Source organism: Bactrocera oleae, chromosome 5, assembly GCF_042242935.1.
Source record: "Bactrocera oleae isolate idBacOlea1 chromosome 5, idBacOlea1, whole genome shotgun sequence".
In the NCBI taxonomy this organism is placed as follows: Eukaryota; Metazoa; Arthropoda; class Insecta; order Diptera; family Tephritidae; genus Bactrocera; species Bactrocera oleae.
Genome location: NC_091539.1, coordinates 25167552 through 25228499, shown reverse-complemented (window position 1 = coordinate 25228499; position 60948 = coordinate 25167552). Strand labels below are relative to the sequence as shown.

Below are 60948 nucleotides of genomic sequence, written 5' to 3'. Positions count from 1 at the left end.
TTATTCTAACAACATGTATATATAATTAATGATTGACATTTTTACTTGTTTCTGTTAAATAGTAGCGAATATGAAAGAATATGGTGAATTCTATTTTCGGTGCTTTCCAGCTCTGTTAGCCACCCACGTTCTCTGCGTAAAGCAGGGTGCAAAGCAAAAAAGAACCAAACACTATTCAGTGTCAGGTTATGAACTGAAAGTGATAGATTTATTAGATACTGCACACGATTATCGGCTTCTCCTATTAATGACAATACAGAATTGGTTTTAAATTTAATTATTCAAAGTATAGCTTCCTTCTGGCAGCGTACGATACAGTACTAGATACTCACGACGCTGAACCAACTGAAAACATGAAAGCTTTGTCGTCAGCTAAATATGAAAACTGCCTCGATCAGGACGAAACTACGAAGGCAATGATATTAGACCAAATAAACTTATTAAAACCATGTAGAGCCACTGCTCCTCCTCCAAGAGTAGTTACAACTCCAAAAGAAGACCTAGATACAGGTATATTTTTAAAAACACCAGCTTGTGATACTGAAGTTTTTCATGGTTATAATCAATGGCCGTCCTTCCGGGACATGTTCACTACCGTGTATATTAATCGTCGTAAACTTTCCCGAGCGCAAAAGTTGTACCATCTTAGGTGCAAAACAAAAGAGGAAGCAGGCAGAATCGTTAAGCGTTTAGTTTTGAATGAAAAAACTTTAATCTAGCTTGGGATGCATTGGTCGAAAGATACGAAAATGAAAGAGTATTGGTAGATAAACAAATAACCATTTTAATGAATTTACTAAAAATTTTACAAGAAACCAGCCAAGAATTTCAAAAATTTCACTCGACAGAGACTAATTATTTACCTGTATTTGTGCAGCGACATTACCTGCTGCCGCTTTGCGACGATGGGAGCAATGACTGGTGACAAGAAAGAAATCGCCAAAATGGCATCAAATGAGAGAATTTTTAACAACTCGGTACGAATTAGCTGAGGTAGTATACATCAAAACTGTTAAGCTAAATAACCAAACCCAAACCAGCAATAACACACCATATAATAGACATGTTAATAGAAGCCAAACATTGATGTAAAATCAAACAAATCAAGGGACAAAATTCATGGGGCTAGACGCAACAACCAAATTAGGTAATCCCGAAAAAAAATAGGAACAACCATGTTGCCCATAAGCAGTAAAAATTCAAGCTCTTCATTCAGAGAATGAAAGCAAAATTCTTTTACCCGGTTATCTCTATAGAGCATAAGGGAGACTTATTCAAATTAAGAGAGTTAATAGATCAAAGCTCTCAAAGATTCTTTATATCATCAAATGCTCAAAATTTTTATAACGAATATTTAAATAATCAACTCAAAAAGTCCTGGAAATTAGAAGAATTACCTCAGATCACACAACCTTCAGAGGAAGACCAAGCACGCGAAGCCTATTACAAGTCCTCAACAATAAGAAACGAACATGGTCGTTATTTTGAGCAAGTCCCATTCAAGCCCCCCACTATTGCTCTAGGGCACTCTCGAATATCAACAATTTCTAAGCTTGGAAAAAAGCCTGATAAAGAAAAGCGATCTTAAATCGCCATATGATAATGTGATGGATGAACATCTTGTCCTCAATAATATTGAAGAAGCTCAATATATTGAAAAAAATATTTAATGGCAGACATTTATTTTTGTATCTTAAATCTCTCAATGAGGGCTAACATTACAATCTCATCTCAAGCTGCTAATACTAACTTGGCGCATGTTTAAATATGGTTTTAATGGGAATGTAGAAATCATGAATAGCCAAATTTTAGTACAGAAAGTTCACCAAGATCTCCAAAGTATAGTCTTCGGTAAATCCATTAATAGTCTAATCAACGAATACAAACTTAAATCAGTTACATTTGGTACCACTGAAGCGGCAAAACCCTGTCAAACAAATTTGTCTTTAGCTAGCCTATGAGGTAACGACAGTCTCTCATTCGCATGTGAATCATTATCTGAAGTGATTAAAGCACTAAATTCAAAATATTAGACTTATTAGATACAAACTTTCTTAAATTTAAAAAGGCCAATACTAAAAAAGTCCTCGAGATTCACGTAAATGTGATAACAGATCAATTCCATATACTGTAGAGTCAATATCTGCATTGTCCGCCATAACCAAACGTCAAATATTTACTCTGGTGGCAAAACTTTTCGACCCGCCGCAGGATGGCTTTCGCCATATAAAACCTATGCGTTCAATAAAATAGGATCAATTTACATACGTAATTAGTACGATAATACAATATCATCACATCTTTTAGTAGCCAAAGCAAAAGTTGCACCCTTGAAGAGCCTACCAAGGCTCGAACTGAATGGAGCTCTTCTGTTAGCAAAACTACTCTCTCTCTACTTTCAATTGTCCAAACCCACCTCAAATTGACCAATCACAAAATATATCTTAAATCAGATTTGGAAATAGTTTAAGCAGAGTTAGAAAAACCACCATATACCTGGAAGACTTATGTATCTAAGCTCATCTTCTCAAATATTAAACTTAGTTGGCCCAGCGAAATGGCAACATGTTGCAAGTGCAGAAAATCCAGCGAATCTTGGGACAAGAGGTTGCAAACCACTTCACCTCACCAGCACTACACTCTGGTGTAATGAATATTACGTGGTTAACAGAAACGAATCTGGCCAAAGTCTCGTGCTTGCATTATAATAGATCCTGTAAGTCGGAGAATTAAAAATTTTCATCATCACTCCTGATGAAGATGATATAATATATTACATCGATTTTCATCATTTACTAAAGCACTCAGAGTAGTCGCTTACATGTTTAAATTTACCCAAAGCCTTAAAGAAAAATTAAAGGAATAACAAATGATATTTTCGCACAACTACCTGCTACATGCCAAGGTCAGGCATATCACATATACACAATATATCAGTTGAGAGAAATCAAAGTAACTCGAAAAACGACCCCTCGATAAGGGAAGCTCACTTCCTCTTTTAAATCTATTTTTGGCCCTAAGGGATTAGTCCGGGAAAATGGAAGACTATCGAACTGCAGCCTTAGTTATAACGAACTACATTCCATTATTATTCCTGAGAAATCCCGTTTTAATTATTTATTCCTAATATATCTCCACCAATTTACATAACATGGTGAGCATCGCTTGATGCAATAAATAGTCCGAAAACAATTTTATGTACCGTGACTAAAGCTACAAATCAAGACGATTTTTATGTGTACTATAATAAATACGCCTTGTACAAATACAAAATGCGTTCGCAGATCATGGCAGCACAGCCACATGAACGGTGAAATTTAACTCTTTCCTTTAAAATTGTGAGCGGAAATGGAAAAACCGTTGTCGGAGCTTAAAAATCCCCAGAGAAAGAGTTTGCAAAATTCACTAAAATAGTCTCCTTAGAAATTATAAAAAATATGCACCCCAAGGGATGGATTGGCAGTTTATATATCTATGTTCTTTCCACATGGGCAGACTCTGACAATCAGTAGTAAAAAGCTTCAAGTCCCATTTAAAAAAATCGACTGGTTCAAACTTACCATACTACAAGCTCTTATCAAAGCCGTACTAAATTCACTACCTATCTCCCCTTTCGGAAGATCACTCCTCCATCCTTCCTCAGAAGAGCTCCCCTTCTAGCCATATCTGAGGCATAAGGAGACTCACTCACTTTAACAAACGGATGGATAAACCAAAGAAATAAATCATGAACTCAGCCATAGATGAAAGAAGATTACCTCAAAGATCTCCATAAGATACATCGGTGAAAAACGATTTATGTGTAATCACACAGGGCGAATGCCTTTCTCCAACGAATGGCGACTAGGCCGCATTGAAAAGATCCATCGGGGACGAGATGGTCATATAAGAGTAGTAGATGTACGAACACAAACTGGCATACTTATGACCATTAATAAAATTATATTTCCTTCCGAACACTGAAGAACCCATTACACCAAAACCGCGAAATCAAACGCATAAATAAAGTCAAAACCGCCAATTAATTCGTTTCACTCGAAATACTATAGTTTTATAATCCATATCCAAACCCTGTTGTTAATATAATATATGGTATAGTCCAATAGAAATAAACGTAGGAGATATCCACAGTACTCTCAATCATACGTCCTGAAGATGTGCACCATCTTCAAAAGTATGAAGCCTGCTTAACGCCAACAGATCGCTAGAGTAAACGGCCACTGCAAGAATTGCTTGGCAGAAACGCACATCTCAATCCTTATAGGATGTGCTCCTTTTTCGACTATCCCCCGTGACAAGAAAGATTCGCCTTCCGATCGCGCAAATTTGTTTATCCACGTGTGTGTTTGTTAGTGAAAATAAAATAACCTAAGTGAATTCTGGCCTTTGAAATAAAGTGTAATATAGTTTGTTTAAATGTTTTACTAATTAAAGCTCTTTAATTCCTAAAGGAAAAGGGCACGTGAGTATAGCACCAAATGCAAAGTGAAAAGTAAGTGAAATCACCATTTTTATTTTTGTTAGTGTCCACTTCTGTGGAAGGTTTTGCACTACTTTCTTCTGTAAACGATTCCATCCCCTGTCTGCGACACTGTTAATTTTCCTTTTATGTCACTTTTGATTTTCCATACGAACCACTTTATGGAATTAAGTCCATATATAACAAATAAAAATACATAGTTTAGTCACATTTTAATACGCCTCTTTTACGTTTGTCAACCCAACTTCATTTCGGCTTAATTTTTGAAATTCGGTATTAGCGATATCAACCCAATCCGTCAAAAAAATGTCGGTTAAGGAGTTGTCAAACTTCAAGTTTCTTGTGGTTATATGAACAACCATAACAACCATAGATATGGTGCACTCCAGCCAAAAGTTAAAATCATTTAAAATGCATTCTTGATAACTACCAGCAACAAAGAAATGGAAAGTTTGTAGTTATATTCTTTCTTCTCATATAGTAAAAAAAATTTTCATTATTTAAACAAAAGTAACTTATGAATCTGCAACAAACAATATTCAAAAGTCAGAGTTCTAACGGGTTTGTGATTACGAAGGTTTTTCTTTTTTGCAGCATACTTTAGCCCCAACATTTTTGTCATCGTAAATAAATCATAACTGATGTCCATTTTAATAATTTTTCACCTTTTTACAAGCAATAATGAATTGATTTGTTTTGATTTTTGGTTTAAACATTTTCAACTGTTTAATTATCCGTCAAATCTTCATTTATTCGGTTGGCAACAGCAACGAAACTTTGACTAAAAATAGCTGAAGTTCGTAATACCAAAAAGAGTTGTTTATATCCGAAGTTGAATTGCTTCATAACATAAACACAATACGGGCGACGGCGAATATTCGTCGTACCCGGAGGTGCCGTCGGTGATTCGAACACACGATTGTATATGAAGATTAACACAATACGCGACGTCGGCGAATTTCGTCCACCATGACGATTTTTGAGATAGAGCTATTTCTAATTTTATCGCCAACCGCGGCGGCAAAAACGGCATCACCATATCAAAGAAAGATTATTTTCAGTAAAAATATGAAGGATTTAAAAAAAAATGTCTGCGTTGGCAATATTAAGATTGTTTATGTTTGATTTCGTCATTTATTGTGATATTTTTGAGCGCTGAATATACACTAGCTGCGACGAAAATCGTCCGTATTGTGTTTTACATGGTGGCAACACTCGGCGAAAATCCGTCTGACGGCGTCGCCGAGTACGACGAATATTCGTCGTCGCCCGTATTGTGTTTAAGCTATCAACATAAATTTACCTCAGTGGAGTTGGAAACCGTAATAACAGTATTACATTCTTTACATGGTTGCAATTGCGTTCACATTCAAATAAATAATAAGTCATTTGTTTGGAAATTATAATTCCATCATGCATTTTTTACGATATCTTATTATGTATACAAATGTATTTATTACATAACAGCAATATATTATCTTAGACATTGGGTTATAAGGGTAAAAATTAGATATTGAAAAATGGACTGGGACTTATATATAAGAATATATATAAATATATAGTAGTATGTCAAAAATTGACGTTTGCGGAAACCGTTTCGTATGCTCTGCCACAGGAAACTGCATCTCTGCTTAGCAATCAAACATTTAAAACTCATAAAGTAGAAATGGAAGAATACACGTGGTTGAACCAATTATTTGAAAAAATTTACAACATGCAGAAAGCACTGGGAAAATCTACGGAAGCGCGTAAGAAAAATTATGGTGTGGTTAAATGCTTCAACTGCGGAAAGAGTGGCCATAATGCATGCAACTGTAACCACTTCAATAATCCAGTTGGACGTAAACGCAAAGCTGAGGAAGATCAAGCAAATGTCAAATCCAACCAATCGTTAAACTAAAGCGAACCTGACGAAAAGAGCACAGACTGTAATCTCCGTTTCATAAATAAGTAGGAGTACGAGTAACGTTACCATTAGTGGATGTGTAGACGGCAAAAAGCGCATACAAACTGTGGATACGAGCGCATCACATTCCATAATTCGATCTGATCTGGTTGATAAAGATGTGAGACCATTAGCAGGGGCAAAATTGCGTACTGCAACTGGAGAAGATACCCAGGTAAAGTAACGTGCAAGATCGTAATTGGAAAGGCAGCCGTGTTACACAATTTTATAGTGGCAGATATCATCGAAGTCATAATTGGAGTAGACCTTCTAGCAAATCAAGGAATCAAAATTGATATGGAAAACAGGATTATGACCTATACAAATATGGAAGTGCCACTTATGTTCGGTTACGACAATAAGTACATCGATAGAGAAGTGATAACAGCAGAGGGCCAGTAAATTCCATCAAAATCAGAAGCAGTTATTTGGATAGAAATAGATGGAGACCATGGGCCAAACAAGTTGTAGATTGTTGAGGCCATTGAAGAATCTACACCAAAACCTGGCTATGACAAGACAAGATAAACGTGTTCCAGAAAGAGTACTTAACGATTGCAAGTCTCCAATCAAACTCTACAAAGAAGCTATATTAGTGCAAGAAATTGAAGCCGTGATAAATTGCGAAATAGGTCTTGAGGAAGATTATAATACAAAATAAGGCTAAACAACTTCTTCTCAGATACTAATCCATATTTGATAAAGACGATGCCAAGCAAGGCAGAACCAAATTGTGCAAGATTTTATAAACACAGGTAATACTACACCAATCCGACAGGCTCCTCGAAGCGATCCTTTAGCAAAATGTGAAGTTGTTAGAAAAAAAATACGTGAAATGAGCGAAAGTGGCGTAAGCGAGCCATCAGAGTCCGTGTAGGTCACCTGTAGTACTTGTGAAGAAGAAATATGGCAACTTAATATGCTGTGTGGACTATAGAAGGTTGACTGATATAATGAAGAAAGATCCACTACCTACAATCGATGATACGCTGAACTCGTTACCCGGCACATAATGGTTCTCAACACTTGATTTGAAAAGTGGTTAATGGCGAGTGGAGGTGAACGAAGAAGACAAAGAAAAGACGGCTTTTAGCGTTGGAGATGGCCTATGGCAATGTACCGTAAGGCCTTTTGAATTATGCGCTCCTGCTACCTTTGAGAGAATTATGGACCTGGTATTAAAAGGATTACACCGGAAAACCTGTTTGGTATATCTTGACGATATCATCGTGTTGGGTAAAAGTTTCGATGAACACCTTAAGAACTTGGAAAAGGTTTTCCAACGAATAGCCAGCGCTGGTCTACAGCTGAGTTCAAAGAAGTGTTCCCTTGTAAAAAAAGGAGTAAGCTACTTATGACATAAAGTGACAACGGATTGCAATTGCATAACTAAAGCTAGATAGAGGCAGTAAAAATTGGGCCACTCCTAAAAATTTGAATGAAGTACGAAGTTTTCTTGGACTGTGTACTTATTATCGACGATTCGTTCCAAATTTTGCCAACGCAGCTAGTAGCGTCCATGAACTTACGAAAAAACAGAGTTTTTAAATGGAATAAAGAACAGGAAGTGGTTTTCCAAACTCTGAAGAAACGGTTAAGTGCTGCGTTAGTGTTGGCATACCCGGTCCCAAGATCAGCGTTTATTTTGGATACGGCTGCTATTGGGTTTGCAGTAGGAGGCGTTATATCACAAGTCGTTGATGTGCATGAGAAAGTGGTTACATATAACAGCCAGACCATTGCATGCCAGATAGAAATTATTGTGTTACTCGGAGGGAATGACTAGCGTTTGGGAAGTACATCAAACATTTTCATAAGTACCTTTATGGCTAGCGAATTTCCATGGATGTAGCTGGTTCATTTGCTGCTAAAGGGCCGCGGTCCAGGAGTCATGGTCAGATGAAGCAGTACAATTCAGGTGCGCTGTTTGAGCGAGTAGCCATGGATGTAGCTAGTCCATTTCCTATCAGTTAATTAGGAAACAGACAGGAACAGAAGCGGATGTATTTATCAACAATTAAGTATCGATATATGGTGTTTCAATAGAATTACATTCTGACCAAGGGAGAAACTTTGAATCAGCTCTAATTCAGGAGATATGCCAGAAATTGGTATCCGGAAAACCCGTACAACTGCACTACATCCGCAGTCCGATGGCATGGCATTCGAACTTTGAACTTGTTGCTGACGGATTATCGGTCTGATGTACCTGAAGCTATAGGCCGACTCCAGCAAGGATAATTTTTAGTAATGATCTTCGACTACCGGTTGATTTGAAATTTGGAATTAACGCCAAGGGAGCAAGCAATGCTAAGGAATTCAACAGAATCCTAGAAGACGAGATTAGGGATATACATGCTATGGGAGATAGCGCACCAAAATTATGAGCGATAAAATGAAAGTAAAAATCGACAAGGCAATGAACCTTCTGCGTTTTATTGAAGGCGATTGAGTATTGTTATTGAATAAGATTCGAATAAAACAAAATCCGGTTTTAGGTTCGTCACTTGTCTTCATGGCTTTATTTTTAGCAGTGACACAAATTCGTAAAAACAGGTAATTATCTGACTGTTTTTCAAATAGGCACATGTGCCGAAAAGTAATAACAATTAGACGCGCTTATAATAAACATATGTACATTTTATATTTAAACTAATTATGTTCCAGGAATAGAGCATTAGCTAACGGAGTGCACGTGTGCAGTCGGCGTTGATATATGTACATATATATGTAAATTAATTATGTTCCAAGAATAGAGCATAAGCTAACGGAGTGCACGTGTGCAGTAGGTAATCGGCGTCGTTGATATATGAACATATGTACCTATATAATTACGAATACATGTAAATAGCTGAATGCGAGTAGCAAAAGACAGACTAAATAACCTTTCAATCATTTTATCTCATGGACGTAGCGTTTGTACACTTAGAGAGGGATTATACCCTAAAAAATATTCCAATCTCAAACAGTTATATAATCCACAACGAAAGAAAGAGTTGTCTCCCAAACTACAGTGTAATTGGGAAAGACCATACCTGGTTATTAAACGACTCATCGATGTAGTGTATCGCATACAGACCAAGGAATAAAATGAACGAATCGGGACTATTAGGCTTAGGTGGAGGGCACTGTGGCGAACACGAATGCCAGAACATATCAGAATCGACGATGACCTGCTGGAACCAAATAGATAGCGAAATTCGTAGTTGCCAGAATGTTCGAGTAGCGAAGTTTAGTTAGCAATCGACTATATAAGGGCTGCCGGATTGTGCAGCAAACACAGTTCTAGTTAGAGTGTTGCCGTTGTAAACTCGAATAACGAGTAATAAGTGCTAAGTTGTTGGAATTATAAATAAAGATAGGTGTATAGCCATTACATGGGGACTTTTATTTAACAATCCAGTGATTGAACTCAAGTGTGAGTTACAAAGTAAACGATTTATCGAGAAATTCGTTACATAATGAATTTTTTATTTAATCCCCGAAATAGTAAAAAAAAAACACTAAACGAAACAATTTCTGCATAACAAAGAGGTTTTTGCAAAATTAACAACTGAACTGTTTGAACCTACACGTAAGAGATTTTTTACGATAACGTTAGGTATGTAAGATATCGATAAATTAAAACGTTAATAGGAAATAATCGCATCACAAATGGCATAATTGGTTTTCACTCATTCAAAATTATTGTATTGTAGTTATTCTAAAGAGGGTTTAGACAACGTAAATCGATTATACTTTTAAAGATGGCTACGAAATTGGTATGTAAAAATAATTTATAATAAAAGTGTGCGTATACATATAGCTGTGCACGGAACAGCTTATATTATGTCATAAGTTTACATTAAACGGTAGGTCCTAATCCTACTATTTATACAGCAACACATTAAATGTTAACATTATCTATGAATATAATGAAGGGTAAATTTTAGAATAGCTATAAAGGAGGTTCTCCAGATTAAGAAAATATCTATATAAAGTTGCCGCTGAGATATTTGCATTTAGAGTTTAACAATTTATATATTTCAAGTGGTGGACTTTAGTTTAGGATCCCATGATTTCAGGGTTGGCAGGGGTATGGTTGGATAGAGGAGATTCTCCAAATTACGAATATATATAATTATTGCCGCCGGAAACTTGTGGCTTTCGAGATATTTGCATTTTAAGTTGAAAATTTCACAAATTTTATTTTACAATTTCTCGATTTATGCTTATCTTTTCTTTTAAATTATGCCCTTATTATACACTAACTTTTCACTTCAATGTTTCTAAATATTTATTTTATATTAAATATTTAAGTATTTGCTTTAAATAAGCATTTAATTTTTACACAATTTGCGTTATATGAACAATAACAAATGGGTTCCATGTTGACAGCTAACAAGTGTTGCCATATCTATTATAGATATATATATATAAATATATATTTATATTTTGAAAGCGAATTAAAATGAACAATAAAAGAGGATTATACCCCAAATACATGAACTATAATTTTGTTCATTCCCTTCTATTGATAAATTATGGTATTGGATTGGCCAGGGTTATTTATTTGAAGCGCGGACGAAGGCCGCTATTGCGAAAAGAAGCTTGATGCGATTGAATTTTGAACACCCAGGATTATTTATTTGAAACGCGACCGAAGGCCGCCAGTGCAAAAAGGAAAACGAACCAAAAAAAAGTAATGTTAAAGAGGGTTTATCACTCTCTTTAAACTTCAATTTCTATAACGGAATTTTCTACAACTAAACAATTTACCGTTTCTTATTCATGTCCGTTTTGTCTTTATTTTCATATTCAAATTGAATTGTTATTTTGTATAAGTTATTCCGCAAATTTTGAAAAAAATGAGTACATGTTCGTCAGGTATGTTATTAAAAATTTAAAATTGTTACAAATATTACTTTACGACTTTTAAATAGATTTTGACGAACCGTCAACCAGCAGTGGTGTGGTAAGAAAAACCAATGTTCTCACAGTGTCCGAAATCAAGGAAATGTGGAATTTCGCTAAAATAATCCAAAATTTTGACACTAGTGAGAAAATGTATATTGTTTGCAGACGAGAGGGGCTTAATTTTAAAAAGCACATTATGCCGAACGCATAGGACACCTATGTTGCTATCGATATCCGATAACATCACGGTTGGCGTATTTCGATGCCGGAAAAATGCCTGCCGTAAACAAACTGCGGTGTCCAGGTCGAATGGGACATAGTTCGAAAACGCTAAAATACTACTGCCTCAAATTTATTTGATGTATGCGTTTGCATCGCACTGGTAGCTTGTGGAGGTTCGAAAGAACAGTTTTATTAGGGAGGCAATTTATCCAGCGCTACCATATGTGAATGGTACAATTACTGCCGCGAAGCGGTAGTTTTATACCAGGTTGATCACAAAAGTTGTTCGAAGAGACGAGAGCAAATTCGGGAAACGAAAATAAAAATTTACGTTCCGCTCACGGATTTGCAATATTCGCGTCAAAATAAGACGATTAAAAAAAAAAACATTTTTGAGGCCTCCTTATTTGGGGGTTACCTAAGCATTTTATTTGTTACTCAATTTTCGTTATATGCACAATAACAAATGGGTTCCATGTTGACAAATAATAAGTGTACCATAACCAAACGAATGAAAGCAATCAAAATAGGTAAAAAATAATAAAGATATCCTTTACAAAATATTATAAACTAAATTTTCCATTTATTTGGTTGGATTTTCCTTCTGCATTTGCAGCCTTCGGCTGAGCATCAAAAAAATATCGTAGAGCTACTTTGTGCATTGGCCGCCTTCGGCCCCGCTTTTAAGAAAATATTCCTTGTCGGTCCAACACCGGGGTTTCCCAAGAAAAGGGGGAAATACTGAAAACTATTTTATTGTACATCACCGATAATGGTAATGGGGTATAATCTTTCTTTTTGTTGTTTTGCAAACCGATTTGTTATTGTGTAAATATATATAATTGAACAATAAGTAAAATATTGAATTAAAGCTGTTTTTGCAGTATATAATGTGAAATAAATGTGTACAAACGATTTAGTGAAGTGTTAATGGATAAAAAATTGGAAATTGTAAATGTAAATCTCATTTTAAATTGAAAAAATACATTAAATACTTGAAATTTTCAACTTTCAACGTAAATATCTCGAATACTATAAGTTTATATAAAAAATTATGATGATATATTTATTGGTAGATTTGAGACTGCGTGTTTGCAAAAAATACTATATAAAGACATATATTTTGCCAATGTATTTTTATTTTTGAATCATAAAATCAAAACAATGCAAAGCACATCGGCTGATTTTGACATTATGGTTCCAATTACTATCGGCAAAACCTTTTATAATTTAAACATGCTTCATATCAACACTGGAAAATTAATCAATATATTTTTTATTTTTACAATTCAAAACAATTAAAATAAACAAAATCAAAGCAAATGCGTCAAATATCGGTTGTATGCACATGTGCTTCTAGAGATGATATTTCTGCTAGTAGAAGTAGAAGTAGATATTTTCTGCTAATAGAAATTTCATTAGCAGAAACTAGCAGCTTTTACGCTCTCAACTTGTGCTCTCTTCTGCTAGTTTTTGGGTTAAGAAACGCTTTTCCAGCAGAAACTTTGCTATCTAGCGATATTGTGCAGTTAAGATACAAACCTGATAAGATGCAAATCAGCTGTTTTGCTGATAACCAGAGATGCATTATATAAGTTTAAAAATTGTTTACAACATTGTAACGGATTTTTCGATAAATCATCTACCTTGTACCTGATTGATTGATTAATTTTGAGGTATGCACCGCGACCTACGGTCTATTGTGCCCTCCCCTAAGTCATATCGTGTCATCTAGGCCCAGCATATTGATAAATTCCAAAATTCTGCTGGGTGCTAGTGAGGCGATACAATCCCTGTGTGGAAACATGGATCCCAGGGCCTTGATTCTGCGTCTGCAGACTGCTGTGCAGTTCATCAGCAGATGTTCGGGGGTTTCCGGCTCTATGTCGCAGAACCGGCAGTTTGCAGAAGAGGCTATGCCCATGTTAAAGAGATGCTTCTTGAGCCTGCAGTGGCCGGTGTAGAACGCTACCAGTAGCCGGAATTTGTTTCTTGGGAGATTAATTATGGCATTGAACCGCTTGAGGTCGTAACCCCCCATTAGCAGTCTGGCATGGTGCATGCCCTGGAGTTGTTGCCAGTGTATCTCCCTGTCTGATCTTTCCTCCCTGCGGAGGAACTCTTTGATGGTATGTGGACCAACCGCTAAGTATGGTTCCGGCCCTACCATTCTTGTAGAGGCTGCAGAGCGAGCTAACTCGTCGGCTAGTTCGTTCCCAGCTATACCCCTATGGCCGGGCACCCAAATAAGGTGCACTCGGTTGTGCTCAGATAGGCTGTTCAGCCGTTCTATGCACTCCATCACTAGGAGAGATCTGACCTCATAGGCATTGATCGCTCTTAGTGCCGACTGACTATCGCTGAGTATAGCGATACTTTTATTGCGATAGTTGCGCTGGAGATTTATTCCTACACACCGACTTATAGCATAGACCTCGGCTTGGAATATGCTAGGGAAACTTCCCATGGGAATGGAGAGTTTGGTGCTTGGCCCAGCGACCCCTGCACCAATCCCTTCCTCCGTTTTAGACCCGTCGGTGTACCACTTGATGGTGCAACCCTTTAGCAGCTGGTCTAGTGCAGAGTCCTTCCACTCAGATTTGCTGCCAAGGGTTACTTGGAACTTCCTGCTGAAGTTTACTACTTTGGTAATGCTATCCCTTGGTAGAAGGGCTAGTGGTATTTCCTCACTTAGCTCTTTCATCTGCTGGGATGAGATTACCTTCCCTTTGCCAGCTCCCTCTGCTGTCATTTGGAGCAGAGTTCGTTTGGCTGTCTGTTTGATTACCAGGTGTAGCGGTGAAAGTTCTAGCATGACCTCTAGTGCTGCGGTCGGACACGTTCGCATTGCTCCCGACGCGCAGATGCAGGCAAGTCTTTGCAGCTTCGACAGTTTAAGTCCTACCGAAGTCTGCGATGCTTTCGAACCCCACGATACCGCTCCATACGTGATAATCGGTCTCACAATCATGGTGTACATCCACCTGATAGTCCTTGGGGAGCACCCCCAGGATTTTCCAGCAAGTCGGTTGCACATCATGAGTGCTTTTGTAGCTTTGGTTAGGGTCTGGTCCACGTGCTGATTCCATCGCAGTGTGGAATCCAGCGTGAGTCCCAGATACTTGACCGTGCTGGACATCTCAACCACTCTGCCGTCCAGGGATATATTCCTGAGGCCCGGCAGTGACCTCCGTCTGGTGAAGGGAATGATTGTAGTTTTAGCGGGGTTGATATTTAAGCCAACCCCCCTACACCACCCCTTTGCCAGTCCCAATCCCCTCTGAACGATATCGCAGAGTGTGTCTTCAAATTTTCCCCTAGCTAAGATAACAATGTCATCCGCATATCCCTGACAGCGGATTCCATTGCTAGTCAGCCGCTCAAGGAGGTCGTCTACAACTAGGCTCCAAAGTAGGGGGGATAGCACTCCGCCCTGTGGGCAACCTCTTGTTGTACCCAGACGAATTTTAGTTTCGCCTACTGCGGCTTCCGCCACCCTAGTGCGCAGTACGGCTTCAATCCATCTGCGCACTGGTGCTGCCACACTCCTTTTTTCCAGTGCTCTTGACACGCTCTCGTGAGACGTGTTGTCGAAAGCACCTTCTATGTCGAGGAAGGCGCATAGCGTCACCTCGCCCCCATCTAACGAATTCTGGATCTCTGAGGTTAGCTGGTACAGAGCAGTGTTAGTTGATCTACCTGCTCTGTAAGCATGTTGATTCTCATGAAGCGGTGAAGCTTTCAGCACCTTCGATCGTAATTCGTGGTCTATGATCTTTTCCATACTTTTGAGTAGGAAGGAAGTAAGACTTATTGGCCTGAACGATTTCGCCAATGAGTAGTCTTTCCTCCCTACTTTGGGTATGAAGATCACCTTTGCGGTGCGCCATGGTTCTGGGATATATGCCAGCGCTAGGCTATCCCTCATCAGCCGAACAAGGTGGGGCAGTAGCACCTGCTCCCCCTGTTGCAGAAAAGCTGGAAGGATTCCATCCGCACCCGGTGACTTGTATTTTTCAAAAGAGGCCAGAGCCCACTTGATGGAGTCTGCAGTGAAGAGCTGTTTTGCGACTGTCCAGTCCAAGCGTGACGGCCTTCGTTCGACCATAGGTCGAATCTGGTCTTCATGAATCGTCTCCGGGAAATGCGCTAGTAGAAGGGCCGTGGCTCTTTCTTCTGCGCTGGACGTATAGGTCCCATCAGATCGTTTGATCGCTAGTACTGTGTCCGTCTTACCTCTAGCCAGAGCCTTATGCAGTCTAGCTGCCTCTGGGGTAGAGGAGACGCTCTCACAGAACTTCCTAAAGCTCTTCTGTTTCGCCGTCCTAATCTCCTTATTGTAGGTAGTAAGGCTGCATCTGTATTCCTCCCAGTTTCCGGTGCGCTTAGCCTTATTGAATAGCTTGCGCACCGTTTTTCTCAGTACTGAGAGTTTACTTGACCACCAGGAGCAGTTACTGCTCTTGGCGACTGTCTTTAGGGGGCAGCTGCTTTGATAGGCTTCTCTGATGGATTGGTTTAGGGCAGACAGTCTGCTCTCCAATCCAGAAGCCGTTGCGCTTATATCCAGCTGCTCCCTACTGCTAACATTTATTTTAAGCGAGTCCCTAAAAGCGGCCCAGTCCGTGTTCCTAGGGTTACGCTTGGGAGGGAGTTGCCCGACACCCATCCCCAGCACGAATCTTATGATACGGTGATCCGACATGGAGGGTTCCGATGATACCCTCCATTGTGAGATCAGCCCCATCTCAGGCTCGCTGCTGAGAGTGATGTCAAGCACCTCCCTTCTGGCACTAGTTACAAAGGTGGGTTCGCACCCCACGTTTGCTATACTTAAATTATTACTAACTATAAACTCGATAAGAGACTCACCCCGTGTGTTGCAGTCCGTGCTGCCCCATTCGATATGGTGGGCATTCGCATCGCAGCCCATGATGAGGGGCAGTTTATTCCGCCTGCAGTGCTCTACCAGGTTGCCGATTGCCTCTGGGGGTGCTATCGGAGTCTCCCCCGGAAAATAGGCCGCTGCCACGACGAAGTCCGCTCCTTCGTCGTTCGTGGCTTGTACAGCGACCAGGTCCTGTGTTAGGAACTCTGAAAGACAGAAATAATCAATATCGTTCCTAAGTACTACGCAGGTTCTGGGTCTCTCACTTGAGAGGTCCCAAATTACCTTGTTTGACTTCATTTTGAGGCCCCTGACCTCTCCTTTTCTGACCCATGGCTCCTGGATCAGTAGTATGCCCAGACCATCGATCGTAAACCTGCTCGCGATAACCGCCGAGGCTGACGCCGCGTGGTGCAGGTTTACCTGGGCAACTTCTATTCGCGGACCCACTACAGGATCGGCTCCATGAGGAACTGGTCCTCATTCTCACCGTCCTCCGCGATGTCTCCCGCCAGGTTCGTGAGCCCCTCCAGAAGCTCCTGAGTGGAGGGTAGCGCCCCCCCTTGCTCGCCCGTCTTCTCGGAGGGGACCTTCACCAATGTCTCGGCAGTTGCCGCCTGCTTTGACGTGCTTGCGCAGGGATGAGTCGCAACCTCATCCACCTGCATTTTTTCCCCTGCATCGCACATGGTGGTCGGCTTAGGCCTAAATGGCCTCAGGACCACCGAGCTGAACCTGTAGTTCAGACGGAAGCTCACCTTCCTGACGAATTTGTACGATTCGTCATCTATGGAGAGGTTGAGCCTCCACCCTGAATCCTCTTCAGTGCTGCTGGTCACCCGCCATGCCGATGTATTGAGGCCATCGTTCTGGTTGCGGATGAGCCCTAGAGCAAATTCGTAAGGCTTGCCTGCGCATCTGGGGAGGAATACCGTCATGCTATGCATGGGCGGAATTTCGTCCCCCTTTTTCGCGCAGAGGATGGGTCCATTCCAGCCTGCCAGCTTGGGAGCGATCTCCCGCAGCCAACAAGCCGACCTTTCATCCTTGCAGTCTACCTGCAATATGCCTCCCTTGAAGTAGACCCCATGGAAGGAGGCTTTGTATCCAGACCCCCTGAATACCTCCTCCATGAGCAAATCTTGGAGCACGGTGAGCTCCTCCGACCCCAGCGTCTCCGCCGGGTAGTTCAGCGGCAGCACCGCCATACGAATGCCTTTGAGGGCATCCGCATACCTGCGCTGTCCCTCCGCTACCCGGGGGGGATTAGGGGCGGAGCGGTTGCCACCAGTCGCATGAGCCACGTTGCCCCTCTGCCGCTTGGTGTTGGGCGGCTCCTGTGGCGTCAGCTGTCCACTTTTTCGCTTCGCCGCTTGGGTGGTCGAGGGAGCTGCCCTTTCGCAACCTCGGCCTGCGGGCTGAGTTGCGTTTACTGGGCAGTGGCCTCGATTGTTGCCATTGCGTTTCCTAGTGGCCGCAGTATTTCCACCCTTTTGTTTACCGGAAGCCGGGGAAGTGCTGTCACCTCTCACCCTGTTCCGCGCTAGGTCTTCTGCTACCTCCGGAGTTCTTCCCTCCTGGAGGTGCCTCAGGTACCACTTCAGGCTGGCACCGCTCATACCTTTTCTCCTGGGATCGTCCTGTCCTCCCGGACATCCCGTTGGTGGCAGGGGGGGTAGTCTGCCTCCCCTCTTCCTTTTCCGTTTAAGAGCCCCTCCGGAGGTCGCCCGTTGCGACTCCTCTACATCCGAGCAGTTGCTCCTGCTCGAGAGAGTCTCCGTGGGGTTCTCTCTTGTTTTTTCCGCAGCGGCCGCAGTCGAAATCGCCTGCTGAACGCCGCTGCACGAGGGCATGTCATCGTCGTCGTCCCTGGCATGCTCCTCGAACAGCGCTCGCTCCTCTGGCGAAAGGGCGTCCAGGAAGCTGAACTTTCGTTTAGCCCCTGATTCGCCCTTACCTGCACCGCTGCCCTTGTCGTTGCCGTTTTCCGTAGTCGTTAGCTGTTGTTGTTGCCGAGATCCGTTTGTTTTTGTTGTTGTTTCTTTTTTGTTTTTGTTGTTCATCTTGTTCGTACGACCCTTGGCTCGACGAGGCGAGCCGTCGGGTCAGCTTTTTGTATGGGGAACAAAGAGTCCGCCGCGCCAGAGCCCCTTGACGCGGTAAGGCCACCGTTACTTCCCAATGCGGCCCGGTGTTGGGAAGGCTCCGTTAGAATACAGCCGAATTTACCTCCTGGCTGCAAATCATCCAATGGGCACGGGAGTCGCATAACACCCTGGATTAGGAGGTGGCAGCTCTTGGTTGTCGCACGCATACGGCCTCTGACAACCAGTGTGAGGGTGCAAGCACCGCTCGCACCAGTTGGGAGATGCCGAGGATGCCTTGCGACTTAAGCCCCTGCACCACGGCAAGGTGCCTGCCATTCGCAGAGGCGAATTGTACCTAACTCTTAAGTTCGATCGCTGGATCTCAAGTCACAACTTAATGGTTATACACTTATCTTTTTTTCTAATTCCAACAACTTAACGCTTTATTACTCATTATACGAGCTTACAACTTCTTAGTTATATCTCACTTGCTCTTTACACGGTAACACTCTAACTATAACTGTGTCTGTTGCTCAATGCGGCAGCCCTTATATAGTAAATCATTAACAAAACTTCGCCATTCGAACATTTTGGCAACTACGAATTTCACTGCCTAGTTAATTCTTTCCATTAATCGTCGATCCTAATTTTTTCTAGCATCGTGTTCGTCACACAACTCTTCATCTACCTAAGTCTGATCGTCCCATATTTAGTATTATCTCATCTCGTTTTCGGAGATGCTCGTGACTTCCTCAGCCGTCATTCTCTTATTGGAGTTAATTTTTTTTCGTTTTCCAGATACCCAGTTTCTGGTGCGTCTCTTGAATTAAAGCTGACTCGAAACTCCTTTCTTGGCCAGAACGTAATTCCATTGAACACCGAATCTCGTTACAGTCTTGTTGATGAATCATCTGGTACTGGTTCAGGCTGTTGATTAAAACTTTTGTATACTTCTGGCCATTCGGTAAAATAGTCCTTGACCACCAACACATTTGTTTTCAAATTTATTTGTGGGAAATGGATCATCCACACTCATGGCATTTTACTCTAATGGTGCACCCGGATTGTACTGCTTCATCCATCCTTTGGTTGCAATTGGTCGTAAGTGGTTATCGACAACCAACACAAGAAAATCTTTGCTTCTTTAACTTCTCCAAGGTCGTCGTGATTATCAAGTGCCTTCCACTTGGATCGTTGTACAGCTCGTTGAGGACTTCAGAAATTCTAACCTTCAGAACAATCATAAGTACTCGGGAGATTTGCTCATCTTTGCTTTTTTAAACTGCTCCGCTCTGCCTTAATATGCGTACATATCCACTCCACTTACCCCATTACCCCTTGCAATTCTGGATCTTTTTGTAAAGAGTCATCGGTTTCAACTTTAATTTTATCCTGCTCTGCCACCTGAGATGATAAACACGCTTCCTGCTCTTCTAACTGTGACGACACCTGTGCTGATATACGTGCAGCTAGCCGTGCGAACTGCGTTGACAACCGCGTTTCTAACTGCGTCGTTTGTGGTGACACCTGTGCTATTTGTCATACGTGCATCCTGCTCCGGTGGGACATTTGTGGTAAAGTCTGCATTGGCACACATTGCAACCAAAATCATGGTTATGTCTATAGTTTTTGTGGAGCATTGAATATCTGCCTTTTCTTCTATCTACGTTGTAGTCTAATATCCTCTAATTCCAATTGATAGACATATTCCTCAACATTAATGTTTTCCACTTCAATGGCCTCTCGAAATCGTGATTGTAATTCAGTTTTTAATCCATTCTATTTTGCTATGTCATCGTGTTCGTCACAATATTTTATATTAAATGTAAAACACTGCTTATAGCTAAATAACTAACTAATATTTGGTATGACTACATTTTTGGTATTTTACTTAAGTATAGCATCCCCTGAATTCGGGGATAAACCCGGTATGGGCGAATAGAGAATGTTCTCCAGATTAGAAATATACAGTATGCAAAATCCATATTCGTACATCACTACTTTTACAGATTCTCCTTAAAAATGTGGCTATAAATTAAAGAATAGAAGCACTTTTCTAAATGCATAAAACTTTTTTTAATTTAAAACACAGCAGTTAATTTGTGGCAAACATGACCAAATTTATGAGCAAAATTCGTATTCGTACAGCGTGGAATTGTACTGTTACTTCGAAATTCGTCAATTTTCGATGAGAAGTGTCTTATGTTTTCTCTATTTCATCAAATTTGCTACTTTTCGCTACTGGGACGCAAATCAAGTGAGTTGACAAATGAAATGAGAAATTTAGTTGTAAATTTACATAAAGATGGAAAGTCTCTTCGATTAATCGGAAAAACTGTGAATCGGAGTTTCACTATTCAATCGATTATTAAGATATATAAAAATAACGGAAGAATCAATAAAAATATTAGAAATCAAGACAGATGTTTTTTAAATAGGGAAATAAAATAATTTCTACGAGAAATCAGAAAAGATGTGACCGTAAGTGCGGTTAAGCTTTCTGCTCTTTTGTATCAAACTTCGATATAAATGTACACACTGTACGAAATTACATTAAAAAAATCGGATTTCGGAGCAGAGAAGAAAACCATTTATCAATTTAATAAATCGAAGAAAACGTATACTTTTTGCAAAAACTTTTAAAAATAAGGAGTATCACTTTTAGAAAAGAGTAATAAGTCAAAAATCAACTTGAGATGTCAGATGGAAGAGTTAAAATATGGAGGGAGGCAAATACTAGCTTACATAAACAAATTCTTATGCCCACGTTTAAACACGGTGTTTCACCTGTGATGGTTTGGGGATGTTTCAGTGCTTCGGGAATAGGAAATTTGCACTTTACTTATGGAATCATGAATGCTAAGAAGTATATAGATATATTAAAAATAAATATACACCAAAGTGCTGAAAAATTGGGTTCAGGGGGTCGTTTCATCTTCAAGCAGGACAATGACCCAAACCATAATCCATTAGATACAAGACTTTGGATATTATAACTGACCAAAATACTTGAAAACGCCTCCTCAGAGCCCAGACCTAAACCCAATTGAGAACTTATGATCTGTTTTGAAAACTTCACTAAACAATTATACTATTGGAAATATTCCGGACCTAAAACGAGCTTTAAGAAAAGAATGTGAAAAGATAACATTAAAACTCACAAAAAAAATTTGTGAAATCGACGTTACGCCACTTATATGCTGTTCTAAAACAAAGGGGATATCCAACAAAATATAAATTTTATTATAATAGTTATTTTTTGTACTGTAAATAGTGTACGAATATGAATTTTGCTGTTTAGAAAATTTTAAATGCTTAAAAATACGATATATTTTTGGAAAAATAAGTTTCTTCAATAAGTTGGAAAATATATACATTTATACTTGAAATGGCATATAAGTTTTTAATTTATTTTGATTATAATTTTTTTATCTGCAAAATTGATATAAAATATGTGGTGTACGAATATGGAAAATTGGTAAAAAATATGTGGTGTACGAATATGGATTTTGTATACTGTATATACATATAGCCGCGCTTTTGTCCAAAAATTTACAAATTAAGGTATGTAATTTTTATATGTATTATGAATTTTACACTTATATTATTCAATATTATATCCACTAACCCTTCACTAAAAAGTGTTTAAACATTTATTTAATCATAAACATTAAAACTCACAAAAAAAATTTGTGAAATCGACGTTACGCCACTTATATGCTGTTCTAAAACAAAGGGGATATCCAACAAAATATAAATTTTATTATAATAGTTATTTTTTGTACTGTAAATAGTGTACGAATATGAATTTTGCTGTTTAGAAAATTTTAAATGCTTAAAAATACGATAAATTTTTGGAAAAATAAGTTTCTTCAATAAGTTGGAAAATATATACATTTATACTTGAAATGGCATATAAGTTTTTAATTTATTTTGATTATAATTTTTTTATCTGCAAAATTGATATAAAATATGTGGTGTACGAATATGGAAAATTGGTAAAAAATATGTGGTGTACGAATATGGATTTTGTATACTGTATATACATATAGCCGCGCTTTTGTCCAAAAATTTACAAATTAAGGTATGTAATTTTTATATGTATTATGAATTTTACACTTATATTATTCAATATTATATCCACTAACCCTTCACTAAAAAGTGTTTAAACATTTATTTAATCATAAAAAGTGTACCAATAAACGGTTGCATGCAAACAAATAAAATTGAAAAGATAAAACTGCAAATACAGAAAACAAATAGTTTAAAAAAAGTAATTGTTATAAAGTGAGTTATACCCTCCATGACATTATTAGTCGATGGTCAATCCAACATCGGTATGTTCATAGTTCTTTCGCGTCGAACTACTTTCTGCATTAGGGACTTTCGACCGCTTCAAAAAAATTACCCTGATCGATCCAACAACGAGATTTATTAAGTCTAAAATGCAAAATCCATTCTCATTGCAAATTTTAAACGGGATTTGATGTTTGTAGCGCTTATATACGGCTTATTTACAGCTATTCTTATATGAATCCCGGTTTCTGGGTGGTATATCTTACTCATTTCGACATCTACTTTATTAGCAATTTTCGGAGCTGATATTTTGAATTTTTCCAAATTTTCAGTAGGAGTAGCCCTTGTTCGTTAGAATGGTGTGCTGTTCCAAACTTAAGTAGACTTCGCTACTATTGGCTGCAACATTAAGTTATAATAATAGAAAATATTTATAAAAATCCAAGATCAGCAGACTCAGAAAAAACACCTCAAGGCGTCATGTTCATGCTTAATCAATATTATAAGATATAAGAAAATTAGTTTAAGTGTAAAGCGTAAAACTATTTAACTAACAGAGATTATAGCTAAAATTTTTGTATTGTACTATAAATAAGTTATGGTTTCGATATATTAGTAATAACGAACATCGACTTACGTTTTCAGGTAGATAGTTATGATATTACAGTGTCCAATTTTTCGCTTTTATGTTTTTAGACCACCGGTTTGACAGGTTTGGTAGTGGCAAGTAATCCCCATCACACTTTGAGTGCTCTTTACGGTAAAATATTACGAGCTCTTACCAAAATGCCTCAGGATGCTTCATATAGGAAATATACCGAAAAAGTTGTCCAGAACAGACTGAAAGCAGTAGAAGCGGTATGGTAAATATACTCGTTCTTATTTTTTTTTAATTACATGCATATTTATGTTTTTAGCACAAAGACGTTAGCGCTTTGGAAAAAGAAATTGCTTGTGGACAAGTAGAGGAACTAATTGTACAAGCTGAGAATGAACTCATTTTAGCCCGCAAAGTGTTAGGATGGAAGCCTTGGGAATCTTTGGTGAAACCAGCACCTCAAAAGCAATGGAATTGGCCACCGGCAAAAATTGACGAGCCAGTGGTCTAAATAATATGATAATGTTAATAAAGTGATAAAACCGCGTCTCACAGGAAGGGACTTATCTACATATTTTTGATAAGTCCCTTCCTGTGAGACTGTTTTAATAAAATGTTCAGAAAATATAGTTGCAGTTGTCGTGTAATAAAGCGTTAACCACATATATTCGCCCTGCTGACACTTCTTGGCTTCTTGCTTTGCATCCTTTTGAACGGTGCTGCCATTGAGTTCAACCCGGGACCAAAGGATTTTCTTCTGCGTTTGCTATAAAAGCCTCCATTCAAACTCCACTACGGTTAGGTGTAACACCTGCAATGGATGGAGACACCTTAAGACTTGCTCAGGCCTTAAGAAACATAGGAAATGGGCCACACTTTATGTGGCCCCATGCTGCTAATGTGCAACTGCGACACTAGTGCAAATTTCATCTAGTTTGCGCACTGTGCCACCAATCCAGTTGAGTGTCCAACAAAGGACCCCAAGGAGTTCAACTAGGTAGCATAACTCCCCTTTGATATACCTCACACCTTTATTCCGCTCCAATATTTGCCGAAATTAAAAGTTCGGAGAGGCATCACTGTCGTAGCTGTTGCGCAAAATTGAGCAAACCTTGCAACATTTGAAAATTAGTTGCAGAAAAAATTACAACCAAAACCAACTGTGCTAGCTAAAATATCATTATATTATTAATGTTAAATATGTTTTTTTTTTAAGTTTAAAGGATATAGTAGAGAGATTGCGTAAAGTGCACTAAAGCTATCACTTTTGGGATAATCTGTTTGACTTAAAAGCTATACACCATTAATAAATTACTTTTCTTTTACACAATTCAATCCCTTTTGGTACCTTTCCAATAAAAATCGATTTTTGCTATCACGCACATTTTTGTTTGAAAATGCAAATTTTCTAGTGCAGTTTTTAGCAGTTTCATGCAAGGACATTAGTCAGAATTAAATCAGCAGTGCAAACTGCGCAGTGATGCCAGTATTTACTTGCCGAAAAAGCCCTATCCAGACCCTGCTTAGCAAAAATCGATAACTTAACTGTCATCCAAATCACCTAGCGGTAGACTCAGGAAACGAGCTGTTTCTGCGAGTTTGGACTAAAAGGAGAGGAGAGTTAAGTGAGTTGGTTTTATTGGACATGCAAAGAAGTCATTAGTGTTTTGTATATCAGAGTCTATTCTGGATAAATAGGAGTTTAATTTCCTACAATACCCAGGATGAAGTTGCGCAAGACTTGGTTCCCCGTATAGTTTCGTATGTCAGACCACTATACGACCTAATATCACTAGCTGGTGTCATTTCCCGACGTGTTTCGGCCAGCGACCGCCCCTGCGAGATCTAAAGCTGCACCAACCACCACCCACACGATACTCCAAAGATCACCTCTAGACATCCGCGACAAACTCGTATACCTCAATTTAACTGCAATGGATTCAAGAGTTAGACTGAGGAGATAGTTGCATTCATGAGCCGGAAAGCTGGGGTCCAAGAAAACAAGTTAAACAGCCGCCCAGTTTTTTGAGTTAAGCAGGTGTCAACGTGATACGAAAGATCACGGACGGATACTGTTGGAGGCCTAGGCCTTATACTTCACAACACATTCACATTCAGGGGTGTTGTGGAATCCAAAACAAACTTGGTTAGTTGTCAGAATTGCAAATCAATTCTAATTTCAATCAATGGTTTCACAGAATCTAACCAATATTCAAATCAGCTGTTTACTAATGTGACAAAACTTTTGGTTAATAAACCATAATAGGAAGAGATCACAGTAACCCACTAGATGCCCCAGGGGAATCGTAAGTAAAATTTAGCTTGTATTTACTTGTATGTATTAAATGCTTACTTTACGGATTTATATCACATTATCGACTGATTAAAGGCGCTTTGTTATGATGTTAAATTACGTTTTTTAAATCCGCTAAAATATCTGCATTTTTTCCATAAACTCAATAGTTATGGCATTTTGTTTTCATTTAATCTTATGTTTCCCTCTATAGGAATAAAGATAAGTTAATTCATAACAATGAAATAAATTAATTTATCAACTTACATTTCAAATCTGTCAGCGACTATTCTCTTGTTTTGTTTTTGATAACATAACCAATAAAATTGGTTTCCGTGACATCCAAAACCGATACACTTTCGGTTTCTAACATCAAATTCATGACGCCTACTACATTTTTTTTTATCGTTTTCAATTCTGATTCCTAATTTTCGAGCTCGAAATAATTAGTATGTACATACCTCATGTTACATGTTGCCCAAAAGAATATGATCCGAACATATGAGCGTAGCTTCGGGTGAGATTAGATGGCATGTGTTCAAAAGTAAACAGCTATCTCACCGATCTTTCTCGCTTCTTTTCGGTACCAAGTTCACAGCGACCATATTCACAAACTGAACGAAGCAGTTCAAACCAGCTCTTAACATCACAGTCGATGGTACTAAAATTTCGACTGTTAACAAGTACCAGATTTTAAGCATTACACTCGACAGCAAATGCTCCTTCACTTCGCATATTACCGAGATGGTTGCCAAAGTTCAGAACTGCAACAAAAAGTCGCTATTTGGGAGCACCTGGGGAAAAGACAAATAAACGTTTTTGGCAACTTACTAGGCGACCGGTCATTAACTATGAACGCGTGGATGTAGGGAAATGAAGACAAATTAGCTTCTGATGTGCTAAAATGCTGCACTCCGCACGATAACAGAATGAATCCTGCTGTATCCTGACAAACATCAACATAATGAAGAATGCATTCTTTCGGTTAAGGAACACAATTCACCCCTCGTCAAGCAATTTCTGCTTAGATTATTTCGTAGAAATCCTGACTGCCATTCACAGTGAAGCCAACAACACCTTCATCGACTCCCACCCAATGAATGGTGTAAAAAGCTCGAGTTGTCTCGAGAATCGAGAGTGACTCTTGCACAATTTTGTTCTGGATATTGTAGCAAGGTAAACTCTTACATGACGAGAGTCTTGCCACCGTAATAAGAATTAGGTAACCGTCACAACAACAACACTACAAAAAATATAAAAAAATGAAAATTAAAGGGCAGGCGAAATTTAAATATGTTTAATGAAGTTTTTTGTGATATAATATTCGGGATATATACTCACAATTAACAAATTTAGTTTACTTTTGTTTTGAAATTCAAAAATCGTGCAATTGCAAAAAATTGTAGCCTTAGATTTAGGTTCATAGATCCATTTCTTGTAATTACATACTCGCGACTTATGTGTTCTGGAACCTTCTCTGCACTCATGTCTTCGAGGGACTTGAGAAGAGAATCCTTTTCATGAATGGATGGATGCTCAGGGCGAAGGTTGGACAGAAAATCTTCTTTAAGAAGCTCCCCATCAATTTTAGCTAACACGGTAGAGGTTGATATACTGCTTTGAAGTGCTGGTTCATTCAGAGAGACAGATTATTCGATAGTGCAATAAATACTGGCACCATTTCGCAGTTTTCACGTCTGATTTTGTGCTGGTTGATGCCCTTGCATAAAACTGTTAAAAATTGCGCATTTGACAATTTGATTTTTCTAACATAAAAATATGTGAAATATATCTTATTAATACTCTCACACACTAGTTAGATCGCAAATATTATCGATTTCTATTAGAATGGTATAAAAGGAGAATGAATAGAGTAAAAAAAATGAAATTCATTAATTGCGAATAGTTTTAGAGCTCTTGGCGCAACATCTTTCTCCTATATACAAATAACAAAAATAAAAACAAACGAGTTAATGAGATATAAGTAAGAAGTTGTGAATTCGGATGAGTAATAAAGCGTTAAGTTGTTGGAATTAGAAATAAATAACTATAACCTTACAGGACGGATATGTAATATTGTATTTTTTCAAATTTACATGATTATTCTTTATGATTCTATTTTTCCTCTTTATTTTTACAATTTTTTAGTAATTATTTTATATTAGCTTTTAAATATTAGCATTTATACATATATACGTTACAAACTAAATTTTCTTCCTTAAAATAATAGTAAGATTTGTTGCGCAATTCAATTAAAAACAGTCTCTTTTGCATCTTCCAACGAGACAGTTGTGATATTAATCAACATTGTTTACACTTTATTTTAAAATTCTTTTTTGTTTTTCAACGAATTATTGTTTTACTTTGCGTTAATTTTCTCGAAAATTTGGAATAGGAACAGGAAAGACCCTAGTACCTACAGAAGTCGCCCAAGTCCACTCTTACAAGGATACTGGCATGCCTAACAGGCAAATTGTCGCTACATTGAGTCGCTCAGCCTCAGAAATCGATAATATGATTAAGGGGTTACATGTGTTCGTCGGGTAAAAAACGGCCTATTTTCAATTAATTCAATTGAATTTTTCTGTCTTAAAAATACACATTCAAAGAATAATTTCTGAGATTTTCAACAAAAAAAATTAAAACTCCGCCATTGTAACGTCATTTCCGGTGACCCCTCAAAAAAAGGTGCGTCCGCGTTGTCAGCATAACTCCTGACAGGATCATCTGAAATGAAAAATATATAATATGTGTTTTAGTTAGGACTATAAACTCCTGCTTGTACGGAGGAAAAAAAAAAGTTAAAATTGGAATTTTGGCATGCTTTTTTCCAACAATATGATTTTGGTAAAATTTGCTCGACATTTCTTTTTTTCAATAGTTGTAATTGAACAAAAAAAATCCTCCGAGGCAAGACCTTGTAAATTATATCTCAAAGAAACATTTAATTAAGATCAGTTGAGTAGTTCGCGAGAAATCTTGACAACCGACTTTGAAAACACAGTTTCGAGTAAAGCGCATTTAAAGTTTTAAGTAACCATATAGCTGACCTCGAGCGGCCAACTTTTCTAAGCTGTTTCTCCAATACTATTACTGATATCAACTTGAAAATTTGGGGCAATATTCTAGAGATGTTATAAAATCAAACAAGATATAGATAATAAAAAGCTGCGAAACCCATGTAAATTATAACACAAACCTGTCATAAAAGCATAAACTGGTGCTGGGTTGATTTCAACCTCCCAATCAGTAAGCTTCGAGATCAACAAATTTTTTCAAGCAGTAATTGATTAATGTGGAAAAAATGAAGACAAAACCTGCATTGAAGGAGGCACACTAATATGCCAGACTACAATTTGCAAAAATAGCACATGTCTTGGACAGATGAGTGGAAAAATGTAATATTTTCGGATGTAAAAAGTATAATATAATTTAGATGGCCTTGATGGATTTAATTACTATTGGCATTGAGAGGCCCCGAGTGTTATTCTGCCAAGTGAAACTTCGGAGGTGGTAGCTTAATGATTTCAACTGTTGGCTGATTTCAATTATAACAGGACACCCATATGCAAAATTTTCGGACGTATGATTTCAGAAATATATATAAATTTATTGGACAAAGTTCTGAATGTCTTTATGGATATCCTCACAGACAGAAACGTCGTATTTCAGCAAGATAACGCCGCGATACATGCCTTTCGCGCTACCAGAAGCTGGCTTCAAAAGAAACAATTCAACTTTTGGACTGGAAATCGCGATTCGAAAGTTTTTTTCCGATCGAGAACATTTGGGAAACCTATCTCAGTGAATCTATGCTGGAAGACGTAAGTTCCAGATTACAAATAAACATCTTTTGAAAATGTAAAAAGCAAATATTTATTTAATATTTTAAATTTTTAGGAAAAATTTACACGCCTTTAATTGAATTTCGCAGAGTGTATGTATGTACTAAATGGTATTGTTATAATTTTTTTGTTACAAAGCTTGTTTATGGTTTATAGATAGTTAATGTTAATTCTTAATTTTTTATAGTTTATAATAATAGTTACCTTAATTTATCAATTGTTAATATTCGCACATTATGTACGTACATACATACATATATACTAATGAAACAATACTATTTTTAATTAATTAATTTTGTACAACCTACTCTTTAGAACCTAGAGGATTAAAGACAATTTAAGTAACTGTTTGATCTTTCCTTGAAACCACCATTGGAAAAATATGACACAACCATTCCCGATCGCAGCACCATTGATCTCACTAGATTTCCAGCACGTGCAGAGCATTGATAATTTTATTCCGTCCTCTGCACTTATATTCAATTATTTAGAAACAATATAAAATTCAAGTACTAACCTTCTTTATAAACACCTATTGATGCTATAAAATAAAATAGGATGATATTATATTTAAACTTAAACTTTTTTTTCCAAATAATTCTTGATGGAAAATGCTATAACAGAAAGAAACATGAAGAGTGTCTCAGAGGTTGTGGACGTGAACGCTATCGCGATCGCGATTTTGGCTGCTTTGTCGAAGATGTCAACGCTAATATCTATACAGGGGAAAGAGCGGGATATACGTATATCGACACAGTTCATGCCAGAAAGACACATATAGTACATATTGTAGTATGCTACAGAAACAATATGTGTGTCCCGCGTATTTAAAATTTTTGGAAGGAACTGGTGTTCTGTGGTGTTGTGCAATGTACTACGATAAATTGCACTGAATACACCCAAAGCTTTAAGCTCTTCTGCCCCAGTCATATATTTTCAAATTTAAATTCAAAATAAACCTGAAAAGAAAAAAGTAATAATGGAAAAAATAAATGTGGGCGCAATTCAATCATCAGTTGTGTGGAATGCATAAATACAGCCATACTTATTCTACAAATCCAATTTCACTTAAGAACATCCGAAATATTAATTTATATATGTACATGTGTACATACATACGTATATCAAATAAAATAAATAAAAGGCGCCTAAAGCGGGCTATCAAATCTTCAAAAACATTTTCTACCACGATATAAAACGTTTATTGAATACTCTTTCATTTTCCGGTTGTCCGTCCTGGTATCCCAACATTGATACAAATCATAATCTACCGATGCAAATACAACCGTGAATATCATCCTTTAAAACTAAAATAATCGCCTTCGTACTTCAGAGGCTTGACTTCTATGTGATAACCATCTCTTGCGCCATTGAGTGAACCCCAAACGATTAAAACCACTTCTACATTCATTGTGTTTGTGTATGTCGGAGGATATGCATCAAACACTTCGTTTTGAAAAACTTCGTATATTTCCTTACAAACGTCTACAACTATCCCCTTACCGTGGTGCGTCCCACTACAAATAGATTTCCAATCGTTCTGTACTCAGGAGAAGAAGCTAGTGTGTACAAACCCACAACAATTCGTTTTTGTAAACGTGTGGCGTTACGTCAGAAATTGTTATACTTGCGCACATCTCTTGGCTCACTCGTATTTTTAAACTTTTCCTCTGTGAAAAGATTAACAGCATTTTCCCAAAATTTAGTGTGTTTCATGTATAAACTCCTTATACATTGAAAACAAGCATTTGTGTACTTACCACAGGCCAGTGCGTTCGGTGTCGTTTCAAATTCTTTTTATATAATTTGTACCTTGTCAATGCTTGTATTGTTAATTTGAAATATAAAACTGAAGTGGATGAATTGAAAGATCATCTCCGCGAGCTAGAATTAAATCTGTCACTTAATTCAACAGCCTCTGTTGGAAACCTCCGTTCTTTGATGGCACAGTTCCGATATAACAAACCCAGAAAGACAGTTGGCATAATGAATTGAGAGACTCCAAAGTTACGACGTCTCTATAGAACATCGCAAAGGTAGTAATCATGGAAATGCTGATGCTATGTCCCTCCGTCCCTGTAATTTGGAATGCAGACATTGCTCGAAAGCTGATACTAAAGACGACATTATTGATGTCCGAATAATGACAATAACATCAGACTGGGATCGTCGCAAAGGCTTTTTGAGTACAATGGAATAGTTAGAAGTTGGTATCTGGCTGTTTGCATTACGTATGGGAAAGCGAAGATGGGAAAAGTTGCCTAGCTCTGATGATTGTTCTGAAAGTATGAATTACCTAACCTCTTTTCGAACTTTGGAAGAAATTCTTAAGAAGGGGAAAGAGAACGCAAGAATCAAAAATATTGATCGAGTGGCGAAGATTTGATAAAGATGTACTATATAAGGGCTGCCAGATTGTGCAGCAGACACAGGTATAGTTAGAGTGCTGGGACTTTGGGAACAAACGTGGTGGAGGAGAGGGCACAATAGACTCTAGGTCGCGGTGCAAACCTCATACTAATCTATCTATCTATGGGTAGAGGGCTGCCATGTAACGAGTAAACGAGATATAAGTAAGAAGTTGTAAATCCGGATTATGAGTAATAAAGCGCTAAGTTGGTGGATTTAGAAATAAAGATAAGTGTATAGCCATTATATTGGGACTTTTGATTAACAATTCCGTGATCGAACTCTAGAAGAAGTTTCCAAGCAGACGGTTCATGACAAATACCTTACAATATTTTTTGTTTAAATAAATTTTGTTTGTTCTAAGATAAGGTTGTTTTGATATATTTTGTTTAAGGCTCAATGTATCAATTCTTTATTCTGACACAAGGTTATTTATGTATGCGCGCTTGTATGTATACACCAATCAAACAGGCACATTACTGACACAACCTAGTAATACACACCACACCTGAGAGCACCATACAGGATGCCACCACACGCAGAATAACACCACCAACCAACTAAAGGGATTGGATCATCGTTTCGCCGCGCATTCCCTTATACTGACACGACAATGAACCTGCGCTCTACCTTTTTCATCATTCTCCAACAATTTGGAGCGCCACATCTTTTGATTTAAAACCATCACCGTTCCACACACGCCGATGCTACATTCAGCGATCCCAATTTTGTTAATTTTTTATATAAAATTATATTTTTAAAATTTTATTATGTAAAATCGCACTAATTAAATTCGAAATAAATTGTGCAATCAAATCAACGCGCATTTTTAGTTTATTTAACAATTGGGGAAGCTGTGAGCTGTGTGTGTTATGAAACGAAGATACGGTGAGGTGACAAGAAATGAAAAGGAGTGTAAACACAAAAAATCAATACATACATACATATTGCGGTGGACCAAAAATATACATATACCTACATACATATATACCAAAAAAAAACCACAAAAAATAGAAAATAATACGCATATATACGGCATTCAATAGTATTGGGTCCATTCGATTTGGAAAGTTTACAAAATAATTGAAAAATTAGATCTTATTTCGAAAATAAATAGACGGTACAGTAAATATATAAATAATTTAAAAATAATTTATTAAAAAGCAAACATACAAAAAGCGCGATCAAACAAAAATGTTTAATTTGCATAATACACGCATATACAGTTGTATGGTCTTTTCAAAGTCCACATTGGCATATATCCCGCAATATCCTTTGCAACAAAACAGCAAGATTGCGTTCAAAAAAAGCGCTTTGCAACATCAAACATACATACGCACAAACAATTTGTGCATACTTTATAAAAAGCGTATTGATCTCTTCAACGAGTTCTCAATTGCACATGTTAATAAGTACATACCTACAAGTCAAGGTATTAGGGTGTACCTATATATATCAACATACGGGCATAAAAAATATAATTAAATAAAAAGTGCGCTTTTTAATAATATAACTAAATAAAGTATTGAAAAACAAACAAAATAAAAATTTAATATTGTAAGCAAATACAAAGCGATATTAATAAAACTAAATACGTATTTTTATCGGTACTAGAAATCAAAATTGAAAATCTCGACAATTTTTGGACACGTTTCATAACGCCATAGTAGAGTTTGGCAATTCAGATCTTACGCCAAATATAAACACTGCTTAGACCAATATGAAGCTACAAAAGCTATGTTCTCCGATCAATTAGAGCTAATAAAAACAATCGCACATACTCCACATCCGAGAGTAGAGCTACTATAAATTCAAAGTCGAGAGGCAAATTCAGACATCCATCTTGAGGTGCCCGCTTGTGACACAGAAACATTTTATGAAGGTTGTGAAGAATGACCGTCCTTCCAGATCATGTTTACAACCGTATACATCAACCATCTAAAATTATAACAAGCACAAAAATTGTATCACCTCCGATACAAAACTAAAGGTCAAACAGGTGCAATATTAAAACAGTTCGCACAATATTTTAATTTGGCTTGGGAAAACAAAATTATATTGGTCGATAAACAAGTATCGACACTAATAAACTTGCCTAAAATTCAAAAAGAAACCAGTGAAGAGTTTGTTAAACTACTACCCACAGAAAGCTGGGACCCAATACTGGTATATATATGCAACGCCGTTTGACCTGAAAAATCGTTACTTTTGTGGGAGCAATCGCTCTCATCTCAAAAAAAATGCCCAACGTGGCAACGAAAGATTTTCTAACACAGTACGAAAACACTGAATGAGTAGACACAAAAATTACTAAAACCACAAACTATCAAAACGACCTCAATAGAAGTTTCAACAAACCACAAGCTAGAAGCAGCAACAATACAAACAAAAGCGTTTACAAAACACAATTGTTCACATCCGAATAAAACAAACATACGTCATGCAAACTATGCACATGAGGGCATAAACTACAATCTTGCAAGAAATTTAAAAAATTAGAAATTAACGAGAGAAAAAATGTTGAAAGATCAAAAAAAGTATGTACAAATTGCTTGTCACATGCCCATACATATAAAAATTGCAAGAGTAAATTCAAAAAAGGCATCACTCAATACTTCACTACAGAACATTTCCCAGCTCACCCCAGAAGAGGGCATATATTAGTACAAAAAGAATCACGGGTTTATTCCCGAAAACCAGAAATCCGAAAATTTCCAAATGACACCATGTTGCTCTAAGGTACAAAACACTCAAACGCTACAAAATAGGGTATTACTACCCACAGCAGTTCACTGAACATCGAGGAGAACTCTACGAACTTACTTAATCTTCCCCAAAGCGGATAAGCGCATTCAAGCAGAAGCTGTAGTCTTGCCGCAACTAACAAATATGCAAGATATCACAGAAATAGTAAGCATTGCCAAAATATTTCACACCTAAAGCTAGCAGATCCCAACTGCAACACCCCCGCTCAAATAGATATTAAGTAGCGATCTCATACCTCAGATAATACTCGGGGGTGTTGAGAAAATTTCAAACACTCTATTGGCACAAAATACTATTTTTGGTTAGATTCTAAGTGGACTAGTTACGGAACCAGCTATCACCATGACAACTCAAAATGAGGAAATCTCAAAAGAATACCTTAATTCACAATTAACGAAATTTTGGGAGTTACAAGAAATCTCCTCCTTTTAAGTTACAACCCAAGCAGATCAGTATTTTGAAGACTTCTACAAAGCCACAACTACTCGATCAGATAATAGCCGATACGTCGTACGACAACCAGTAAACCCACAATTTTCCAACACTACACAGATGACCATATTAACCAAAATCAAAAAAATAATAATAATTTATCTAATCCAACTAAATTACTCAAATTTATTAGAAAATATTCCAACATAAAAGTTGTTGTACACTAATTTTTATTACAATATAATATTATATATACAAAAAGAAAAGTCTATCCTTTGGGGCAGAATGGCTTTCGCCAATTATGAATCCTGATTCAAGAATTATGGGGCGCACAAATGAAACATTTTCGCTTAGAAAAATAGTTCCAGTTCGCACACCTATTTACTGCAATTTCGCAGTTACAAATACCACAATGGGTAAACTATACACCCACAATACCAAGTCGAACTACACGGCTTCTTCGACGTCTCTGAAAAGGCTTATTGCGCACTCTCTATGTGAGCACACAAAGCGATACAGCGGTCACAATCTAATTACTAATAGCAAAAGAAAATGTGGCTCCTCTAAAACAGTAAAAATATGCGCTATGTGATATTGCCAAATTAGAATCTACAGTATATACGCATTTCAACCTGGCAAAATATAAATTATCTCGCTGCTCCGATTCCGAATTTGTTCTAGCCTGGTTAGACAGATCGCCATGTGCATGAAACACACACTATACTACTTGTATATATTCAATAGTACGTACACTCGTTCATGTCCCTCAGAATAGTATAGAAAATTCTCAAACTTATAGAACAACACAAAAAAAAAGTTAAGGGACCATCATACTCCCAAGGTGATACAATGACGCTCCTAGACTTGCAAAAGGCAAAGGTCGCAGTTATCGCGTCTATCTAAGCGCTCCTCAAAGCTAACCATGACGAATTTACCACATTACAAATGAAGCCGTTCTCAATTCACACATTCTCGTAAGATCATTCAAATTCTATATTCACAGCTCTAACCTCAGGGCAAAGGAGCACCCATTCTGGCCATATCTGAGTCATGCGTGGAGTTGCTATCTTTCATAAGGTAATGAAGAATATAAAGAAATTTCAAATAATTGCCGATAGTAAAGAAAAGGGACATCATAAACAATCCACATAACTAATCGACAAAAGAAAAAATAAATACAATCACTACTTGTTGTATTGCTAACTATAAAATCAAATAAACTCTCAGAATAATGCTGTTTTTCTCAAGCCTATACCAAAATACAAATTCCAATTTTGCTTCTTACATCTAATTTTCGCGCCCTCGACTACTTCATCAGCAGCACAGACAAAATATTCGACTAGGGTTTCCAGAATGGTTAAATGAGCAAAGCCTACCCCCCCACCATACATGTACACAAATCAAACTGGCACATTATTGGCACAACCTAGAAATACACACCACACCTGGGAACACCATACACGATGCCACCACACGCAGAATAACACCACCAACCAACAAAAGGGATTGGATCATCGCTTCGCCACGCATTCGCTTATACATATGATTACGACAACGAACCTGCGCTCCTCTTTTCTCATCATTCTCCAACAATTCGGAGTGCCACCATCTTTTGATTAAACCCATCACTGTTCCGCACACGTCGATGCTACATTCAGCGATCCCAATTTTGATAATTTTTTATATAAAATTATATATTTAGAATTTTTTTATGTAAAATCACACTAATTAAATTCGAAATAAATTGTGCAATCAAATCAACGCGCATTTTTAGTTTATTTAACAATTGTGCAAGCTGTGAGAGCTCACACAGTATGGTGTGATCCCTAATACATTGGGTCCGATTGTTATCACAATTGGGCAGGAGTTTAACTAAAATTGATAACAACCGTATCAAAAAAATAGTAAAATAGACAGACTCAGAGCTCCTTACCAATAAATGTGGGTAATTTAATCCATACTTAGGACTTCTTGGTTCTGAGCTGTTCAAGCGGCAACCTATAATAAAGTTCCTACATTGTTTGAATTGACTTTTTGTTGTATGTTATAAATCTTCGCACTAATGTAATTTTTTGGCAAACTTTTTTTAATGCTTTGGTAATTGCAAATGTGAGTTCTTTTATTTTATTAATTTTTTTTTTTTTGTAATTCTCCAAGAGTCGGTTATAATATGTTAAAGAATATAAAATTGATGAGATTAAGTTGGTATACTCGTAAGTTATTAACATACTATATCAGCTAAATGTCTCATGAGTTTTCCATTTATGGTTTTCTTTCTCTCTTAATAATAATAAAAATTTCAGTAGTTATCAAATTAACCTCACTAGTTATAAATAAAGTAAATGTAACTATATTTCAGAAATTTATTTCATGTCATATTGTTTGTTTTAGAGATATGTATGTATATATAATAATATTAATAAATATAATTATACTAAGTGGGAACTTTTTCTACAAATTCTCTCTTGGGCTTTAAGATTTAACCATGATTCAATAATATAAGGTTGTGTTGATAGCCCAAAAACAGTAACTTGTCAAAAGGGTTTTTATTCATAATGTCAAAATCAGCTTTCACATTAATCAAAAAATAAAATACACCAAAATAATAATAAAAAAATTAGTGTGTCAAGTACATTTGCAGCGATTGTTATGGAAGATGAGTTGAATGCAGAAGAAGCTATTGGTTGCGGTGTGAATTTATGAAATGGGCCCCACCAGTTTATCTAGCTTGAGAAATACTGTGGACAACTTTTTTCCTAATGAAAGCCTTCTAATCCGTCCAAACCTGATTAGCTTAAGAAAACTTTTTTAGAATAGCAAAATTATTAGTTTATGTGGTTTTCAATGAGGCAATAGTTTTCTCGGCATTGATCTTTTTAACAGTTGTTACTAGATTTTATAATATCCTTGAACATATACTTTTAGGCAAACCCAACGTATGCAAATTGCTCAAATGTATTACCAAAATAATGACTCACATCGCGCCCTTCTTCCAATATTCGATCAGTTGGGGATTCGAGCAATCATGGATCGGCTTCGCACCACTTTTCCTCTAGTTGAGAATACGCATCCTCAGGGACGCCGTACAGTGTACATCGAAAACACTATTGCTACTGTGGAGCATTTTATCGAAGAAAACCCGAATGATTTCATCCGCCATCGCGCTTAACAATAGGAGCTGTGCCCATTTGCTTTAAGGAAGACTTCGCGGAAGGATCTTGGTTTGCGGGCTTACAAAATCCAACTCGTGCAAATATTGAAGCCGAACGACCATCAACCAAATTGCAGCAAAAAGAGGCCTTTCGGCTGGAATTTATTCAAGCCATCCGCGGAGGTCACTTGCCCGAAATCATTTTTATAACATAATGGCGCACCCTTATACATAAATTATATAAGCGGCTTATTTCTTCATACCGATTCCTTCCAAAGCGCATCGACTTTATTTTTGTCACCCTTCATAAAGCCTTGGGCGATGTTCCTATGAGCTTCCACGAATCGCATATTGATTGTATACTGCTCTGCGTTCTAATCAATTTACCATTTTAAATATTTTTTCTGCATAATTTTAGCACTTTAGTTTACTTAAATGTTTGCGCACACCAAATTCACACAACTGATTTTAAATGAGTAACAACCGAATATTTTCTTGAGAATTCGCTTTTCAGAACACTCATTTTCAACCGAAATTCAATTTGAAAAAAAATGTGAAAATTGAATAATGAAGGTGAGATATAGAACACCAAATGTCGAATTGAAAGTGGATTTGCTTGAAATTCACTCGGAAGTGAATCACAGAATTTTTTGATTTCATGATTAAATACTAAATTTTTCAATTAATTCAAAGGTGTCTTTTGAGTGATAACTGATTCCGAAAAGATTGTAAATCATAAAATCATCAAAATGTACGCAAGAAATTCATAAAAACAAAAACAAAAAAGTTTTTGGACATCGGGGATTAAATTTTTCGTAAGAGGAAGCACGCTCTGAGGTAATACAACACTTGACTTGAATTTTTTTCCGAAAAATTTCATAAAATTTTCATAAACGCTTATTTAAAGCAAATATTAAAATAACTGTATAAAATAGATATGCGGAACAAATGTAGTGAAGTGTTAGTGTATAATAAGTTCATAATATAAAAGAAAAATGAACCATAAATCGAGAAAACGCAAGATAAAACTTGTAAAATTTTAAACCTAAAATGCATATATCTCGAAGTTTCCGGCGGCTATAGTTATATATATTCTTAATTTGGAGAATCTTCACTATCCAACCATACCCCTTTTAACCCTGAAATCGTGGGATGGTATACTAAAGCCGACCCAGTTTTGACAAGTCACTATTCAGAATACAGTCTCTAGTCTTTGGTTACACAATATTTTCTCAAATTTATCACCTCATCGTAAGCAGGTCACAAAATTAATAAGAATTCTTGTTTTCCATTTTGAATATACTGACACTTCACTTATAAGATTATCATAGATATTAATCAATTATCGGTATTTATATATTGTAAGCAACTTAAACACGTAAAAGTTAAAAAAAAACAATTTCAAATAAGTTTCGTAACTATTGTGATTCAAAGTCAACATTTTATTCTTATTTTTATTGGTAATTATACTTCTTGACTGCTATATATATGTTAAAGAAAATTTAATGTTTGTAATCGACATGTTTATTTTCGTTTAGGTTATATATACATCTCTAAATAACGAAATGTAACAGTTGATTATCTGCTAATTTTCAATTGAGAGATTTTTGTCACTTTTCTTTACTGAATAGCAAAAACGTCTCAAGTCACAAAAATTGTCTCTAACTTAAAATCTCAAATTTAGAGACTGGTGACTGTATCAAAATACTGACAAGGATGACATGATGCGAGACTCTCTCATTTTCTCTGATTTTTCTGTTATTCTCTTTCCCTGATTATTAAAATCGGGGAATTTCGAAAAGCTGATGTCAAAAAAGGCGGGATGCCAAACCCGCTAAAAATAGCTAACAAAAGCAGTGCGAAACGAAATTTCAAAGAACGACACAAATACTTTTGAATAACATGCAACTAAATTTTATTTGTTAATTTATTTTAAAACGTTCATTATAAAACCATGATCTTTTATTATGACTTGTATTGTTTCTTTATTATAATTTTTTTTATTTATATGCTACTTTTTTATGTTATATGATTTTTTAAAATTTTTGTAATATAAATACAAGTACATAGGGATGTATATGCGTTATATAGGCCAACTCGGGGACGGAGCACCTAAAAATAATATCGATATGCAAAATACCCAATCCATTTTCGTTCGACAGTGGCATGATTGGCAATGTTACAAAAAATGTGTTTTTTGACTGCTCTCTCTCGATTCAAAGAGTCTCGCATCATTTCATCCTCGATACTGAATTGCTCTTAAGTCAGATCAAACCCCCATGCCGAAAACACAATCAATACATCTGATCATACACAACTTTATTAATCGATCCAAGTACCGACCAGCGTCAACTAATTTGATGCCATATGAACGATTTGATCTTCGGCAATCACGATCGAGTAAAGGGTATGGCTGACTTCGTTTCACATCAAATAAAATCAGCACATTTCGTTACAACGATAAATTGAATTTAATTAAAGTATGCCTTCGGATAAGCTACGAGTACAGGCAAAATTACACGAGTAATGTACGATTGGGGTTAGGGGTAGTCAGAGGAACGAAAAAATGAGAATTTTCAGTAATTTTTTTTTGCTATTGTATTAAATCATTTTATTTTACAAAAGTAGAAATATAGCATTATTATACAATGTTTTGACTTGAAGTCACGAAAATTTCAAAAAAAATTTAATTTCCAAAGCTGTCTGTTTTGACCCAGTTCCAAAAGGTCCTTGCAGTGACAATCATAAGTCCTTGGAGATTCATCTAAAATCAATCGGATAAAAAAAATTTTTATTATGTCTTCTAAAAGATGTATGAATTTGATTGAAATTTTGAGAAAAACGCACTTAAAGTTTTTGCAGCTGCCGCTAGCTACCTGCCCCCGAGTGATCTTGGTTATTTGTCGAATAACTCAAAAAGTAATTATCGGATCAGCTTGAAATTTTCAGAAAATTTTTTCAAGATTTTACACTTAACGAAATATCATAAAAAACGAAACAAATTGATTTTTGAAAATTCTGACTACTCCAAACCCCTGGAATCATGTGAAATATATTCACCTGAGCGATTGGTTAAAGATTGCGATGCGTAAAACAACAGTGTCAGCATATATATGAAGCTGAAAGAACTTAATAGATATTTATAGAAGGTTTAGTTATTTTGAGAACATATAGTTAAAATTAAAAAGAAAACATAAATACACATTATTCTTGTTCCATACATTTCATATTAAAAAGTAACAAACACGAAGTTTGAAGCACCCAGAAACGTCGGAAATCTTACAAAATATAATATATATAAAAATATAAATGATAAGCGTGACGAGCTGAGTCCATTAGCCATGTCCGTCTCTATTTACGAGATCGTCCCTTAGTTTTTAAGATATATATTTCAAATTTTCATTTATTTCATAACAATAATTGCATGATATGTTATAATTTAAAGTTTTGCTCCTGCAGACTTTTCAGCGGTGACCTATATATATCCTACCCGGGCCCTATTTTTTTCTCTACTACCCGGATAATGTGCATATGTATATGTCAAAAATAATCGATAGGTCTATTAAGTAAGGAATAATGACCCATTCACAAACAAACAACTTTCACAACAACTTTCCTTACTTTGCTTGACAGTTCAAATTTTAACAACGAAGCGACATTGCAGAAACCTTCTATTTGTGTTCTATATGTTACTATAATGGAGTTTAAGTCTTAAATTTTAAAAATACAAAAAAAAAGTTGTATTTTCATTTGTCATTTCAACCACTCACAATAGTAAAACTGATCTAAAATATGCAAAACAAAAGTTGGTAGTATCAAAGAAAGCGGTGAGACCACTTTGATAGGAAATCCGCATACTCTCTTGTTTCATTCCAACTCGGTAAATTGAAATTGAAGACAGCTAATAAGTAAAAGTACCCAGCAAGTCAAATGCAACAACTACCGAAATTATTTGTTTAGGCTATCATATAAAGCGGACAGTTTTGACCAATTTCGTGTATTCTTTATGTTAAGCTTGTTTGAGCGCAACTTTGACGTAGTCCTACTTTAACAATTTGGTAGTGCTACCAAAAGTTTACAACACATTTTTTGATTAAATTTATTAAGGAAATAGTTAACTGTATCAAATCATTAATGATAAATGCTGGACACTTGTCTTCATTTCTAAGTATATTAACTTTACTCTTTATTACTCGTTATTCGGGATAACCACTTTTTACTTATAACTCTGTTACACTTTACCAAGTAACGCTCTAATATGCTGCCAATCCGGATGCCCTATATAGTAGTTCGCACTCGAACATTTTGGCAATTGGAAATTTCTATCTCCCCATAAGTCTGATTTACATATCCTAGATTAGACATATTCGTGGCACCCCACGAGTTACCTTCAATTTATTACTAAGTGTTCCAAAGGTCTGTATGCTATACACTCAGCGATATCGTTTATTTATTTGGTATAATCCTTCTCAACTACACAGTAATTTAAGTGAAAACAATTTCTACCATTTTGGATTATATAACGCTGAGTCTCCTTCAGTAAATAAATCAGAGTTCAATGCCTTGCCGTATTTTACCTTCATTATATTACTCAAAATTTGGGTTTACTGTCTTGTCATAGCATGTATGTCTCTCATCTCGTCTTTTGCGATATTGTTGGTTTCCTTTGCATTCCCTCCTCCATTGGCGATAATTTCAAGCTTAAATTCCATCGGTAACCGAATTTAATTATAAAAAATTAGTAACTTGTAGAAGTCGGGTTTATCGTGGGTGTCTAGAGTTGATCCTGGGAGTGAGTATGAGTCTTAAGGCCTGAGCAGGTCATAAAATCTCTCCGTCTATTGTATGTATTGCATCTAACCAAGGTGGAGTTTGAAACAGAAAAAGTCTTCCGGGCCCGGGTTGGACTCAATGCCCTGCTGTTAGGTGTTCCTCCAGTGATCTCAAACTTAACCTCAAACTTACCGATCAAAACTGAGTTAGATCGCGCAACTTTGTTCTGGATTCTGTAGCAAGTTAAACTCCTTATCCAGAATTGACCAGAATGTCTTAAATGCACTGTGTCCCCGCATGACTCCAACCACCTCTTTGCATGACCAATGAAACACACTCATACAACACCGCTCTCCTAATGGTCCGACCCCGTTAAAACAGCCCGCTTCCTGGGCCTACCGTTAAATGACTTCGATTACAACCAGCTTGAACTTTACCACCCAAGCGGGTATTAGATAACTGCTACAACAACAATTATTCTGGCTGCAAATTTATGTACAGCCGACCGATAAGCCATCATGAATAAGGATACACAGTATCCACCGCTTAATTGACACCTGGTTAATTGATTTTGCCGCTTATTTCAATCCCCTCATCGGTCAAAAATATATTACAATAAACAAAATATGTGTAAGTTTTCCCGCTTCACTGAATACGGTTTATTGGTTTACCCGCATAATTTATTAAAAATTTTTATTATTGAAAAAAATATACCTTTAATTTCCATCGGTTAATTGCACCAAAAACTTTCGTTAAAAAATTATCTGACATTGATAAGGCATATCTGCTAGGCAATTGAAAACATACATCTGTATGTTTATTGATGCAAATATTTTGGAGGATGCTGCTTTTATCTCAGATCGTGAGTAGCAAGAGAAAGAAAACGATCCTTTAAAGCATCCGTCAGTTCTCGAAGTTTTAAAATACATACAAGAACTTCAAGCATATTTTTATTCAGAAAACAAGTTTTTGTGTGAATTAGAATATATGGTAACGAATGTTATTTCACGTAGATTGAACATTCATTGGTTGATTGATACAAAAAATGTTACAGACTTCATCAGTTAACGTTTTAAAAATGTAAGCAACGATCTCTAATTATGTGAATGCAAGTACTGCATTTATACAATAATATGAATTGTTTTTGTTCCTTAAGTTTTGTTTTTTTATAACAATGATTTCTAAATATATAAGTGCATTATCTGGTTTTTGTTCCTTATATATTTTTTAATTGATTAGGTCGTCCAACTTCACATTCACATGTGCCTTCCTGGACCCTCGAGTTATTCAAGCAGCCCAACTTTACATTATATGAATGTCTTTCTCTCTTTAGACGTTTATTCAGTTCTACTCCATGCATTGCATTATTAAAGTTAAGCACACATAGCACTGTCATTTAAAGAATCTGTTTAATAGGTTTTGCATACATTTGATTACCGAACGCGGAACATGAACTATGTAGCTGTGTGACATTTCAAATATAGGCATCGCTGTTTTCTTTTTCTCTCTTCTCTTATTGCGTCTGTTGTGACATTTCAATTCAAGATTTTCACATTTACAGGCTCTTACAAACATTAAAAAACCACTGAATGCGCTGTGTGAAGTATAACTACGACTACATTTAAAATGCAATGTTTGTTTTTCTATTATAAGCCGGGTTTCAACTCTACTCAGTTGAATTGAAGTTCTAGCAATTCAACTTTGGGTCAACCCAACTCATTTTGGTATTACGAACTTCACCTATTTTGAGTCGAAGTTTCATTGGTGCTGCCAAATGAAAAAAAGAAAGATTTGATAGAAAATTAAACTGCTGAAAAATTTTAAACGAAATATCGAAAGAATTCAATTCAAATCCAGTGGAACTTTCTAACACTAAGTAAAGATAGCCATACACGACACACTTGTGTTTTCGATCGGTATGACTTTTTTCGCCATACATGAGTTAGACGGTACGGTAGAAGCGGTGGTGAGTGTTTATTTACATTGCGCTTTCATAAGATAGTTCGTATCAGCTGAAGGGAGTAATGTCGGTGACTGTTTGAGCTATTACATATCCATTTCACGTTCGTCCTTCAATGGTTAAACATGATACAGATAAGTACAAATTACCGGAGAATGGAAATATGCAAAAATGCACCGAAACTTTTTAGTTAACTCGCTATCAAAATTAAAGAGTTGAACCATATGATGGCTGGCCAACGCCATAAAAATCAAGCAATGCGAGATGTCGTTAGCAGCATAGTGTGCCTGCATGAGAGGGTTGAGAAGTCCGAAAATTCTTCGAAGTGAATAATGGTGGGGAAAGCTTCTCAAGTATTTCATATTTGTAAAGAATCAACTATCCCAAACTATCCGAGAGGAATCATCTACTTTCCACTCACGAAGAGGCCAAAAAAACGTAACTTTCCTACACGGTTAAACCCAGCGACGCAACGAAAAATAGGTAGACATTGTAAAAAGAGGAAACCGTTCGAAACGAAAATTAGATCAAAACCAAATGCCACAATAGTCACAAAAAAATAGGGTTCATCGTATGCAGTTACCCTGAGGAAAATAAAAATTGACAGCGGACTAGAGGAACTTAGTTCAAATGTAACCTTTGGAAAACTCTAAAAGGAGACCGTGCGTCATCATCAATTGAAGAACCAAGCAGACAAGAGAGCCGAATCATTCCAAAGTGCCTTAGATAGAGTGGTTGGCAAAATGGCTATGATACAACCTAAAACCCACAATATCACGATTGTGTGCAAAGACCTCGACGAAATAACTCCCCCGAAGAAATTTGTAACTCATTGTAAAAGGAATGTGGGTTTCAAAATCTGGAGAAAACTAGCACCAATAGCCTACGGAAAACCGTAACACTCGTATGGCTACTTGCTCAAGATATCAAGGCCGCAATTAAGTAGGGTAGAATAAAGATTGGGGGGGTCAATCTGTCGCTTCCGGGAATATTCTTCCTATATAATCTTAATCGAAGATTTCCTCCTAAAGTTATATTTGGAGAAAAAACGCCGATTATAATAGCGGGCGATTTTAATTCACAGTCAACTTTATGGGGCAGCAGATGTACAAACCATCGCGGGTGGCTTATTCTAGAATTTTTGAGCGAAACGAATCTCACAATAATGAATAGTGGCACTTCAAACCTTTAACAAAAAGGATATAAAGGGTGTTCAATAGACATTATGTTCGCAAACGACTCGCTTAACAGTGGGCAGTGTCAAGCATGTACACAGAGAGTGTATAGCTTAATTTTCATGTTCCCGAGGGTTGGAACTCCTGAGCAGCAACACTTCTCGAAAGCGAAACTGGAAGCAACAGGAGATTGATAAAGATCTGTTTTAGCTAGTCTGGAGTGCATCAAAGGCACCTATTTAGTATCCGCAGTGCAAAAGGAACTGGTCGAAGCATGCAATGCAACAATAAGCAGAACAACACATCAGAACAAGCGAGGGTCAGTACATTGGTGGAATAAAGAAACTGTCACGCTGAGAAAGCTCAGCCACACGTCGCCAACAGCGGACCCAGGGCACATGTTTGTCGTATATGACCACTTTAAACAAAAGTTTTATTACCAATTAAATGGCTTTTAAATAATGTTTGTTGCAAATTCAGAAGGTTGTTTCGTTTAAATTAGGAATTATCTTGTTTTATACTAAATGAGATTGTTAACACCAGCACTTACTTGACACTTTCACCACTGAGATTAAATTAATATCCGGAATAATTGGTTTTTGTATTTTCAAAAAGTTCAAACAATTTATTTCTTTTTTAATAATTACAAAAGGATTATTTCAACGCACTCACTCCCTGATCGCATACCAGTGGAGACGGTGTAAATTTATATAAAAAAAAATCGATGGAAGAAAACGAAGTGACTCGCGCGCCAAAAGAAAATCCGTTGCTTGTTGCTCGAAAGTCGCTGAGAGAAAAAAAGAGTTGCGGAACGAGTCCGGTTTTGCGAAAAATATCATGTGGCGCTCAGTGGGCGATTGTGGCCAAGAATCGGTAGATTCGGATACCGTTAAAATTGTTTGAGGATTGTGACCATTTTTCTAAGTGAAGAAGAATTGGGATTTTCGCTTGTATCATAATTGGCGAAAGCCATCCTGCGGGGTCAAAAATGTTATTGCGGATAATGCGGATATTGATTTAGTAGGATATGAAAGCTGATCAGATATCGCATTCCATTGGATCCCCTGTATTTTTATGTTGTACTGCCCTTTTCAAATTTAAGGAAATTAGTGTACAACAAATTTTCTTTTCGAATACTTAGTAATGTATCTCGATGATTTGGTTGAAATATAGATATTTGTGTTTTTAACACTGGGGTTGTCAGAAGAAACTCTGACATGGTTTTTTGTGCCAATCTGTAGAGTGTTGGAAGGTTGTGGCTTTGGTGGTAGTCAAACGTACCGGCTATTATTTGATCGAGTAGTTGTGGCTTTGGAGAAGTCTTTACAATACTGATTTTCTGGGGTTGTAATTGATATGAGGGGGCGTTTTTCTAACTCCCGAAGTTTCCTTAATTGTGAATGAAGGTATTCTTTAGAGTATTCGTCAACTTGATTTGTTGTTGTGGAAACTGGTTCTGGAACTAGTCCACTTAGGATCCAACCGAAAATAGTATTTTGTGTCAATAGTGTATTTGAAATTGTCTCAATACCTTCAAGTATTATCTGTGGTATGAGATCGCTGCCTAATAGAAGGTCTATTTGAGCGGGAGTGTTGCAGTTGGGATCTGCTAGCTTTAGGTGTGAAACCTTTTGCCAATACTTCCTATTTATATGATAGCTTGGGAGCATATTTGTTAGTTGCGGTAAGACTATAGCTTCTGCTATAATTCGCTTATCCGCTTGGAGGGAAATTAGGGTAATGGGGCAGATTTTATTTGAGTTTTGGACCACTCTTCCGCCCATTCCCGTGATTTCAAAGTTGGCTTGTTTTGTTGGCAGTTGTAGCCTATTTTGTGCCCTAGACGCTATGAAAGATCGTTGTGATCCTTGGTCTATTAAGGCCTGCTATGGGTAGTAATACCCTATTTTGTAGGTATTTTGCTGTGTGGCGTTTGAGTTTATTGTGCCTTTGAGCAACATGGTGTCTTTTGGCAATTTTCGGGATTTTGGTTTTTAGGAGTTGTTGTTACAACTAAACCTGTGGTTCTTTTTGTATAAGCGCTTGTTTGGGGTGATATGGGAAATTTGCTGTAATGAAGCATTGAGTGGTGTCTTTTGTGACAATATATGCAATTGAATTTGCTTTTGCAATTTTTATATGTATGCGCATGTGAAAACCAATTTGTACATAATTTTTTTGATCTCACGAAATAGTTTCTTTCTATAATTTTTAATTTTTTGAATTTCTCGCAAGATTGTAGTTTATGCCCTCTCGTGCATAGTTCGCATGACGTATGATTGTTCTGTTCGGAAGTGAACGATTGCGTTTTGTACAAGCTTCTGTTTAATTTGTTTTTGCTACTAGCTTGGGGTCTATTGAAGCTTCTTTTTAGGTCGTGTTGTACAATTTTTGTTTTAATTAGCTTTTTGTCTACCCTTTCAGCGATTTTGTACTGGGTAGTTAGAAAGTCTTTCATTTGTTGCCATGTGGGGCATTTCTTTCGTGATGAGAGCGATTGCTCCCATAAAAGTAACGATTTTTCTGGTAATGCGGCAGTGCATATGTTTACCAGAATAGGGTCCCAGCTGTCTGTGGGAATATTTTGTGTCGATAAAACCGACAAACAGTTTGAAACAGTGTATTGTAGTCTTATAAACTCTTCACTGGTTTCTTTTTGAATCTTAGGCAAGTTTATTAGTGTCGTTACTTAGTTATCGACCAATATTCTTTCATTTTCATATCTGGATTTTAGAGCTTCCCAAGCCAAATTGAAATTGTCGTCATTTAGTGCGAACTGTTTGACTATGACGCCTGCTTGACCTTTTGTTTTGTATCGGAGGTGATACAATTTTTGTGCTTTTGATAATTTTGGATGGTTGATGTATACGGCAGTGAACATGTCCCGGAAGGACGGCCATTCTTCATAACCTCCATAAAATATTTCTGTGTCACATGCGGGCACCTCGAGATGGATGCCTGAACTTGCCTCTTGACTTTGAATTTGTGGCAACTCAACTCTCGGATGTGGAAATCATAGCTTTTGTTTCTTCGTACTGGTCTAAGCAGTTTTCGTATAGTGCGTAAGCCGATGAATTAAAATCGTGTGGTAGATCTGAATTGTCATAATCTACTATGGCGTCATGAGCAGTTTGGAGACGAGTCCAAAAATTGTCAATATTTTGTTTTTTTATTTCCAATAACGATTCAGAGATGTCCAGAATTGTTTGTGCGTATGTAATAGTTTTATTTTCTAGGGCAATTGAGAGCTCGTTGTAGAGATCAATGTGCTTTTACTTATTTGTACGCAATCCTTCTTGTCTGTTCAAGGGGTATTGCGGGATGTATGCCAATATAGACTTTGAAAATATGTGTATTTTTGTTTTTAATAAATTATTAATTTTTTTTAATTTTTTAATATCTAGTAGTGCTATCTTTACCACGTTTATTGTTTTATTTTTCATTTAAATTTACAACTTTGTAATTTTGTAAATTTTCAATGTGTAATTGACCCAATGTATATAGGGCATAGATTATATGCCGTATGTATAAATATGTATGTTCGCACTGCGAAGAGAGCGCGAAGTGAATAATGTGCAGGTATTTTCCCTTATCCACTTTGTAAATATATTTTTGTCTATATATATTTGTTTAGTAAACATATATAGAGATAATATGTAAACGTTAATTCGATATGCATATATGTATGTTTGTCTGTTGTATTTTTATTTCTTTCTCTGTTTGTTTTATGTTTGATATTTTGCCTTTGCTTACTTATTGAATGCAATTCTGCTTATTGCTATATTAAGCATAAGGGGTATTGCTGGATTAATGTGCAAGTGTGTACTTGAATTGGTTTTTTTTTTTGGGTCTTGATGGTGTGTTTGAACACACGAAGGTAAGCTATTAATTGGGCAATAAGTTAAGATCCATTTTTTTTTTGTTTTTTAATATTATATATAAGCATGTATTTTGATATACACTCGGAACTGTGTCAGTTTGGAAACCGTTTTTTTATGCTGTTAAAACGGATTTTCTGTTACAGGTTTTATATTATAATATATAAAACTGAAATTTTTACATACATATACGCATAAAATAAGATATGTAAATGAAATAAATACGCTCACTTTGTAGGGTATAAGGTTTTTACATATATATACTCCTTTTGTGCCAATTCGTGTGTTTCTTCTCCAGCTGCTTACAGGTATGCTTTGTTGTTGTTTTTTGTTTAAAAATTCGCGCCCGTTTGTTCTATTTATATTTTGTGCTTAGGTTTCGCGGCCGGTTGTGTGAATTTTTGTTTCTTTAAAATGTTTATATGTTTTTTGATATACATATATGTATGTATAGATTAGCATTGTATCTTTGGTGAGTTTTGTGTCTACATTTTAAAATTAATTAATTGTTATTTTGTCACTGCACCATTTTTAACATTTTTTGACTTAGTTTACAAATTTTGTTACTTTTTTTGTTGTATCACTGCACTGCACTTTGTTACTTGTTTGTAATAATTATTAATTGTGTTTCTTAACACAGTTTTGTAAAAATCCGAAGGTGCCTTTCGGTAAGGCTCGAAGGACCATATGTTAAAACCAGCACTTACTTGACACTTTCACCACTGAGATTAAATTAATATCCGGAATAATTGGTTTTTGTATTTTCAAAAAGTTCACACAATTTATTTCTTTTTTAATAATTACAAAAGGATTATTTCAACGCACTCACTCCCTGATCGCATACCAGTGGAGACGGTGTAAATTTATATAAAAAAAATCGATGGAAGAAAACGAAGTGACTCGCGCGCCAAAAGAAAGTCCGTTGCTTGTTGCTCGAAAGTCGCTGAGAGAAAAAAAGAGTTGCGGAACGAGTCCGGTTTTGCGAAAAATATCATGTGGCGCACAGCCCCATGGATCGCTGTATTAGCGGTCTAATAAGCGAATGGAAGATGGTATGTTGTGTTGTCCTGTGTGGTGTCATCTGGTGTGGTGTATTGGTGAGTACGTGGTGGGCATTATTAGGAAGCGCCAGTTTTTCCCGAGTAGAGTGGTGTACTTGGAGGAAAGAGTTTAACTCATTTAAATAGAGATGAAGGAACATTATCACAAATTATCCGATTCTTTGCTGCTGGTGGGTATCAAGAACGCATTTTAAATGATTTTATGCTGGGCCGCCGCAGACTTCGATATCTATGGTCGTTACAAAATTTCATATTAAATATCATTACTACGCAGTGTAACTGCAGAGGACTGAAACGTTTAGTGGTAGCTTCTATCTACTCATTATATTCGAAACACTTCCTACGGTACAGTAATTTTATTTTTACTGTTTCTAAATTGTAGCTTGTTATTTACTGTTGTGGAATGTGATGAGTGGAATAAAAATTAAAACTGATAAAAAGTTTCAGTACATGTTTTGAATTCTGATGTACGAATCAAAAATTTTATTTAGTCATCGTTCATTTTATCGGTTTTGCGTTTCAATTTATTTCGATGGGCCTCTAAAGTACTTTTGTATAATATAATTTTAAATAAAACATTTGAATAAAACGCAAAATGACATAATTATTTAATTTAAGGAAAAAAATCGAGATATTCCAAAAGAGTTCACTAAACGTAATTAATCAGATATGACCCCATAAATATGTAAATTTTTCATCCAATAAAATTTTGCCGGTTTTGAATGATTATTTAAATGTAATTTTGTGTTACATATTTTAAAAATTCTGAAATTTTTGGTTTAGTCTCATGAATAATAGTGGCTCATTTTAATTCAAATATTGGTTTTGTTTATATTTGAAAATCATTTATGGGAAAGCCTGTACCTGTCTGTCCTTGGTTTCCACAATCACCTCGTATACGTTCAAAATTCATTCAAGGGTGTTGTGAAAACGAATTCAGATTTGCTTAACTGTCGGAATTGCAAACCAATACTGTTTTTTAATGGTGATGCAGAATCTGATTGGATTTTGATATTTTTGAGCATATGCAAAAACCAATAACCGAATCAACTTTTTACTAATGTGACAAAACTTGGAAATGAATCAATTTGGAAATATTTGATAAATTTGAAATACTGTTCCGCAATTTTAGTTTTTATTTTATTGGACGAAAAATGTCGTTGCTTTTTAAAAGAAAGATTTAAGGAGTTTACAGTAATGTACTTGATGGCCCAGGGTATCGTAAGTGAAATTACATGCATGCTTGTATGTATTTTCATTTCTTACACCACTACATATTCAGAGCTAGCGTTCTGTTTTTAAATTCAAAATTCTGTTGTAAGAGTAGCAACATTTATCATACATATTTTTGAATGCGTAAGTGAGAGACGAAAATAAAGCTCTACCATTTTTCATTAACAATGGCCGGCATTATATGGGAAATAATTTTTCTGGTTAACGCTTTCGAAATATTTTTTTATCTTTTCAGTTTTGACAGTAGTGATAACCAAAGATGTGGTGATTGCTGCCCGACACGTTCGAACGTTCAAAATTAACTTGGTTTGAATCACAAAATTTCCCTCGAATCCGGAATATAAGGCCTGTTGACTATACCAAATACACAAAAAAAAATGATTGAAATACACAAAATTATTAAGATAACTCATTCTATCGGTAGCCCGGTTGAGGTTCTTGTTCACAATAAAAATAAAAAGAGTGTATCAGTACGTCCTAAAAGGCGCGGTCAAGTTATTGTTGATAACTCAAATGGGGAATCGGCGGAGCGCTAGTTACCAGACAGAAAAATTAAGGCAATATATCGGCATTGAATAACTTAATGATAACTGGCCAATATTGTATATTTGTATTTTGAATTGTAATAAAAATTGTTTCGTTCTTCTGATTAATTTTTGCACAAAATTTGAAGTATACAATTTCTTCACATTAACGTAAAATCTTTTGCTCGGTTAAGAAAAGTCAACAACTGAAATTTTAACATTTTGTTTGATTACCATATCATTTGTCTGGCAGCATAGCAAATGATTTACTTGGGTTACCCATATTATGGGAACCAAACAAACGATTGTAATTTGAAATTTCAGTACAATTTTTTACATTTCTTAACTTGAAAGCAAAGGTAGCCACCGTAGATAACATATGTATATACGTCAAGTAGCATGTTAAATATTGTAACGATCTACCTTTTGTAAAAATTGGGTACAAACTTGCATTCATTTATTTTAAAATATATATATAGTATTACGATACTTTAACAATTACCATAAAAATGTTAATTCCGTTTTATTCATTCTAAATATTTGCAAATTTTAGAAGAAAAATCTCAAGCTGAAAATGAAATTCTTTTAATTCTAATGAAAATTTAAATTACCTATTAAGTACTAAATTCATTAATTTAAAAATATTATTTTTGAATTAGCATGTATATATGAATATAATAAGCGACTATTAAAAATTAGTAAATAAATGTTACTTTTATTGTATAACCATCAATATTAGCTATCTATAAACCATTTATAAGATTTTTAACAAAAAATAATGTGAATATAGCATATACATAGATATATATAATATTGAAAACCATATCTAAAATTATTACTAAAAATGAATAAAAATAGAAAGGAAAAATAGGACTATATGTATAAACATGAAAATTAAAAAAAATACATCAATAAAATGTGGGATGAGCCACAATATAATATAATATTCAACAATATAACATGGCAATACCATGTCAGCAAGTCAGCTGATCCTGGCTTACAAGGAACGCTGAAACGAATACGACACAAAAGGGAACAGCGAATACATAGTCAACAGTTAGGCTCGAGGACGCCTGCTGTTATTATAAAAGACTATACAACACGGTTAACGGCCCTTCTCCTGCTGGCAGCCACCGCGTGCGCATCGTTCCTGCACATCAATCACCACACGCACGTGGCGGCCCACGCATACGACCGATTGGAGGACAGCTGGTGTTTTCGCGCATTCCAATCTTCTCAGCTTTGAGCGCAGCGCATAAAACGTTCCAATCATTTCATTTTCTTCTGCAAAAATCGCTATACCAGATAGCGTGGACGTGCAAGTGGCTGACAGTATAACGCCGCTCCAACGTGTTTCTACACGGTGTCCGTTATTCAATTCCGAACAACCAGCCTTGTGGTTCGCACAACTTGAGGGACAATTTCATCTCGCCGGAATTTCCGATGAAATTACGCAATACCACTATGCTTCTTCACATCTTGACGCCAGAGCCGCCGCAGAAGTGGAAGATCTTCTTTTGAATGTTCCCACAGAAACGCCTTACACTCGCTTAAAAGGAACACTGGTCGAATGCCTTACGCTCTCTCGAGAAGCACGACTACAGCAGCTTCTCGATCGAGAAACCTTGGTCGAACGCCTTACGCTCTCTCGAGAAGCACGACTACAGCAGCTTCTCGATCGAGAGACCTTGGGTGATAGAAAACCATCGCAATTTCTCCGACATCTCAGAAGCCTTGACAACACTGTTCCTGACAATATCCTACGAACTAAGTGGCTCAGCAGACATACGATGACAACGCAATCTATTCTTGCGTCCCAAGCAGACATGAATATCGATAAACTCGCATCTCTTGCAGACAAAATACACGATATCGCATTACCAGCAGCACAAATCAATTCGGTCCAAGAACCAGCAGCAACATCGGCAGTCGAATCACGCATTTCTCGTCTCGAAGTTTCAATTAATGAGCTAGGTTCCAGTTTTAAGAGACAAGTCATATCTCGTTCCCGTTCTCGTCATCGCTTTCGTTCGCGCACATCTTCTCCAGCACCGAACAACGACACGTGCTGGTATCATCAAAATTTAGGCAATAAAGCGAAACGTTGCCGGTCGCCTTGCACATTTCAGGGAAACCTACCGTCGGACCGTTAGTGGCGGTTAACGGCTCCTCACTCGAAACAAACCGCCTCTTCGTAACAGACCGTGCCACCAAAATCCAATTTCTGGTGGATACTGGCGCTGATCTCTTCACTTTTCCCAAGTCTCTCGCACCTTGGTCGCCGGAAAAAATCAACTATAATCTCACAGCAGCAAATGAGTCTACGATAAACACGTACGGTTTCATAACTCTATCACTAAACCTTGGCCTCAGACGAAATTTTACATGGCGCTTCGTAGTGGCGGACATAACGAAACCTATTATTGGCGCAGATTTTTTAGCACATCAACGGCAGTATCCTCAAACGAACTTTCTCAAGCACAAGCTGAAGACGAGGAACTTCAGCAACGTATACGAAGGGAACAGCACGATTCACTGAACTTACGACCATTCAAAATTCCAGGCTGCAATAAACCAATTTATTGCGGCGTTTCTAGTGACCTCATTCGTCCATCCATCATGAGGATATCGTAACTGTTTGACAACCAGTGACCGTTTCACCAGGTTTCCAGAGGCATTTCCTATTGATAATATTGGGGCCGAATGTGTCACTCGCACACTCTTCGCCGGATGGATATGCCGCTACGGAGTACCGTTACGAATCACGACCGACAGTTTGAGAGTCAACTTTTTAACGCTCCCGCTCGTCTCCTTGGCAGTAAACACATACACACCACCACTTTCCATCCACAGTCGAATGGAATGGTGGAACGTCTTCACCGTCATTTGAAGGATGCTATTCGTTGTCACGAAAATAACTCATGGGTCTACATGCTACCAATTGTCCTTCTTGGAATTCGCGCTGCCTGGAAGGAAGATCTTGGCGCAACTCCTGCCGATCTTGTTTATGGAGAGCCAGTTCGTCTACCAGGTGAATTCCTTGCTCCTTCGCCACGATCTGTTTTTCCACCATCCAATATGACAGAACGCTTGAGAAACTACTTCGCAGACCTCGTACCTCAACCTACCGTCCGACATGGTCAGAGGTAAACATTCATTTTTAAAGAACTATCGACATGTTCACACGTTTTTGTGCGTCGCGACGCTCCACTCCACGCATTCACTTCACCGTATGAAGGACCTCACCGAGTCATTTCAAGGCATGGGAAACATTTCATCGTAAACGTCAGAGGCGACAACACTACAGTTTCGATCGATCGACTAAAGCCTGCCTACCTCCTTTCCGACGATAAGCTCAACGACAGTGAGCAGAACAACGACGATGACAACAACACAACGCTTATTACATTAACTTCACCGGAGTCATCCGAATCTGGGACATCTCGATTTTCGTCGTCATCATACCGCCCATCAGAATCCGATTTCAGCTCACCTACACCGTTACCCAAGAGACGCGCTAGTTTCCGCTGAACTATTCACCTTCCTAAATTATCAATAATTTTGATAACGTACGAGAAGGGGTGTACTTTTGGGATGAGCAACAATATAATATAATATACGACAATATACCGCATGCGTATCGTTCCCGCACATCAATCACCACATAAAAATTAATTATTTTTTATTTATAAGTAAAAAGGTAACCGCTACACTAGGCAATGGTAACCAAAAATGTAACCCATAGCAAGTGAAGAGGTAACCGATGCACCAGTTCTCTGTAATCAATCGCTAACCATGCAAATAACCTATGAACCAGTTTTCTGTAACCTACAGGTAAGCATAGAAACAACAAAAACAAACTCTTTTCAGTAACAGATGGATAACAAAAAAAAACAAAATAGCTAATGCAAAGGACGCTGTTAACCAAAGAGTAACAGATAATTTTCCAAAATAGTTGGCAAAATAGAACAGTGAAATATATTGTGGCGAACCAAATGCCAAAACAAATCAGAATCGAAGATAAGCTGTTGGAACCAACTAGATAGTGAAACTCGTAGTTGCCTGGATGTTAGAGTAGCGAAGCTTAGTTAACAATATCCTTGATAACGGCTGCCGGTTTGTGAAGCAAACACAGTTCTAAATAGAGTGTTGCCGTGTGAAGAGCAATTAAGCTAAACATGTTGGTTGAAAAGTTTCTGTGCTCGAAATGAAAAAATACTGTGGTACGCAATATATATTTTTTTATTCAATATAATCTCCCCTAACATACATACACTAATTCCAATGATCCTCCAATTACTTTATGCCATGCCTATAATGACTCTGACCGGAAGCTCTGCAAAATATCCCTCTACAGCAGTAATAGCTTTTCATTCGACGAAAAATGCTTTTCACGAAGGAATTGTTTCAGGTTTCTAAAGAGGTAGTAGTCGCTGGGAACCAAATCTGGTGAATACGATGGATGCTTAAGCATTTCGTACTTTATTTCGTTGAATTTTGTTATTGTTTAAACACCTTTGTGAGCAGGTGCATTGTCTTGATGAAAAAGGTTTTTTTCTACTGCAAACCAGGTTTTTTCTCACGATGTTTTTTATCCAGCTGATGCAATAAGCTGCAATAATATTGAGATTTGGTTTTTTTTACTTTTCTGCAGATAATCAATCAACAAAATTCCTTTTGCATTCCAAAAAACTTATGACATAACCTTGTTTGCTGATCGTTGTGACTTCAATCCACTGTAAACGTTCTTGTTTCAATTTAGGATCATGGTGGTAGATCCCTGTCTCATCCATAGTCATAAAACGATGCAAGAAATTGGTTTTATTCTGCTTAAAACGCTCCAAATTATACTGAGAATTTCCGATGAAATTACGCAATACCACTATGCTTCTTCACATCTTGACGCCAGAGCCGCCGCAGAAGTGGAAGATCTTCTTTTGAATGTTCCCACAGAAACGCCTTACACTCGCTTAAAAGGAACACTGGTCGAATGCCTTACGCTCTCTCGAGAAGCACGACTACAGCAGCTTCTCGATCGAGAAACCTTGGTCGAACGCCTTACGCTCTCTCGAGAAGCACGACTACAGCAGCTTCTCGATCGAGAGACCTTGGGTGATAGAAAACCATCGCAATTTCTCCGACATCTCAGAAGCCTTGACAACACTGTTCCTGACAATATCCTACGAACTAAGTGGCTCAGCAGACTTACGATGACAACGCAATCTATTCTTGCGTCCCAAGCAGACATGAATATCGATAAACTCGCATCTCTTGCAGACAAAATACACGATATCGCATTACCAGCAGCACAAATCAATTCGGTCCAAGAACCAGCAGCAACATCGGCAGTCGAATCACGCATTTCTCGTCTCGAAGTTTCAATTAATGAGCTAGCTTCCAGTTTTAAGAGACAAGTCATATCTCGTTCCCGTTCTCGTCATCGCTTTCGTTCGCGCACATCTTCTCTAGCACCGAACAACGACACGTGCTGGTATCATCAAAATTTCGGCAATAAAGCGAAACGTTGCCGGTCGCCTTGCACATTTCAGGGAAACCTACCGTCGGACCGTTAGTGGCGGCCGCCTCTTCGTAACAGATCGTGCCACCAAAATCCAATTTCTGGTGGATACTGGCGCTGATCTCTGCACGTTTCCCAAGTCTCTCGCACCTTGGTCGCCGGAACAAATCAACTATAATCTCACAGCAGCAAATGAGTCTACGATAAACACGTACGGTTTCATAACTCTATCACTAAACCTTGGCCTCAGACGAAATTTTACATGGCGCTTCGTAGTGGCGGACATAACGAAACCTATTATTGGCGCAGATTTTTTAGCACATTTTGGCATCTTACCCGACCTAAAGAACAACTGCCTTATCGAATCGATCACTGGACTAAAAGTCGCATGTAAATTATCAGCATCCAACATCATTTCGGAAATTAAAGTACTGCCCGTCGACCCTATATGGGCAGATACTCTAGTGGAGTTCCCTAATCTGACAAAGCCGGAATGAATCTGTCAGCTAACGAAACATACGACGCAGCACCACATATCTACTACGCCGGGACCTCCTGTTTCCTGTAAGGCCCGAAGACTTGTTCCCGACAAACTAAAAATTGCTAAGACAGAGTTCGAAAAAATGTTACAATTAGGAATCGCTCAACGTTCGAAGAGCTCCTGGTCATCTCCGCTCCACCTGGTTCCAAAGAAGTCTGGTGAATGGCGACCTTGTGGAGATTATCGACGACTTAACGCCCGTACATTGCCAGACCGATGTCCTGTTCGTGTTCTCGAAGACTTCACTGCCAATCTAACTGTCCAAACAATATTTTCAACCATTGATCTCGTGCGCGCTTTTAATCAAATACCTGTCAACAAAGAAGATGTCGACAAAACTGCAATTATAACACCGTTTGATCTTTTTGAATTTCCGTTCTGCGCAAACATTCCAACGATTTATCGACGAAGTAACATGGGGATTAGATGACTTTGTATTCCCATACATAGACGACATCCTAATCGCTTCTAAGGATGTTACGGAACACCGCAGTCACCTTCGCTCGCTTTTCCAACGGCTCACTAAGTATGGTGTCGTAATTAACACCGCTAAGTGCCGTTTTGGTCTGTCTGAAGTGGATTTTTTGGGACACTGCATCTCACCAACAGAAATCTTACTCTCTTCCAGGTAAAGTAGACGCAATCGTTAACTTTCCTCGTCCAACAACGATCCGAAAACTGCGTGAGTTCCGCGGCATGATAAATTTCTATTCTCTTTTCTGATGCCTCCGAGTATGCTATCGGCGCCGTTCTCCAACAAAGACGTGGACAACACTGGGAACCATTGGCTTTCTACAGCCAGAAGCTTCATCCGCTCTGAGGAAACACTGTCTATTCACGCTATCTACGCAGCTTTACGACAATTTCGCTATATTTTCGAAGCACGACATGTCACGATATTCACGGATCACAAACCTTTGCTACATGCTTTGCTCAGGACCCTGATCGAGCGACACCTTGGCAATTCCACCGCTTGGATTTAATCTGCCAGTTTACAACCGATATCCAGTATATAGCAGGCAAAGACAACATCGTCGCAGATGCTCTTTCCCGCATCGAAAAAATATCAACGGCAGTATCCTCAAACGAACTTTCTCAAGCACAAGCTGAAGACGAGGAACTTCAGCAACGTATACGAAGGGAACAGCACGATTCACTGAACTTACGACCATTCAAAATTCCAGGCTGCAATAAACCAATTTATTGCGGCGTTTCTAGCGACCTCATTCGTCCATCCATCATGAGGATATCGTAACTGTTTGACAATCAGTGACCGTGAAGGTTTCCAGAGGCATTTCCTATTGATAATATTGGGGCCGAATGTGTCACTCGCACACTCTTCGCCGGATGGATATGCCGCTACGGAGTACCGTTACGAATCACGACCGACAGTTTGAGAGTCAACTTTTTAACGCTCCCGCTCGTCTCCTTGGCAGTAAACACATACACACCACCACTTTCCATCCACAGTCGAATGGAATGGTGGAACGTCTTCACCGTCATTTGAAGGATGCTATTCGTTGTCACGAAAATAACTCATGGGTCTACATGCTACCAATCGTCCTTCTTGGAATTCGCGCTGCCTGGAAGGAAGATCTTGGCGCAACTCCTGCCGATCTTGTTTATGGAGAGCCAGTTCGTCTACCAGGTGAATTTCTTGCTCCTTCGCCACGATCTGTTTTTCCACCATCCAATATGACAGAACGCTTGAGAAACTACTTCGCAGACCTCGTACCTCAACCTACCGTCCGACATGGTCAGAGGTAAACATTCATTTTTAAAGAACTATCGACATGTTCACACGTTTTTGTTCGTCGCGACGCTCCACTCCACGCATTCACTTCACCGTATGAAGGACCTCACCGAGTCATTTCAAGGCATGGGAAACATTTCATCGTAAACGTCAGAGGCGACAACACTACAGTTTCGATCGATCGACTAAAGCCTGCCTACCTCCTTTCCGACGATAAGCTCAAC

At 37.4% G+C, this 60948-nt stretch overlaps 1 protein-coding gene and 2 long non-coding RNA genes across 4 annotated transcripts; 2 read left to right on the top strand and 1 right to left on the bottom strand.

The window, feature by feature from the left end:
* Nucleotides 1–10031: 10031 nt before the first annotated feature.
* Nucleotides 10032–24079, top strand: ND-13B (NADH dehydrogenase (ubiquinone) subunit ND-13B). Its single transcript, XM_014242733.3, has 3 exons — nucleotides 10032–10186; nucleotides 23511–23672; nucleotides 23732–24079. The coding sequence occupies exons 1-3, from the start codon at nucleotides 10172–10174 to the stop codon at nucleotides 23921–23923; spliced, it is 369 nt and encodes a 122-aa protein (XP_014098208.1). The 5' UTR covers nucleotides 10032–10171; the 3' UTR covers nucleotides 23924–24079.
* On the bottom strand, nucleotides 12804–20860 carry LOC138857613 (uncharacterized). Its single transcript, XR_011396765.1, has 2 exons — nucleotides 18874–20860; nucleotides 12804–13196 (listed from the first exon to the last, which is right to left on the bottom strand). It is a non-coding gene; the product is annotated as an uncharacterized lncRNA (long non-coding RNA).
* A 13658-nt stretch (nucleotides 24080–37737) lies between the features above and the next one.
* Nucleotides 37738–53422, top strand: LOC118682363 (uncharacterized). Of its 2 annotated transcripts, XR_004978149.2 has the most exons (3): nucleotides 37744–38881; nucleotides 39002–39145; nucleotides 52624–53422. It is a non-coding gene; the product is annotated as an uncharacterized lncRNA (long non-coding RNA). The 2 variants fall into 2 exon arrangements; XR_004978148.2 differs by having other exon boundaries at nucleotides 37738–39145.
* Nucleotides 53423–60948: the final 7526 nt, after the last annotated feature.

Excerpts from the sequence above, each read along its gene's own strand:
- ND-13B (XM_014242733.3), top strand. Across the intron at positions 23,673-23,731 it reads GACTGAAAGCAGTAGAAGCG|CACAAAGACGTTAGCGCTTT; the intron begins GTATGGTAAATA and ends TTATGTTTTTAG.